The sequence below is a fragment of the Carya illinoinensis genome, chromosome 13, assembly GCF_018687715.1.
Source record: "Carya illinoinensis cultivar Pawnee chromosome 13, C.illinoinensisPawnee_v1, whole genome shotgun sequence".
NCBI lineage: Eukaryota > Viridiplantae > Streptophyta > Magnoliopsida > Fagales > Juglandaceae > Carya > Carya illinoinensis.
In genome coordinates, this window is record NC_056764.1 from 10,146,384 (window position 1) to 10,218,472 (window position 72,089).

The 72,089-nt window shown below is 35.6% G+C and overlaps 1 protein-coding gene across 3 annotated transcripts; it reads left to right on the plus strand.

Annotated features, from left to right (window-relative positions):
- Positions 1 to 34,560: 34,560 nt before the first annotated feature.
- Positions 34,561 to 39,355, plus strand: LOC122290876 (non-functional NADPH-dependent codeinone reductase 2-like). 3 transcript variants are annotated; one of them, XM_043098550.1, is made up of 5 exons: positions 34,565 to 34,933; positions 35,078 to 35,321; positions 35,649 to 35,828; positions 38,446 to 38,685; positions 39,097 to 39,355. In XM_043098550.1, the coding sequence occupies exons 1-4, from the start codon at positions 34,611 to 34,613 to the stop codon at positions 38,668 to 38,670; spliced, it is 972 nt and encodes a 323-aa protein (XP_042954484.1). In that variant the 5' UTR covers positions 34,565 to 34,610; the 3' UTR covers positions 38,671 to 38,685; positions 39,097 to 39,355. The 3 variants fall into 3 exon arrangements, with proteins under 3 accessions (XP_042954485.1, XP_042954484.1, XP_042954482.1); XM_043098551.1 differs by lacking the exon at positions 39,097 to 39,355 and having other exon boundaries at positions 34,561 to 34,933; positions 35,078 to 35,325; positions 35,653 to 35,828; positions 38,446 to 38,856; XM_043098548.1 differs by lacking the exon at positions 39,097 to 39,355 and having other exon boundaries at positions 38,446 to 38,856.
- The last annotated feature ends 32,734 nt before the right edge of the window (positions 39,356 to 72,089 follow it).

Sequence of the window (72,089 nt, forward strand, 5' to 3'; positions counted from 1 at the left end):
GATGCTCTATCGTAATGTGATCTCGTTGATGACAACTACAACGTTGTACATAACGAGAGCTCAATTATGAAATGTTAGTATCAAATTTTTTGGAGAAAGAGACAACATTTTCAAGCTAATTTTTCCAACCTTCATTTCTCAACTTTTCGATGAGTCCTTTTATAGTAGAAACCATATTTATGGCATTCAAGATGTCTTGAGATTTTTGCTGCAAAACTTAATAAGAAATATCAATAGTAATCATGATTTTATTCATTAAATGTAAAATAAATGTAAATCAGAATGATGCAACCATTTTATAAGCAGCATTTGCATTCCTGTGTTAAGAGTATATGGATTCTTCTTTTATTATGTTTTCAAGCTTCCAGCAAATGGCTTCAAACATTCATAGTCGATTACAAATAGAATAAAAAAGAGAACACCAACGAGAATCATTGGCTTGTTTGACAGTGCCAATTTGGTTAGCTCATTTTTTACTTTCAAGTTCATCAATAGCTATCACACGTGCAATTTGCATTACCTGAACAGCTTGTAGTTCATCATGATGCTTACATGAAGTTCCCACCACATTAATAATGAAATTCAAATTTGAGAAAAACTCATAAACATAAACTACTTCTCTAGATGCAACAACTATTGCTAACTGTAATCAATGAGAAACATAGTAAACATAGTATGCATATGGGGAATCTTTAAGAAAAAACGCTTGCAATAATTTTCATTCACCACGCATATTACTAGCACCATCATATCCTTGCCCATGAATATTTTGAAAATCAAGACAATGATAAGAAAGAATTGTAGATATTTCATTATTTAGAGTCAATGCCGATGTATCTTTAACATGTATAAGATCAAAAAATCGTTCTTATATAAAACTGTCATCATCAATATATCTCAAGATTATAGCCATTTGCTCCATTTTATAATAATATTGTGCCTCATCAACAATAATGCAAAATTTAAAATTTTCAACATCTTTACGAATTTTATTTCATACTTTCTTAGAAGGAACTTCTAAAATCTCTTTTTGAATTTTGGGTGAAGTATACTTTGAAAATTTAGAAACATTTTTCAAAGCAAGTTTTTTAACTTTATCTTTATACGAAGTCAAGAATTTAAGCATCTCAAATAAATTACCTCAATTTTTTGACTCAGGGGTCTAATCCTCCTGACCTCTGAAAGCATACTTTGAAATGCAAGCCATCGAACAACATCAATAGCAAGTTTTACTCGGAGTCAATTGTTGAGAATTTGTTTGAAACTTTGTGCATTCATTACTTTATCAATATGCTATGATTGTTTTAATAAATCCTCACAATATTTCACAGTATTAGTATGATAAAAGTAGAGATCCTTCCCAATATGATTTAAAAAGGCATAATATTAAAAAATGCATACTTTTTTTCCAACTTCTAAATCTTGTGATAATAAATACATCTCACCCAAAATGTCAAGATGCTTTTATTGTAAAAAAATATAAGATAAATAAGATGTAGCATTATTTGATAGAGAATACTCTAGCCAAGATGCAAATTGTATAAACCAAGAAGCTTGGAAGTGACAATGATGCTTTTCAGAACCAGAAAATGAATATTTTGAGAGATGTTTTTTATATGGACCCATTTTCAAGTAAACTTTTCTTATTTCATCACGTTGATTGACTGAATAGTCTCACATAGGAGAATGTAATCATAGATCTTGTTGTAGAGAAGATATACTAACTTCTTTAGAATCAAGTGTTGCGTATGTAAAATGAATCTCTTCAAACTCTACAATTGGAGAGTTAAGAGGATTTTCCTCATGTTCAACTCTTGAAATTTTAGAAGAATTTTTTGGAATATCAACTTCTTTTCTTTTAAAGAATGAGTCGATAGTTTTTAATTTAAATATAATTTATGAACCTAAATTTAAAATTTAATTGAAAATATAAAATAAAGTTAATCTTTAAACACAAAATAACTCAATAAGTCATGAATAAATTAAGAACAATCGTGGAGTCCTATAATCCCTCCACAACCAGCAAGACCCAGGTTACCCTTTGAAGCACCATCTGAATTAAATTTGGATTTTATCAACAAGAGAGGTATCCACCTAACGAGGAAGAACCGAGTCATTTTCACCCATTAAGAGGGGGAGATGAAAGCACACTCTCCCAAAGTTTGAGTGAGTGTTAGAAGATTAGTGGTTTAAAACTACGTTTGGATGTTGAGATGAGTTGTGAATATTAGTATTTTGTAAGTCACATTAAAATGGGTTTAACTTTTCTAGGTTGAAATTATTTTAACTTTTTAGATTGAAATATATTAAATAAGTTGAGATGAGTTCAACTTTTTTATAAGAAGTTGAAAGAGTAATGAGTCTCATTAATAATTAGTTTGAGAAAATTGAGTTTGGTTTAACAACCAAACACAACCATAGTTTCCCAAAAGAATGAAGGGTAATGATATAGATGCAAATGTTTTACAAATGTTTTTAACTTTGTTTTAGATGAAGGCAATTTTGTAAAATAATAATATTCTTACAACTTAATTAGGTTTGGTAACTAAGTTTAAATGCAAAATTCTCATTTTATTTCATTTCATTATTATAACTTTTCCAAATTTCCATACATATAAAATATAACAAACAATTAATTTTTTCAAATTCCAATTTAGTTTTTTCAAATTTTGAAAGAATAATAATATTAAAATATGACATTTTAAATTTTCATCTAAAACTAAAAATTCTCATCTCACTCCCCAAACCTAACGTAATATTGTACAAAGCTGACGTGTAGAGCACACAGCTCACATCACTTAAATAATAAGATTTCACTTATAAAATTCAAATTCTAAAATTTATATTTTAAATCAAATTATGTGTAAACACTAATTTACAAGAACTAATTTATATACCGACTTGAAAATATAATTTTTCTTATACAAAAAATGTCTTTATCATATTTTTAAAATAATTAACTATTATCTTTAGATAGGATGGAACAAAAATTAATAAGGACCGTAGGTATAATTCGCCCTAAACTAGGGTAATAGGAGACTTTTCTTTAAGAGAGAGGTTTATAGACCACTTAAAGAGTTGTAACATTGCACATGGCATCACATGTGAATCATCATGCACTGTACGTCCAAGTTTTGGCAAGATCCTCGCCCAATTAAAACTTGATTAGAACATGCCTCTCATCAATCAGCCCAACATGCAATCGGTGGCTTCGAGAGATTCCACTTAGCAGCAATATGATTCTTTACGTATGGCCTCCATAGCAGGCTAGCTAGCTTCCATGAGTGAATTTATGAATATATGTGGGTGTTACTATAAGAAAAATGACTATTTGTAATGGATTATATACGACAAGAATAACTATTTGCGATTAAAATAGACTTATTTTAATAAAAAAAAAATCATTTCACAATAAATAATTCGCCACAACCGATTAATTTTCTTGTAGTGTGTATATTGTAAAGGAGCTTTTCAAGACCTTTGAACCTCAATTGAAGTGATCAAGGGGATAGGATACTTTCCATTTATATATATATATATATATATATATATATATATATTTATATAGATTGCGATTGCTTCATGATGGGAAGTGCACTCATGTCAATGATTGAAATTGAAGAAAACTCAGTTTTCGTTGAACCAACAACAACCGCATGATCATGTTATAGGAGGTAGATAAAAAACCAACAGGATTTTTGGTAGAATGGAGAATATCTATGGTAGATAGAATAGAAAGAAAAGGTACAGAAATAGAAGGAGCCAGAAATTAAGTAAGAAAATGTACATGAAAGATCAAGAGAACGATTGAAGAATTAGGGCAGTCGATTAGGGCAAAATAAAGTATTTGGAGAAGAAAAAGGAAGTTGAAAAAACAATTAATAAATAACCGCATGCGAAGTCTGTGGCCATGCACGGAGCTGATGATCCATCGTTTAGAAGTGATTTTTCCACCCAAATTGAGATTTAAATATAACTCAATTCAGTAATCGCACATACTTCAAAGGTGTAGAGACATCTCTGATGTCTAAGTTAAGGGAATCGCTTGATATTGTTGGTAGAATAAAAGGTAATGTTTGCGTACCTCTTAGAGTGATAGTCAATGGACATATAGAATGACGAAGGGGTCCCCTTAGGGCCTTGTAACTACTTTATCCTTCATTTGAAATCAAGTTAGGGGCTCATTATTTATTTCTCTCTCGCTACTTGTAGTTCATCTAATCTATAGGGAGTTATCACATTCTCTTAGCTGCTAAGAGTTTGTTGGATTCTTACCTCGTCTATCACAAAGGTTGTGGTTGCGGTCCATAACCCTTGCGATGTGTTCACTCGGGGCCTAGTTTTTTGGGCTTGGCCTCTGGGTTGTTTAACAGCCTCATCGGGTTTGGTAGGAAAACTATACCATTCTAGATAGTTTAAACTCTTAATATAATGGATCCTAAAATCATTCGTAAATAACATGATTCAGAAAAATTAGTTTTTAACTTTGAAAGCATAAGTCATTTTTAAAAGGAAAGTGCATTTTTTTATCAAAGCAAAATTGTTTTCAGATAACTAAGGCTCGGTTTGGTCACTGGATATAGATAAATGTTTTCTTCTCATCCAAAACACATTGTATTTCATTTCTTAATTTTAAAAATATTACTTAAATAGATAGTAATGAACAATAAAAACTGACAGCAAACAATATGTGAATAGTATAAAATTGATATGAGCAGTGCAAAACTGACATGAATAGTGCAAGAATAGTGCACAATTTGACTGAAAATTAAATAGTGGGATCCACACATTTTTCAAATTTCAGAAATTAAAAAACTATCTTATCTTATCTCATCACTATCCAAACATATATTTTTTTTTACAAACTATTTTATTTCATCTTAACTCAAAAAATTTACTATTATTCAAAATATCATATCTTATCTCATCTAAACTGTATATATAAACGAGACATAAATTTCTAAAATAGAAGAAAACTATTTACATAAACATTTACGGTGAAACAAATTAGAGACTAGAGAGCATCCAAGAAAAAAAAAACGAGTGACTTCCATCAATATTTTAATTTTATATTACATTTTTATTTAAATGACTTGATATAAAAATAAAGGGCTTGATCGTAAGCTAAAAGACTCCAAAAAAATAAAAAATAAAAAAATAAAAATAAAACAAGAAAAATTCAATAAAAATTGAGTTTTGAGGTGAAGAGAAAAATATGTTAAATCAATTAGAGAGAAAACGAATTACATGATATCTATATGGTACTGTTTTTTCAATCACTTAAATCAATTTTTTTTTAGGGAAATACTATTTCCGCATAGACTTTCTACCGAAATGCATTTTATTTTATTTTTTTTACTAAATAATGAAAGAATTTTTTTAAATGAATTTCTGATTTTTTTTATTTTTAAAAAATGTTTAAATACTTTAAAAAAATGTTGAAAAAAAAAATAAAGCCTGATCGGTGAGTGGACATAGCATTGTCCTTTTTTCTGATCCGAACTTTCTCTTTGCCATTTAAAAGATTCTGCATAGGATTCTTTGGAGGCCCTCTTTCACAAAGGGCCTTGGCCCTTGAGCGACTGCCTAATTTATAATCTAGGGAGAGCCGGCAAACATCCGGCCGTTAGAGAGATTCCATGAAAGTGGAGTCTTGTTTTTCTGTTTTTTTTTTTTTATTACAATGCTCGGAATGTATGGTGGAGTTCCTAATGTGCCCTGAAATTAGTCGTTACATGGAAGTACGGTGTGATAAAATATATATATATTGACACACAACATATATATTTTGTGATGACTCGCTTTTACGTGTATTTTCATTGAAGGGTTGTTTTTAATTTAATTAATATATTAGTTTATTTATTTTAAATTAATGTATTTTAATTAGTTTTTATTTATTTGATATTGCGTTTTAGTTAATTAGTCGTTTTACTATTTTTTAATCTCGTTTTCGGCGGATTTGTTTTGCTTTCCGGAGTGAGGATTGGACTTCATTTCTTTCCTACATCTTTTCTTTTCTCTTTTTCCTTTTTCTCTTTTTCTCTTTTCTTTCCTTTTTTTTTTTCTTTTTTTTTTTTTTCTTCTTTTTCCTCCCCTCTCTCCCGCGCGTAAACCCCCCCCGTTCGTCTCTCTCTCTCTCTCTCTCTCTCTCTCTCTCTCTCTCTCTCTCTCCCCTCTCCCACACCGGAACCATCTTTAATCCAGACCCACCGTCGCCGGCCACCGTGCGGCACACCACCCCTACCAAAATCTTCCCATCCTTCCGGTGAACCACCCCACCAATTTTCACCGCCAATGGAGCCGCCGTTTGGCGGGAAAACGCCCAACAAGCCTCACTGATTTTGCTCCGATCCGCCGCCGTCGCTCCACCTCCGGCCACCATCTCTTCACCACTTCATCACCGGCTCCTTGCCGTCCTAACCCACCCATTTCCGGCCTCTAACAGCCACCGGAACAGCTCCCACGAGCTAGCTTTCCATTTTGGGAAATCCGGCTTTCCTTCGCCGTTTTCGCCGCCACCCACGGCCAAACTTCACTTCCATTAGCTTCATAAACATTTTTAGACCATTCCCTATAAATTTCGAGCCTTGGTTTGTCCCCGTTCAAAAGTGGGTATTTTACAACCCACGGCCACAGTGAATTTTCACTGTTACGTTGCTTTCCTTCCGCCGTTTGCAACGCCGCGTGTTTTCTAAAAATTCCATATAACGCTGTAAGTATTTTTCAAACCCTACTTTTAGATTTAAATATATTTTGCTCTTTCAATAATTAATTGTTGTTGGTTGGCTGATTTCAGACTGAGTCCGAGGAGTTCGGGGGTCGGATGGATCGAAGACGGAGTGCTTGGTTTTGCTTGTTTATTTGAGGTGTGAGTTGCATATTATGTTTATGTGCATTTTGTTTTAATCGAGAAAATCCTGTTTTATTGGCCTAAATGGTTTTGGATGCGTGTGTCTCACGAGCCCAAGCCGGGATGAGTTAATATCCCGGTGGAGCTCCTCTGGTCATTCGGGAGTGGATAATACTGAGTGACATCCCATGGGTTGTCGCAGGGCGACGACCGGATCGCACGATACGGTAGCGCTGTCGTGTCGACTCCGTGGTCCCTAGAGTGGCGGGAACTAGAGGATGGCCTGGCCAGGTACCCGCGGGGCGCGAGTCTGGGCATCGCTCGTTTAGGTGTCACATGCGTAGTCATTACCTGCAGTGTGACACAGAGCCAGGGTGTGCGGATGATCCCTAGGGGAGATCATGGTGCATGCATAACCAGATTATTTTTATGGTTTTCGGATGTGGGCCATTTTCTGGGAAAATGTCGATGTTTGGTTTTCGAGGTTTTTGATCAATTTTCTGGAAAAATGGTGGTTTGGGCCATTATCTGGGATAATGGCGAGGCTTGGTTTTAAGAATATGTTTTTTGTTGGCCAAATGAGTTCTTTGGCGTGAGTGAAAAAAATTATGTTTTATGGCGCATGTGCATTGGTTTTTGTTTCATGCATATTGTTTGAGTTTTATATGTTTTTATCTAGTGGTGTTTGGAGTTTACTTACCTGCGGCACCATTTTTGGTACCGTAGATTTTGGTGCAGAGATCGAGGATGAGGAGGACGAGGCTGAGCCCGAGGATGCGGCTCCGCCAGGATGCTGAAGTTTATGCTTTGTATTTAGTTTAAAATTATATTTGTGTCTTGTAATATTTATTTATGTATGTTTTGAATAGTTTTGTATTAAACAAGAAAAATTCTGGTAGTTAGTTATTGACTTGCTTTTCGCTGCGTATTTCTTGTGCACATTCATCGTTTTTTCACACACTTGGCACACGTCGATATGGTGATGACCCGTGATGTCATCATCCGGACGTCTTGATTTTTCCGTGTTCGTGCATGGGAATTTGGGGGCGCCACATATTTAATTATCTCGTGGGTGGTGTGACCAGAATTAAGTAATAGGAGAATTGCCTTTTGATGGATTTCTAAAGGTAATTATCGAAGACTTGATATTTTCTTGATTTAAGTTTCATAATATTTAAGATATTATAAATAATATCTACAGTTATAAATTGTGTAAATGTTACGTTAATCCATTTGAAACAAGTGAGTAAATACGAGACTCACATAAAAATTTAAAAAAAAAAATTAATAGTGAACTTTACTTTTTTTCAAAATGATTATATAACGTTTGCGTATTTTACAATTGTATGTAACATTACTCTTAAGATATGTAGTTTATCTTGTATTCAACAACAATTGAGAAAGCAAAGATGTAACTCTCAAAGTCTATTTCTCTATTCTTTATCTTCTTTTATATTATATTTTATTTTCTACCACTAATTTTTACATGTATAAATATATGGATAATGATACACTTACACATACTTTATTAATGTTTTTGCCACCCAACTGTTTTTTTATTTTATTTTACTATTTGAATCTGGATTAAAAATCTCAGAACATGACATAGCATAATCTAGATGAAAATAAATTAAATCAACCAACATAATCATATAATTTAATTAAAAATAAATTCAATTTTATAGTTCGCTTGTAAGAACATTCTTCAATTTTGCTCCTTCCATCCTAGAATTTCAGTATTGATCTTTTCATTTTTTCTTTGGGCTAGCTCCAAAGTCTTGTAACCAAAGTCCTTCTATAACAAGGGCTTTGTGGCATCTCCGTGTCAACCCATTCAAAAAAACTTCAATGAGTCCTAATTTTAGTTTCTTGAAATTAACTTTTTGAGTTGCATGAGGTCCTTAGCTTTGATGGAATGTTGTGATGACCCGTTTTTGAGTGTTTTTTTTCGCTGATATGGTTGTTTTTATTTTATTTAATATATTAGTTATTTATTTTAATTTAATTGCGTTTAAAAAAAATTAGTTTTTAATTTATTTGATGTTGTGTTTTATTGCCTTTAGTTGTTTTGTGGTTTTTAATCTCTCTTTGGCGGTTTAGTTTTGTTTCCCGGAATGAGGATTAAACCTCATCTTTTTCCCTACATCTCTTTCCCTTTTTCCTTTTCTTTTTCCTTTTTCTCTTTTTCCTTCTTTCTTTTTCCCTTCTTTTCTTTTTTTTCTTTCTTTTCTTTTTCCCTCTCTCTTTCCCGCTCGACCCTCCCCCCCAGCCTCTCTCTCTCTCTTCTCTCTCCCTCACGCCGGAACACCTCTCACCCCCGATCTACCGCCGTCCGGCCATCGTGCGGCTCACCGCCGGTACCGTTCGGTTCGTCTCCCTCCGGCGCACCTCCCCACCGAAAACCACCCCCATCCGGCCGGCTGTTTGGCTGGAAAAGCTTTCCAAAGGCTGCACGGATTTTGCCCCGATCCGCCGCCGTCGCTCCACCTCCGACCACCATTTCTTCACCACTTCATCACCGGTCCCTTGCCGTCCTAATCCACCCATTTTCGACCTCCAACGACCATCGGAACAGCTCCCACGAGCTAGCTTTCCTTTTTGGGAAATCCGGCCTCTTTCCGGCGATTCCGCCGCCACCCACGGCCAACCACCACTTCCAATAGCTTCACAACCATCCCTAGACCATTCCATATCAATCCCAAGCTCTAGTTTGTCCCCGTTCAAAAGTGGGTTTTTCACAACCCACGGCCACAGTGAATTTTCACTGTGACGTTGCCTTTTCGGCGCCGTTTGCAACGCCGCGTGTTTTCTAAAATTGCCATATAGCGCTGTAAGTATTTTCCAAACCCTATTTTCAGATTTAAATATATATTGCTCTTTCAATTTAATTAATCTGCTGGTTGGTTGATTCCGGACTGAGTCCGAGGAGTTCGGGGGTCGGATGGATGGAGGACGGAGTTGCTTGATTTATTGTTTTATGGTTGGTTGTTTGTTTTGGAGCATTGATAATTGCATTTGCATGGCGCATGCTTGTGTATTTATTTTATTTGAGAAACCCTGTTTTGCTGACGTGAATGGATTTTCGGGTGCGTGTGTCTCACGAGCCCAAGCCGGGATGGGTTATTATCTCGGTGGAGCTCCTCTGGTCACTCGGGAGTGGATAATACTGAGTGACGTCCCTTGAGTTGTCGCTGGGCGACGACGGGAGCGGGGCTAGAGGATGGCCCGGCCAGGTACGCGCGGGGCGCGAGTCTGGGCATCGCTCTACTCACCGACTCCGTGGCCCTTCGCTGGCGAGGGCTAGAGGATGGCCTGGCCAGGTACGCGCAGGGCACGAGTCTGGGCATCGCTCGTTTAGGTGTCACATGCGTAGTCGTTACCTGCGGTGTGGCACAGAGCCAGGGTGTGCGGATGATCCCTAGGGGAGATCATGGTGCATGCATAACCGGTTTGTTTTTATGGTTTTCGGATGCGGGCCATTTTCTGGGAAAATGACGAGTTTTGGTTTTGAGGCTTTTGATCCATTTTCTGGGAAAATGGTGGTTTGGGCCATTATCTGGGATAATGCCGAGGCGTGGTTTTTAAGAATATGTTTTTATTGGGCCAAATGAGTTTTTGGCGTGCGTGGAAAAAATGTGGTTTTGCGGGGCATGTGCATTGGTTTTTCTTGCATCCATGTTGTTTGAGTTCTATGTGTTTTTATCTGGTGGTGTTTGGGTTTTACTTACCTGTGGTACCATTTTTGGTTCCGTAGCTTTTGGTGCAGAGTTCGAGGAGGAGGAGGAGAAGGCTGAGCCCGAGGATGCGGCTCCGCCGGGTTGCTGATGCTTTGCTTTATATTTGGTTTAAAACCGTATTTGTGTTTTTGTAATATTTTATTTATGTATGTTTTGAACAGCTTGTATTACGTTAAGAAAAATTCTGGTACTTAGTTATGACTTTCGTTATCCGCTGCGTGTTCTTTCGTGCACATTCGTTGCCTCTGCACACACTTGGCACACGTCGTTAGGGTGGTGACTCGTGATGTCATCATCCAGACGTCTCGATTTTCCCGTGTCCGTGCGTGGGGATTTGGGGGCGCCACAGGTGGTATCAGAGCAGTTTGGGCTCTGGGTAAAACCACGTGTCCCGTAGGCAGTACCAGAATGTTTTTTAAAGTTGTGTTTTTAAAATTATGTTAAGTACAGTTGTTTTATTTGTTTGAGTTTGATTATTTGTTCTTATTTGTTTAGTTATGTTTTTACAAGTTGTTTCTTTTGTTTTGGTGTGATGTGGTGTTGGTTTTTGGTTCTGTTTTGTTAGTTGGTTTTTATTTGTTTTTGTTTTTCTGAAAATGGGTCAAAGGTTGTGGTGGCAGGAAGATGGGAAGGCCAAAGAAATCTACTCAGGAGCCACGGGACAATACATCAAGAGATGACTCCATAGCTCAAGCCATACGGCAGATGACGGAGTTTATGCAGCAAACTTATAGGCCTCAACAGACAGGGCCTTGGCCACAACCAGGGGGACCTTGGCCACAACCAGGGGGACCTTGGCCACAACAAGGGGGTCCTTGGCCGCCACAAGGAGGGCCTTGTCCGCAACAAGAAGGATTTTGGCCGCAACCAGGAGGTCCTTGGCCATATCAGGGAGGGCCTTGGCCTTACCCGGGAGGATCTAGTAGCATGGTGCAAGCTGGGTGCACCTATGAGCGCTTCCTGGCGCATAGGACTCCACACTTCACTGGAGAAGAGGATCCGCTTCGAGCTGGAAAATGGATCAAGGACCTGGAGAGAACTTTTGAGGTGTGTGGATGCACCGAGGCGCAACAAGTACTCTACGCCAGCTATCTCTTGCAAGGCACGACGTTTGATTGGTGGGATACCAAAAGAGTGATGCTGGAATCAGAATTGGGATCTTTCGCTGCGGTGACCTGGCAACGTTTCAAGAAGGAGTTTAATGACCGCTTCTTTTCCGCATCAGTAAGGAAGCAAAAGGCGAGAGAGTTCTCAGATTTGGTCCAAGGGGGCGCGACAGTGGAACAGTACGCCCGGAGATTCATAGAACTTGAGCGATTTGCTCCTCACCTTATCGCCACAGAGGAGATGCGAGCTGATCGTTTTCAGGAGGGACTGCGCCCTGATATACGCCGTATGGTGGTCAGCCATCGGATACCCACTTTTCAGGAATTAGTGGATGTGGCCACGCTGGTGGAACGAGAAAACAATCTGAGTATGGGCTCCCCTCCAGGGCATAAGAGGCGGAGTTTTTCTGGTGAAGGAAGCAGCTCGGGTTCGCCTCAGAAATTTGTTCAGCGGACCGGGACTCAACCGCAAGCATCCTCAAGTGTTCGCATGGGAGGACGTGTGCCTGTATGCGGAGTTTGTAATAGAGCCCATGTGGGTGAGTGCCCTTCTGGTGGGGCTCGATGTTATAATTGTGGCCAGCAGGGTCACTTTGCCCTAGAATGTCCAAGAGCAGCTCAAGGAAGCCGTGGAGGTAGACGCGGTGGAAGAACAAACCCGAGACAAACAGTGCAAACCCGGGTTTATGCTGTCACATCCGGAGAGGTGGATGATGAGGCACCAGCGACCCATGATGCTGGAGTAATCACAGGTATGGATTAATTTAATTTTAAGTTGGATTTATTTCTTTTGGTGTTTTTGGTTTATTCTTTGCTTTTTTTGGATTTCATGGGTTGTGTGTTTGGTTCAGGAAGAGTCCGTTTGTATGAGTTTTATGCTTGTACTTTGTTTGATTTCGGTGCTTCACAATCGTTTGTGTCTTCCACGTTTGCACGGGTGTGTAATTTGGTCACGGAACCGTTGCCGAAGGCTATGGTAGTGGCTCTACCCGATGGTGAGATGGTGTGGTGTTCCAAGGTTGCCTTGGGATGCCCGTTAAATTTTAAGGGAAGATTCCTGGATGCTGATTTGGTGGTGTTCAAGCTGTTGGGTTTTAATATCATCCTCGGGATGGATTGGTTATACCAATATTCTGCGAGTATTAATTGCAGAAGTCGGATAATTAGCTTTCAGCTTCCAGATGGTGATTGTCTGGAATTTGCGGGGAGTAGATTAAAAGAAAAGCCGATGATTATATCGGCGATTCAAGCAAGGAGAGAGATTGCATGGGGAGCGGATGCATTCTTGGTTCAGATGGTGTCCACGCCGTCTGAGAAGAAGTCCTTGGCAGACATTCCAGTTGTGGAAGAATTCCCCGATGTGTTTGTGGATGACTTGCCCAGACTACCCCATGTGCGAGAGATTGAGTTTGTTATAGACTTGGAACCTGGAGCGGCTCCTGTGCATAAAGCTCCTTATCGCATGGCACCGGCTGAATTAAAAGAGTTGAAGACTCAGTTGCAAGAGTTGGTAGAGAAGGGATTTATTTAGCCTAGTACGTCGCCGTGGGGTGCACCAGTTTTATTTGTTAAAAAGAAAGATGGAACCCTCTGTATGTGCATTGACTATCGGGAATTGAACAAGGTGACCATCAAAAATAAATATCCTCTCCCGCGGATTGATGATTTATTTGACCAGCTTCAAGGAGCAGCCGTGTTCTCTAAAATTGATCTGAGGTCGGGATACTACCAGCTGAGAATCAGAGACCAGGATGTGCCTAAAACTGCTTTCAGGTCGAGGTATGGACACTATGAATTTAAGGTGATGCCGTTTGGGTTAGCTAATGCCCCTGCAGCTTTCATGGATTTGATGAACCGAGTGTTTCGACCTTATCTGGATTCCTTTGTGGTAGTGTTCATTGATGATATACTGATTTATTCCCGAGATGTTGAAGAGCATGTGTATCATCTTAGTCTAGTACTTGAGAGATTGAGAGAACACCAGCTATACGCCAAGCTCAGCAAGTGTGAATTCTGGTTGGAAGAAGTTAAATTTCTTGGGCATGTAATTTCCCGAGGCGGAGTGGCTGTTGATCCTAGTAAGGTAGAAGCCATTTTGTCATGGCAGCGCCCTACTACAGTGTGCGAGATTCGGAGTTTCTTGGGGCTGGCGGGGTATTACCGAAGATTTGTAGAGGGTTTTGCTCGCCTATCCGGACCTCTCACAGCTTTGACTCGGAAGAATACAGAATTTGTTTGGTCAGAGAAATGTGAGAGAAACTTCCAGGAATTAAAGAACAGGTTAACGACGGCACCAGTGTTAGCACTCCTAGAACCGCATAAGCCATTCGTAGTCTTCAGTGATGCGTCTAAGTTTGGTTTGGGTTGTGTCCTTATGCAGGAAGGACGGGTTGTAGCCTATGCATCTCGTCAGCTAAAGGACCATGAGAAGAATTATCCGACGCACGACCTAGAATTGGCTGCGATTGTTTTTGCCCTCAAGATCTGGCGGCACTTCTTGTATGGGGAAGCTTGCGAGGTATTTACTGATCATAAGAGCTTGAAGCATTTGTTTTCTCAGAAAAATCTGAACATGAGGCAGAGGTAATGGCTGGAGCTAATCAGTGACTATTAGTGTGAGATCAAGTACCATCCGGGGAAGGCTAATATAGTTGCTGATGCCTTGAGCCGGAAGTCACATTTGGACGATGAAGCCGAGCCATCAGAAATGGATTCGTTGCTTTGTGGGATGAGAAGGCTCCTTATAGAGAGTTCGCAGCAAGAAGAGGTTTTATCTTCAATTCTTGATATTCGGGTAACTGATTTTGAAGGATTGAAGACTCTCCAAAGAAAGGATCCGAAGCTGCTGAACATCAGAAAAAGAGTCAGAAAATCTCGAGGGCCGTTGCATTATAGCATGGATAACGATGGGATACTTCGGTTCCGAGATCGCAGAGTGGTCCCCAAGGACTCAGATTTCAAAGAACGGATCATGGCGGAAGCTCATGCGACCCCTTATTCAGTTCATCCCGGCAGTACAAAGATGTATCGGGACTTGAAGAAAAGTTATTGGTGGGATGGAATGAAGAAGGACATCGCCTTATATGTTGAGAAATGCCACACATGCTGTCAGGTAAAGGCCGAGCATCAGAGACCTGCAGGTATGCTCCAACCCCTCCCTATTCCTGAGTGGAAATGGGATGACATCACGATGGACTTTGTAGTGGGTTTGCCGAGAACGCCTAGTGGGAAGAATTCTGTTTGGGTGATTGTGGACCGGTTAACGAAGAGTGCTCATTTTCTGCCTGTTAATAACACCGACTCTTTGGGTAAGTTGACCCGCTTGTATGTCAAGGAGATAGTGCGGCTGCACGGCATACCAAAGAGTATAGTGTCGGATCGAGACCCGAGGTTCACATCGCAGTTCTGGAAGAGTTTGCAGGCAGCTTTGGGTACTAAGTTGAAGTTCAGTACTGCTTATCACTCGCAAACAGACGGCCAGTCAGAGCGCACAATACAGACCCTGGAAGACATGCTGCGAGCATGTGTCATGGAATTCCAAGGGAGTTGGGAAAATCATTTGCCGCTCATCGAGTTTGCCTACAATAACAGCTTCCATGCAACCATTCAGATGGCTCCCTATGAAACTCTTTATGGGAGAAAGTGCAGGTCGCCCTTGTGTTGGGATGAAGTTGGGGAGAGTAGGATAATTGGACCCGAAATAATTCAAGAAATGCAAAGCCAAGTCCGGAGCATCAGAGACAAAATGGCGGCAACTCAGAGTCGCCAGAAAAGCTACGCTGATACCAGGAGGAGAGAGTTGTCTTTTGAAGTTGGTGATTGGGTTTACCTTAAAGTCTCTCCCATGAGAGGTGTTAAGCGTTTTGGTAAGAAGAGGAAGTTGGATCCGAGGTATGTCGGCCCTTTTCAGATTCTGGAAAAGGTAGGATCCGTCGCCTATAGAGTTGCTTTGCCAGATTATTTTGGGGATGTTCATGATGTCTTCCACATATCATCCCTGAAGAAGAGTTTTGGACAGCAAGAGCCACGTTTCGTCGACCCAGCGGGTATTCAGTTGCAACCGGATCTCACTTATGAAGTTGTTCCGTCGCAGATTTTGGATTGGAAGGAGCAATAGTTGAGGTCCAAGACGATACCTTTGGTTAAAGTGGCTTGGGGAGATCCGTTAGCTCAAGACTTCTCTTGAGAGCGAGCAGCGGACATGAGGGAGCAATACCCGTACTTGTTCGAATAGAGAAGGTATGTATCTTAATCTTGATCACAGTTGGTTTATGTGCTTACTTGTGGCTTGCTTTAAGTTGGTGGTTGATCTGCAATTTCGAGGACGAAATTGTTTTTAAGGAGGGGAGGATGTGATGACCCGTTTTTGAGTGTTTTTTTTTTTCGCTGATATGGTTATTTTTATTTTATTTAATATATTAGTTATTTATTTTAATTTAATTGCGTTTAAAAAAAATGGTTTTTAATTTATTTGATGTTGTGTTTTATTGCCTTTAGTTGTTTTGTGGTTTTTAATCTCTTTTTGGCGGTTTAGTTTTGTTTCCCGGAATGAGGATTAGACCTCATCTTTTTCCCTACATCTCTTTTCCTTTTTCCTTTTCTTTTTCCTTTTTCTCTTTTTCCTTCTTTCTTTTTCCCTTCTTTTCTTTTTTTTCTTTCTTTTCTTTTTCCCTCTCTCTTTCCCGCTCGACCCTCCCCCCCGGCCTCTCTCTCTCTCTTCTCTCTCCCTCACGCCGAAACACCTCTCACCCCCGATCTACCGCCGTCCGGCCACCGTGTGGCTCACCACTGGTACCGTTTGGTTCGTCTCCCTCCGGCGCACCTCCCCACCGAAAACCACCCCCATCCGGCTGGCCGTTTGGCCGGAAAAGCTCTCCAAAGGCTGCACGGATTTTGCCCCGATCCGCCGCCGTCGCTCCACCTCCGGCCACCATTTCTTCACCACTTCATCACCGGTCCCTTGCCGTCCTAAACCACCCATTTCCGGCCTCCAACGGCCACCGGAACAGCTCCCACGAGCTAGCTTTCCGTTTTGGGAAATCCGGCCTCTTTCCGGCGATTCCGCCGCCACCCACGGCCAACCACCACTTCCAATAGCTTCACAACCATCCCTAGACCATTCCCTATCAATCCCAAGCTCTAGTTTGTCCCCGTTCAAAAGTGAGTTTTTCACAACCCACGGCCACAGTGAATTTTCACTGTGACGTTGCTTTTTCGGCGCCTTTTGCAACGCCGCGTGTTTTCTAAAATTGCCATATAGCGCTGTAAGTATTTTCCAAACCCTATTTTCAGATTTAAATATATATTGCTCTTTCAATTTAATTAATCTGCTGGTTGGTTGATTCCGGACTGAGTCCGAGGAGTTCGGGGGTCGGATGGATGGAGGACGGAGTTGCTTGATTTATTGTTTTATGGTTGGTTGTTTGTTTTGGAGCATTGATAATTGTATTAGCATGGCGCATGCTTGTGTATTTATTTTATTTGAGAAACCCTGTTTTGCTGACGTGAATGGATTTTCGGGTGCGTGTGTCTCACGAGCCCAAGCCGGGATGGGTTATTATCTCGGTGGAGCTCCTCTGGTCACTCGGGAGTGGATAATACTGAGTGACGTCTCCTGAGTTGTCGCTGGGCGACGACGGGAGCGGGGCTAGAGGATGGCCCGGCCAGGTACGCGCGGGGCGCGAGTCTGGGCATCGCTCTACTCACCGACTCCGTGGCCCTTCCTGGCGAGGGCTAGAGGATGGCCTGGCCAGGTACGCGCAGGGCGCGAGTCTGGGCATCGCTCGTTTAGGTGTCACATGCGTAGTCGTTACCTGCGGTGTGGCACAGAGCCAGGGTGTGCGGATGATCCCTAGGGGAGATCATGGTGCATGCATAACCGGTTTGTTTTTATGGTTTTCGGATGCGGGCCATTTTCTGGGAAAATGGCGAGTTTTGGTTTTGAGGCTTTTGATCCATTTTCTGGGAAAATGGTGGTTTGGGCCATTATCTGGGATAATGCCGAGGCGTGGTTTTTAAGAATATGTTTTTATTGGGCCAAATGAGTTTTTGGCGTGCGTGGAAAAAATGTGGTTTTGCGGGGCATGTGCATTGATTTTTCTTGCATCCATGTTGTTTGAGTTCTATGTGTTTTTATCTGGTGGTGTTTGGGTTTTACTTACCTGCGGTACCATTTTTGGTTCCGTAGCTTTTGGTGCAGAGTTCGAGGAGGAGGAGGAGGAGGCTGAGCCCGAGGATGCGGCTCCGCCGGGTTGCTGATGCTTTGCTTTATATTTGGTTTAAAACCGTATTTGTGTTTTTGTAATATTTTATTTATGTATGTTTTGAACAGCTTGTATTACGTTAAGAAAAATTCTGGTACTTAGTTATGACTTTCATTATCCGCTGCGTGTTCTTTCGTGCACATTCGTTGCCTCCGCACACACTTGGCACACGTCGTTAGGGTGGTGACCCGTGATGTCATCATCCGGATGTCTCGATTTCCCCGTGTCCGTGCGTGGGGATTTGGGGGCGCCACAAATGTCGCAATAACAGGTTGGTCACTCGTATATTACTTCATGTGTTCTACTGTCTTACTCCAAAAACTTTATCTGAAATGCTCTTTATAACTTTAATAGGGCTGTAAAATGAAGTGATAACAAAACCTAAATATCTCTTGTAGAACAAAAAAAAAAAAAAAAAAGAACAAATTAGGTTCACTTTAGCATCTCTTGCAAATTAGTGTAAAAGTGAGAAAAGTTGGTCGCTACGAACAAGCATGTTATGACACTTATAAAAGTTCAGTTGCACGACAAATGATTACATTTTTCCATTATTTGGGCAATTCTTGTATTTTTTTTCTAGTGATTTTAAGCACCCCAAACTGCTGGATAAGACTTGCAATGTCATAATTGTATCTTATAAAACTTCTAAGATATACAAGTGATCTACGAACATGTTTTCTTATGTAAGTCCAGCATGCCTATACAATTTCAGCATTTATTTAAACTAAAGAAATAAAGAAATCAGACTTATTTCTTGCTTATGCTCAATATACATGATTTAAAGAAACCGAAAAAATTCAATTTCATCATCCATTCAAATGTAAGCATGCCTACCCAATTTGTTGCTTCAAAATTTCAATGAAACCATAAACCAAAGAATCGTTGTAGTGAAGAGTTAAGAAGAACACAAAAATGTCGGCATGCCTACACTTGATTTTTTGCTTCTACTTAATCCAAGTCGTTCAGACTCGTTGTAATATAGTAACAGTTCTTCTACTCCTGGGTACAATTTTTTGCTTCGACGACATTAAGGATATTCAACAAGAAGGAATGCAATTCCTTACCGAGTCGGTGATTGACCATGTGGCTTGGTCTCATTTTTTCTCACTTGTGTTGGGAAAGCCGTGAAAGTTGAGAGGACTAAAAACGGAGACACCGTGAGAAGGAAGAAGCTGAAAGTTTGGATCTACGACCACTCTCACTGTCTCTTTCCGATGATTCTCTCAACAGAGGTACCGAGGGACATCAACAATGAGAGGAAACCGTCAACATGCAAGATCATCACCAGATCTATCTGCAACTTTTCTTTGTGGTCCTCAATCTCAAAGATTATTGAATTCTTGCACAAACCCCTCCCAAAAGCTAAGAGATATCATGTCACAGCTTTTCAAACCTCTCGATTGACAAGTTCAAAAGAAATATATATATATATATATATATATATATATATATATATAAATTTTACGTACAAGTACTTTTGCAGTACTTTTGTGTATTTTTTTTACATTTTAATGATGTGATTAATTATATATTAAAAAATAATTAATATAATTAATCATATCAATAGAATATATACGTAAAAATGATTATATATAACATTACTTTATATATATATACTAGCTGCATGTATATATGTGGCAAAAATACAAGGAAAATGTTGCGTATTCCCTTCAAGTGTATCGACTCAAATCAAATTACTGTTAGTGTATTTGTAAAAACTAAATGCACTAACGAATACACTTGAAGAGTACACTTGAAAAGATTGAATAGCGGCACTCAAAAATTAAAGGTCAAATGCAGTACTCTGCATTGACAACATATATAAACATAACTACATATGCTATAACAACAAAGAAATTTTATAAAAATAAATTCATAAATTAATATGATTTTATGTAATATATTTATGATTTAAACCTATCACATCAAATTATTTTAATGCCCTGTTTGTAATGAAACCACTTCTAGATAAACATATATCAATGTATCACTTGTAGGGTATATTTTTCATGGATGAAAAACCTATTTTACTATATATATATACTAGTCGAAATGAAACGTCCAATGGACGTTTGCCTAGTGGAGACAAAATATATATGGTAATTACACACACACACACACACACATATATATATATATTATATTTATGAGGTTATGTAGATGAAAATATAAATAATATAACTGCATTATAAAAAGACATGGTATTTTCTTGCAAATCTAGAAATCATAGAGTCCAAAAAAGTTATAAGCTAATTAGGAAAAACAAAAATTATATGCAAGAACTATAGTAATATATATGATAAAGAAGTCTGATATAAGTTTACAAAATGTAGGTTGTTTCATGTTTTAAAAACAAATTGAGGTTAAAAAGATCATGCCATATTAATGACTAATCATCATTTTTTTGTTCTTTTGCAGGATTAATTGATAAGATATTAAATTTCTTATCGCTTCATTAGTTAATTTGGTCTAAATCTACACCATGCTCAATTATCCATTCTTTTTGTGAAATTTCTTTAGCCATGCTTTCCAAAAATGGTAGATGATCATGTAAAGAAATAAAAAAATCTATTATAATAATTTATGCTTTGATTTATAATTTTGTTATTTGAATTGAAAAGGTTAAAAAAATATAATATTATATTACCTTGTCAATATGATTCATAAAATGATTTGCTGAATAACCCAATAGTTTTTCAGCAATTTCACCAAATGCTACTACAACTAGTTGTCCTATACCATCATCAAATCTCAACATATGGTGGACATCTATTATAAATCAAAATATAGTTATTTGTTAAAATCTTTAGAAAAGACATGATGTCAAATTTTTTTAATTCAATTATGTAAACTGAAGGTCTAGAAAAAAGTTACATATCGTGGTTGTGCAATACTGATATGTTTACAATGATAACATGAAAAATTTTCATTGTAATCATATCATTTTTCTTTGTTACATCCAATGCAAGACATATAAAAGAAGATTTGCTAGAGGTCAACCACATTTATCTTGGCTTTCACCCAAAATTTAGGCTTCTGCACGATATTTATAATTTTTATTAGAATAATTATAGTGTAATGTTTAATAATTAGGAAAGTATCGTTAAGAATATAATTTTACTACTGTAGGTTGTAAGCCTTGAGTAGTTTTGCAACATCAGAAAACTTGATTAACGAGCAGACAATACGAGTGGAGGTAGATGTGTGTGTTGGATCCAAATATCTTATAATCACATTTTCAAGCAAAAAATCATTGACTATTGCCCTGGGAAAAAGTTAAATAAAATAAAGATGGTTTTTGAAAATGTAACAACTATATTTTGAAGAAAAAATTAAGAAATATTTATTTTAAAAGTAAAGGAAAAAAAGGAAGATATATATTACCACTCTTGCAATGATGCTGCACCAGAAATTATAGGATTCATTGTAAACACACTTGTTGGTTAAGATGACAAAGAAAGTTCTAAATTAAAAGCATTTGTTAGATTTGGTATCAGCATATTATACAAAATAAAAATAGAATTTTTTTTTTTAATAATACCATTGTAAGAATTGACTTTTAACTGCCTAGCAAGAATGATTGGTTTAGCTTCAATAACTTTTGAAATTTGTTAACATTCACCATCAACAAATCGACCTCACATAGTCAAATGTATAGGGTTTCAACTACAAAATTGAAATTAAATAAACAATAATTTAATGTCAATAAATAGAATTAGAAATAAATTATTATTAAACATGCAATAGAATAAATATATAATTTAAAAAACAAGTTTACCTTTGATCAATTAGATATATTTCTTACAAGACTTTGGAACCATTTACTGTCTTCACTTCTCGAGTTGGCTTAATATATAATGCAATTGCCAATAAATCTAATAAATCCTATTTATAATTTTTTAGCTTGTTAATAAACATAGTGATGAAAGTATTTGAAAATTTTCAATAAATATTTACCTATCTCTACAGTTGAATCTTTATACTTATGAAGTTCATTGAACAGAACAATATCATAATCCAGTGGTTGTAATGCTTCATCATCATCTGCAATTTCTTCAACTATTGTCTTTGAATTTAAGATCTATTGATATTCATGAGTCTCAGTTCTATATTTAGGATCTAATAAATTCACAAAAGCATTATAGATGTAATATGATCGTATATATGCAAATTGTCATCATGTGAATCAATATCTTTATCAAACATGGTTGCTTGTAGTTGATTCCCCAGAAAAAAGTCAAAATAAAATATTTTTAGTAGAAATTAAATTATGATTATTATTGTTAAGATAATATTTTATATCACAAAACATAAAGTTATAATTTTTTGTAAATTTACCGAATAACAAGCATTATACCTCAACATCAATCAAAATTAAGTGTTGGTATTTTAAGTCTATGCTATCCATTTTGGAGATTTTTTTGCTACAAACATTTTAAGTCTCTAATTTGTTGTGCTCGGTGTAATATCTTTTATCGATGTATAAAACTTTCTCATATTGGACACTATATATGAAAAAAGAAAAAAAATTATTAATATTTAAATTTAAAGGTTTATAAAACAATAACAATACCAATATAAATTATTGAATTAACTTATTTGTATACGAATGTATAAGAACTTTCCTCTCTTGCATAGAAAAACGTTTATTATGTACTCAAAGAGAAAGAGATTAATGACAAAGATAAGAAAGAATAAAGAAGAAACATTATAAGCATGGTTCGAATTTTTTTATACCTATTTAGAGTAAGTCTAAAAAGATTGTTCAAATATGTTTTTTTGCAAACATTTTGAAATGATGCAAAAAAATTTAAACCACTCTTAAAACTTGTTTATAGTATTTTATTCAAAACTTTCTCATTAATCCCAAACCTAATGGGGACACAAGAATTTTTTTTACACTTCTCATGTTTTGTCATAATAATATATTATATAAACTTCAAATTTCTAATAATATTTTATATTATTATTGGCTCTTTAGTTTCAATTTATTATTGTGATGACCCGCTTTGACTGTATTTTCGCTGAAATAATTGTTTTTATTTTAATTAATATATCAGTTATTTATTTTAATTTATTTGCGTTTTAAAATTAGTTTTTAATTTAATTTAATTTATTTGATGTTGTGTTTTATTTCTTTAAGTTGTTTTGTGGTTTTTAATCTTTTTGGCGGTTTAGTTTCGTTTCCCGGAATGAGGATTGGACCTCATTTCTTTTCACATATTTTTCCTTTTTCTCTTTTTCCTTTTTTTTCTTTTTCCCTTCTTTTCTTTTTCCTTTCTTTTTCTTTTTTTTCTTTTTTCTTTTCTCTCTTCTCTTCCCGCGTTCGGACCCCCCCGAGCTCTCTCTCTCTCTCCTCCCTCTCCCTCACGCCGGCGTCCCGTTCATCAGCTCAGACCGCCGCCGTCCGGCCACCGTTCGGCCCCCCACCGGTCCCATTCTCTTCCCCTCCCTCCGGTGCACCACCCCACCCAAGCTCACCCCCAACCGGCCGGCCATTTGGCCGGAAAAAGCCCAACAAAGCAGCACGGTTTTGGCTCCGATCCGCCGCCGTCGCTCCACCTCCGGCCACCACTTCTTCACCACTTCATCACCGACTCCTTGCCGTCCTAACCCACCCATTTCCGGCCTCCAACGACCACCGGAACAGCTCCTACAAGCTAGCTTTCCGTTTTGGGTAACCCGGCCATTTTCCGGCGATTCCGCCGCCACCCACGGCCAACCACCACTTCCAATAGCTTCACAACCATCCCTAGACCATTCCCTATCAATTTCGTGTCCTAGTTTGTCCCCGTTCAAAAGTGAGTTTTTCAAACCCACGGCCACAGTGAATTTTCACTGTGACGTTGCTGTTTTTTCGCCGTTTGCAACGCCGCTTGTTTTCTAAAATTGCCATATAGCGCTGTAAATATTTTCCAAACCCTATTTTCAGATTTTAATATATATTGCTCATTCAATTATTTACTGTTGTTGGTTGTTGATTCCGGACTGAGTCCGAGGAGTTTCGGGGGTCGGATGGATGGAGGATGGAGTTGCCTGTTTATTTGATTTATGATTGTTAGATTATTTTATTATGCATGGTTATGGCATTACATGGTGCATGCACGTGTGTTTGAGGATTTATGTGAAAAGCCTGTGTTTTGGCATAAGTGTATTGCGGGTGCGTGTGTATCACGAGCCCAAGTCGGGATGGGTTATTATCTCGGTGGAGCTCCTCTGGTCACTCGGGAGCGGAATAAACTGAGTGATGTCCCCTGAGTTGTCGAGAGAGATGACGGGAGCGGGGCTAGGGGATGCTTGGCTACGAACGCGCCGGGCGCGGAACTGGGCAACGCCCTACTCACCGACTCCGTGGCCCTTCGCTGGCGAGGGCTAGAGGATGCTTGGCTACGCACGCGCGGGGCGCGGAACTGGGCATCGCTTGTTAGGTGTCACATGTGTGGTGGTACTCTACGGTGTGACACTGGAGCCAGGGTGTGCGGATGACCCCTAGGGGAGGTCATGGTGCATACGGTTAAAATTGGATAATGGTTTATGAGGCCAAATGGGACTTTTGGCGTGAGCCAGATGGACTTCTGGCGAGATATTGGGCCAGATGGACTTCTGGCGAGATATTGGGCCAGATGGACTTTTGGCGGCCAAATGTGACTTTTGGCGTGTTTTTCGGTAAGGATGTGTTTTTGGGCCAAACGGGTTTTTGGCGTGTGTGGAAAACTGGTGTTTTATGGGCTTTGTGTATTGGGCATGGTTCATGCATCTTGTTTGAGTTTTATGTGTTTTTATCTGGTAGTGTTTGGGTTTTACTTACCTGCGGTACCATTCGTGGTTCCGTAGCTTTTGGTGCAGAGTTAGAGGACGAAGAGGAGGAGGCTGAGCCCGAGGATGCGGCTCCGCCGGGTTGCTGATGCTATCTTTTATATTTGTTAAAACTGTATTTGTGTTTTGTAATATTTTATCTATGTACGTCTTAAACAACTTGTATTACGTTAAGAAAAATTCTGGTACTTAGTTATAACTTTCGTTATCCGCTGCGTGTTTCTCTGTACACATCTGTCGCCTTGCACACACTCGGCACCCGTCGATGGGATGGTGACCCGGGTTGTCACCATCCGGACGTCTCAATTTCCCCGTGTTCGGGCGTGGGGATTTGGGGGCGTCACAATTATTATTATTATTATTATAATGGTTTTCATTATTATAAAAGTTGTTGTGTATTTTGTGTTAAGTTTTTTTTTTAATATTTTATTTTGACTTTTAGGATTGGGCCTTTTGTACTAGTGGGTTGTGTGTAATGTTTGGATGAATTTTATTATTGCTGGGCCTAGGGTGTGTATGTGAAGGGCCCAGCCCATGTGCCAAAGGGGAACCCAACCCCTCTTCCTGGATTGTATGGATTTATTCTTTTTATTTCGTTGGTTCTATAATTGTATGGATTTATTCTTTTTATTTCATCTTTTGGTTGTTGGATTTTTTATCTTAGTTTTTTTTTTCTTTTTGGGTGTGCATCTGCTTGTTGGATTTCCGTTCGTTGGTATAGACCATTTTTTGTTGGGTTTGTCATTTGCTTAGATGTGAAATTTGTTGCTTTTTTTTTTTTTTTTTTTTTTTTTTTTTTTTTTTTCAGATATGCAACGTTTCTTTTCTTTTTCTTTTTTTTTTTTTTTACCTTCTTCTGGTTGATCTTTCTACCATGCAAGATTAAATATGTAATATGTTATTATTAGTATTTCACTTTGATAAGTGTCACAATGTAAAATCAATTAATGTCTTGCATTCTTTTAGTGTTTTTATTTTTTATTTCTTTTAGTGTTGCTTCATATTTGTTTGGTTATAGAGATTATTATTATTATTATTATTATTATTATTATTATTATTATTATTATTATTATTATTATTATTTTTGCTTCAGATTTGTTTCTTATACATATTAATTAGCACTGCCTGATCTAAGCTGGTTTAAATAATTATTGAATTATATTGGTTTTTTTTTTTGTAATGTTTTGAAGGATATATGTAGAAATGAAATTAATAATCAGCTTAACAAAATATTTCTGTTTTGATGACACACATTGTTATACAATGTTTTATTCCCTCTATTTTTAACCTCTATGAATATTTTGGTCTATTTCTATATTTTTGAATATGTAATTATTTGTATTTTTTTTCTTTTGGCATTTGTTAATGACTTCTTCTTAATCATCTATGCTCATATGTATTTTTTTGAAAACAATGGATGCCTCTGAGACCTTTTATTTTATTATTATTATTTTTTTTGCATATTGCGGTAGATGGTTTTTACCTTTTTTAATAGAAGTTGTTTTGTTTTATTTTTTGAATTCATGGTCTTTTGGTGTTTGTTTTGAACCTTGTTGGTTTATTTTTTTTGTAGGAAATCTGCTTTGTTTGGCTTGAAGTTTATGCTACTTTGAGATTTATATTTGTTTAATTTACTAATTTGTTTTGCATTAATCAATTGGGTTTCTTGGTTTGTCTTTTTTTGTTTTTATTAGGATGTTGGATGTGTCTTGACCTATTGAGTTCTATTTTTTGTTTTGTTGGTTGTTTGTTGTGATTATTTTTACTTTCAGATTTCTTAAAAACATGTCTTTTAGTTTTTTTTTTTTTGTATGTTATGGTAGATATTTCTTTCAGAAAGTGAAACCCTTTGTGATTCACCTTATGGTTTATTTTTTTTAAACCTTTTGCATAAAATTTTTTTTTTAGAGTTTTGGGTTTGAAGTTCATGATGATTTGCAATTTGTATATGGATAGATGTATAATTTAGCTTATTAATGTTGATGTGATTAATAGATTATAAGCTATTTATTTTATTTTAAGCATATATATATAGTTAGATGCCTGGGAATTAAGAAATGTTGTTTTTTTACTTTCTGGTTGTTTCTTATCTTTACAAGATTTGTATAAAAATATCGATGTTTATAATGATTTAGCAAAAAACTTGAGTTTCTTATGTTGGTGTGTCATCTGACTGGAGTATGAATTAGTCGTTAATTGATAATTATTAGCTTCATTGTTTTCATATGAGCTATAATAGAAGATGGGGATTGTCTTATACTATTTGCTGGTCGATAATTTTTTAAACAAGTCAGAATTTTTTTATAAGTTTGTAAGGATATTCTTCATTTATTTAAATATGGTTTCTAAAAAAAAAATCTGTATCATAAACATGTGTAATGCATAGATAGACTATATATATCATAAACATGTGTAATGCGTAGATAGACTATTTGGATATGTTATATGCTGTCATTTTGCTAGAAATTAAATATTTTTGTTATTTTATAAAGTACCAATTTAATTTTTTGTTATGCCAACAAAAAAACCAGATTTATTTCTTCAGGTTTTTTCTCCTTATTTTTCATGCATATGGTTTTAAGATGGCTTCTTGAGTTAAATTATGTTGAGGTTCAAATTTATTGGTTGGAAAGTTTGTAGAGTTTGTTTCTTCTTAATGATTCTCCCATTTTTTTGGTACATGTGGCTTTGGGATCAGTTTTGGTTGTTCATCTTATCTTATCTTTTTGTTTTTGTTTTTTCTTTTTTAAATAGAGGGTCATATAATGGAATGAAAAAGAAATTAAATATTTTTGTTGTTTTATATAAAGGACTAGTTTTTTTTTTGGTTAATATCTTGTTGGTTCTTGGGTTCGTAAAATTTTCTTTTTATGTTTTAGTCTCTTCAACAGGTCTAGACGTTTTAGTCTAGATCCGAAAAGTTCTATTCTAACTCTGTTGATCTGATTGGACTGTAAGTACTTCATCTAGTCTTTTTTTTTTTTTTTTTTGTTTTGAAACTTGTTAGTTTATTTTTTGTAGGGCTATTTATTTTTTGTAGGGCTAGGGTTTCTCATCCAAAAAATACGCAATCCTAGAATCAGCCAAGTCTCAGATTTGTTTTGCTTCTTCTGATTACTGTTTGGCTCTTGGAATTATATAATATTTATTTAATTTCTAGAGTTGTGGGTTTATGGGTGACTGCTATAAATTGAGCATGTTGTGTGATCTGGTTTGACAATGATTACTTCATCTGGTTTGATTTTGATTAGTTCATGTAGTTGAAAATATATTATGGTCTTCTTCATGTTATCAGTGTATCGAAACCATGATGGTACAAAATTATTAATGAAAGATATTCTGCACCTATAGAAAAACTTTCTTATAAAGCATAGTTCTTATGAATTATTAAATTTGAGATGCTCCTCATTTCATCTCAAATTTAACTGCTGTTATATAATAACTCAATTAACGATTGCTTGAAAATAAGTTTGGCAGGATAGGTTTTGATGTTTTCTGATAATTTTTTTTTTTAAATTTAAATGTTGTTCCATTTTTTTTTTTTTGTAGTTTTTTTAATAAGTTTTTTAATTTCCACATCACAATTTTTCATGTTCAGATTATGATAGATATCTTTTGGTCTTTATGTATAGGGATTCTCTTAATCATAAATAAGAAAATTATAATAGTCATTTATAAGTTTTTTTTTTTTTTTTTCAGATGACATTTTTTCATTTTCACATTATGATAGATATTTTCTGCTCTTCATGTATATTATTTCTCTTAATCATAAATAGGAAAATTATAATAGTCATTGATATTTGATAATGTAAACTTCCTTATTTATAATAATAGTATAAGAGTAATGAGAAATATAGTTCATATATATTATTCTCAAATTTAACTGCTGTTATTTAACAACTCAGTTAATGATTGCCTAAAAATAAGTTTGGCAGGATAGTTTTTTATGTTTTTTGATAAGTTTTTCTCAAATTTACTTGTTGTTCCCTTTTTTTGTAGTTTTTTTTATAAGTTTTTTAATTTCCACATGACATTTTTTCATTTTCACATTAGGGTAGATATTTTCTGCTCTTTATGATAGGGTTTCTCTCAATTATAAATAGGAAAATTATAATAGTCATTCATATTTAATAATATAAACTTCCTTATTTATATGAGCATAAGAGTAATGAGAAATATAGTTCATATATATTATTCTCACCCTAGGATGTACTTCTAATTTTCTTTTTGCTCTTGGCCTTAAACATATCACTAACACAACATCACACTAATTTTCTTTTCTTAACCCATTCACTGTCAAGATAGCAAACAAAAAAAGAATACATTATTATTGGAACACATTTTTATTTTTAGATCTTTGAATATGGTAGTATCCTTAAATATAACATCAACCAAGCCAGAAAACAGTATAAATCTGAAGAATAGCAAATGAAAGGAATCTAAAAGAGGAAGATAACAAAATAAATTACACAAGAAAAAAAATGAAAGAAATAAGAAAAAAATACAAGACAACACATTATCTCTTTAGGTCTTTCCATATTTTGCACCTTCTTATATATAGCATAAACCAGCATGCATGAACCAAACTAAAAAATAGCATAAATTTGAAAAACAGCAAATGAAAGATATTAAAGTAAACCACAAAATAGACTTACAAAGATAAAAAGTATGAACCAGCATGAACCAAACCAAAAAATAGTATAAATTTGAACAACAACAACCTATTAAATCAGATGCAGTTTTACTTTCTTAAAGATGCAGTTTTATTTAGGTAAAAGCTTCCAACTGGATGGGCATCAAACCCAATTTTACACCAGCCAATAGATGGATGACATGTAGGCACTCTAGGAAAAGCTTCCATGAACTCGCGTGCATGCCAACTTCCCCTCTTTTTTTTTTTTTTTTTCCGAAATCTCTCTCTCTCTCTCTCTCTCTCTCTCTCTCTCTCTCTCTCTCTCTCTCTCTCTCTCTCTTCCCCATATCTGCATGCATCGTTTTCTTCTTAGAAAAATCATCCCCTCCACGACGCACAACGACTTATGAGTAATATACGAAAATAAAAAATTAGGTGATTCTAGGCGTCTAAAATCCCAACTACTAGGGATGCAGAATATTATAAGTCAATGCACTTAATACAGAATGATATGATAAGTCCAGCATCCAGCTTGTTAACAAATTATCTTTCTTTCCCCAACATTAACAATTTGGGAAAAAAAAAACTATTAAAATTTAAAACAACAATTTGGCAAGAATTTCAAAAATAAAGCCCAGGAAAGAGGGGGAATCGGGTGGGGAAAAATTTCAACAATTTGGCAAACATTTGGGAAAAAAACCTGTTAAAGCACGACTTGTTTCAATAATTTCAACAATTTGGAAACATTACGTCTAAAATCCCAACTAGCTGTATGTAAGCTCATATAAAGCCATGAACATTTCAAAAAAATTGTAAAAATGTGAACTTGAGGACCAATGAACATTAATAGCCGTCAGGTTTGAAGACGTGGTGGGCTAAACGTAAACTTCTCAGAGTTTACCTTCCGTCGGCTTTGAAGATGAGTGCAGGTGTTGGCGTCGTGTCGAGTGGGCGTTCCAGCTTGAGTTTGTGAGTCGTTGTGCGTCGTGGAAGGGGTGATTTTTCTGAGAAGAAAACAATGCGTACAAAGATGGGGAGGGAGGGAGATTTCAGAAGAAAAGAGGGGGAATCAGTATCGTGAGTTCATGTAAGCTTTTTCTAGAGTGCCTACGTGTCGTCTATCTCCTGGCTTGGTGCGAAATTGGGTTTTATACCCATTGGTGTGGAAGCTTTTCCCTTTTATTTATCCACTGATATGACATTTTTCTTCTTCTTATGTGGTGAGCATTTTATTTAATGTTTTTTTTTATTTCTTTTTACAGTTTTTTTAAATATTTAATAATTGGATTTTATTTATCCACTATCATATATTTTTCTTAAAGTTCTATGTGACAAGTATTTTATCTTACACGGTAGGAAACTGCAATTTAGATTATCAGATAATTAAAGGGCTGGCAGATTAATACTACCACAATAACAACATCATGAATGGGCAGGATATTTTATTTGATTTTAAGATTTTGATTATTCTTTTTATCCACTTATTGCGAATATTGTTTTAATGATTTTTTAGATTTTTATTTATTTTTTAGATTTTAATATTTAAATATTTGTGATTTTTTCATGTAGCATTTTTTTTCTTCTTAGGTAGTGGGCAAGGTTTTTACTTTCCTTTATCTTGATTAACTATAATTCTTTAATATTTTTTATGATTTTCTTTTTTTACAGTTCTTTCTTAAATATTTAATATTAAAAATGTAAACCCACAATCACTCATACGCCCCACAATTACTCATATGCATGTCTAACAAACTAGCATTATCTACATGCACTGACCATCTGAAGGAGGAACTTCTATACGCATGCACCGATCCTAACCAAACAGAACAATAGGTTTTGCACTGATGCAACCAGTGGAAATCACACAAATGTAAGAATAACACATTCACACTTACTACACTGACACAACTCTACTCATAATAAAAAATATATTAAAAAAATAAAATAAATTGACACAATTCACCACTTTCGAAAAATACAAATTAACTTTAATAAAATTAACATATTTTTATTTATACGGATTGTAAATGGAATAGTTTTAAAATTAAATATAGAAAAAATATATAAAAATGGAATAAAAATTTACCATTTATTCTTGTAGCAGTAAGATAAATGTTTTTTATTATAGAAGATATGAGATTTTGATGTGTCGGGGATGGGAGGAGAGAGGCAAAGGAAACAGATCTAGCTGTTCTTTCTCCCTTGGGGCGTAAACCGTTCCCCTGTGATTTCATCTTCTCGATAATGTTCCCGTGCATGTGCTTTAATTTGTGCATGCACGGGAATTGTGCATGCACGACCTCCACTTGTGCTGTAATTTATGCTTTCATCTCCTCGATAACCGTTCTCCTCTCTTAAGTTGCGCAGAGGCAATGTTCCTGTGCAGGTACTTTCATTTGAGCAACCAAAGAGAGGCAGACGTGTAATATTTTTATTGGTAGCTTTCAAACCCCACTTTACACCGTCTCCAGATGGAAGAAGAACTGTATTGATATATATATATATATATATAATTAGTGATGGGAACTGTAAGAAAGACAAATAGCAATAAATCTGCATAAAACGTGAGAGATAGAGAGTATAATCTCGTATTGAATCATGACATAAAGACGGGAAATCTTCGCATTGCATGCACGCAGTATAACGTGATGAGTCTTCTGAATTTTTATTAGAAAAAATATAAAAAGAATGTGAGAAATCCCAAGGAAGATTTCATGCATTATTTTCTGTAACTTTTGGTGCTCTTTTCCTTTCATGACGCGGCGCCACAATTTCATGGCTTATTATAAAATTCCGCAATTTCACAATTACAAAAAAGTTAAAATACAAACTTAAAATAGTAGAGAGAATTTAAAATTTTTATTTTTTATTTTTTCATATTTTTAAGAGTCCTTTTGTTTTAAATATATATTTTTTTAAATTTCTTAACAAGCCACACAACACCACATTAAGTGAGCAAATTGAGCTATATGAATTAGGGAGCATATTTCATAGCATTACTCCACACACACATATATATTGTTGAAGAATAAATTTCACGTTATATGTAGACAAGGTTTTGAGTATATTTATAAGGTTGGAGCAAATCTCTTTATTTGAATCCATTTTATAAGATGAGTTAAATCCATAAATTTATTCATATATAATACTTGTAGGACCTCCCCCCCCCAAAAAGGATGACATTAATTTAATTTAATTTAATTTAATTATTTATCTTCATATTTAGTAGAGGAAAATAGTAAACAAAGTAAACGTTAGGCAATTACGAAAATATCCAATCAATTAGCTAGCTTTAAAAGAAACTAAAATCTAAGATAACAATGCTAATTAAGTGCTAACAACAATCAATACAACAATAAGATCTAGTGTGCTATATGAAAGGTTAATGAAAAAAAAAAAAAAAATTAGTGTCAGAAGCATGCATGGTATCCCAAATCTGTCCAAAATAAAAGTGACCAACAAAATTTAGAGGAAAGTAATTTGATCAATGGAAGAAAAGGCAGCACGAGTAAGTCAGAAAGCGCCAAGATTAGCAAATTCATTAATAACCATTTGATTTCCTTCCCTATACACGCACGCCTAATGTCACGATTCGTGTGTGAAAAGAGAATGAAAACTTCATCCCACAAGTCACGGTATCTTCAAGGCAATCTATAGTACTAAATCAGTTTCAATTTCTAGACAATGCAAGCTTATTAACTAATGGCATAGAATTAATAAACCATGCCTTTGAGACTTAGTAAATATATTAGTCCCATATATAACCCTAAGAGATTGAATAAGATCATGGATAAAAGAATAATCGTGGAGTCCTATAATCTATCCCTCCACAACCAGCGAGGCTCAAGTTACCATTTGAAGTACCATATAAATTAAACTTGAATTTTATAAAAAAAAAGAGAGATATCCACCTAAGGAGGAAGGACTGAGTCACTTTCACCCATTAAGAGGGGAGATGAAGTGATTTAGCACGTACATTCTTCCAAAGTTTGGGTGAGGGTTAGAAGATTAGTGGTTAAAAGTTTCTGCAAAGAATGAAGACTAGTATTGAAATAGATGCAAATCTTTTACAATTCGTTTAACTCTGTTTTATAAGGACAATTTGTAAAATAATAATATTCTAATAGCTTAGTTTTATGAAAATATATATCCTCCATTAAAATGGTGTTTTGGCCAAAGCTAAGGCCTATGGTCATATAGCATAATACCCAAGTCTCCAAATTGGAGGTTTTGGATTCAACTTTGATCCCCTCCCCAAATGTATTAAAAAAAAAAATGGTGTTTTGAAAAGATTGTATACAACTGATGTATGGAGAAAAGAATCTACATTACTTAATTTGTAGGATTTAAAATTTAAAATTTATTTTTTAAATCAAATTATGTCATCATAGAAACGCTTTATACCGACTTGAGAATATAATTAATTTTATTGTACAAAAAGGGTCTTTATCATTTTTTTTTTAATAATTAACTGTTATCTTTGAATTATAAGATGGAACACAAATTAATAAAGCCCATAGGTAACTCGACTCAAACTAGGGTAATAGGAGACTCTTCTTTAAGAGAAAAGTTTCTAGACCACTGAAAGAGTTGTAAAATTGCACATTTCATCACATGTGAATCCTCATGTACTGTACGTCCAAGTTTTGGCAAGATCCTCGCCAATTTGATTAGAACACGCCTCTCATGAATCAGACCAACATGCAATAGGTGGCTTCGAGAGATTCCACTTAGCAGCAATATGATTCTTTATGCATGGCTTCCATAGCAGGCCAGCTAGCTTAATTCCATGAGTGAATTTATGAACATGGGTGTATATTGTAAAGGAGCTTTTCATGGCTGTATGCATAACTAATAATTATATCTAAAAATATTTAAATATAAAGTACTAGGCCTGTGTGTCGGTGCTGTGATCAGAATGAAGAAACAGAATCCCTGCCACCTGATGGATTTTTTAGGCTAATTTCTGCCAATATATACCAACAATAAATTTTTACAATATATTTCCCAACAACATCAAAAGATGAGAGAATTTTTATAAAATAATATTATTTTCATTAAATATTTTATAAAAATAATTTTTATTTAATATATTATAATAAAATATATTGCAAAAAATATTGTACGTAAATCATTTTCCTTATAAAGTCGTGTTGGCCTAAAGGAACGGAACGGACATCACACGATAAGATTTGCAGAAAAATCATGGCTGGGAGCATTCCAGACTTCCTTTTGGACTCCTCGAGCTGCAAGAGCATTCCACTTCTGGGCTTCGGCACGGCCGAATACCCTTTTGGGGCCTCCTCTGAAACCATGAGAGAAACCTTCCTTCATGCCATCAGACTGGGATACCGCCACTTTGATACGGCTGCTCTTTACCAGTCCGAGCAGTATCTTCGGGAAGCCATTGACGAGGCCCTGCGCCTTGGCTTAATCAGAGGCAGAGACGAACTCTTCATCACTTCCAAGCTCTGGTGCAGCGATGCACACTACGACTGTGTCCTCTCTGCACTGCAGAAAACACTCGAGTATTATCAATATGACAAAAACTAGCTAGCTAGCTATCCTAGCTCTTGTTTATTTGTTTCTTCTTTTGCCCCCTGATCTCTCTGTTCATCTAATCATGAGGAATATTAATCTTGTCGTTTGTTATATCAATATGTTTTGTGCAGCAATCTAAATTTGGAGTACATAGATCTTTATCTTATTCATTGGCCCGTAAGCTTGAAGCCAGGAGAAAAAGAACTGCCTGTTAAAAAGGAGGACCTCCTTCCTATAGATCTCAAATCTGTATGGGAAGGTATGGAAAACTGTCAAAAGCTTGATTTGGCTAAATCCATCGGTGTAAGCAACTTCTCCATAAAGAAGCTTCAAACCCTACTTGCCACAGCAAAGATCCCTCCAGCCGTCAATCAAGTTGGTGATTTTTCTTTATTTTCTTTTTGTGTTTTTTTTTCCCATCAAATTAAAATCATTTTCTATTGCAGAAATGTTGAAGCCACAATCTAAGGATCTAGATAGTGGTTTTATTCATGATTAAAAAAAATATTTTTTAATAATATTGTAGATTTTTTTTTTTAAATATTTAAAATCATTGAAAGAAAATTAAAAATAAATAAATTTATAACCACATGTGTGGCCGTATAGCCGCTCTTTCTATTAATAGTAAAGTTGGATCTTCAAGTTTGCGGGATGCAGAATGTAAAATCACATGTCCGTCTCCTGCATGCTTTATTTTGTAAGGTAGAGATGAACCCGCTTTGGCAACAGAAAAGCCTGAGAGAGTTCTGCGAGGACAAGGGTATACATGTGACGGCTTACTCTCCCTTGGGAGCCAAAGGAACACTTTGGGGAACAAACTGGGTAATGGAATGTGAGGTGCTGAAAGAGATTGCTTATGCTAGAGGAAAATCAGTTGCTCAGGTAATCTTATCTTTTTTTTCTAAACATATTATCATCTTATCTTCTAAATCTAGATCTTATTCGTCTTTTTCCTTATTATCTCGTTCCTTCTAATTGGGATTTTGAAAAGTCGTTTAGCCATACTAGGTTATGCTAATAATATCTTTAGAGCTCCTTTACTATAATTTTATTACTCAGTTATTTTTTTTAACGCTTTTAATCTAGACTAAAAATCTCTATTATATAACTTTCTTGCATAATTTAGAAGAAAATAAATTCAATCAAACAATGTAATCATATAATTTAATAAAAAATTAACTAAATTTTATAAAAATTAACCTATTTATGCAATAAGATCATGTTTTGAAATTTTTAATTGAAATTCAAAAAAAAAAAAAAAAAAAGCTGAGTAGTAATGGGTAGTAAAAGATGTGTAAGAGTACATACCATTACCCACTTGGTTATCGTTTTTTATTTTTTAAATTTCAACTTCATATAAAAAATCTTTCAATTAAGTTTTATTTCTTTTTAGAAAAATATGATCCAATCGTTTGCCTAAGTTCCAATAGAAAATAAAATATACCAAAGCAAAAATAGTTTTTACAAAATTAAAATTAACTACCCTTAAAAAAACTTATATTCATACAACTTTCCAAATGTAGCACCTATCCATTTTAATTCATAAATCCCAATACAAAATATATTTCAAAAGACTTTTTTTAGATTAAAATTTCCTCTCTACTTTCATATATAAAACCCAATAAAAAATACATCTCAAGATTTTTTCCAAAAACATTTTCAAACATCTTTAAACCTTCCTTAATCAAGGATATATACTTAATTGCTATCTATAGTTGACAATTGACATGACCCAAAGGGAGAAATGATTCAACAGGCTTCGTTAAGCAATAGCTCGAGCCAACTTAAATACAATTAAGGTCTTGTTTGGAAATAGATGTGATTTCAAAATTCTTATCTCATACTATATCATCTCATTTTCTTTTCAAACATAATTTAAATATAAAAATTTTAAACTAATTATTACAACTTTTTCAAAGAAATTATTACATTTTTTTCAAACAAAAAATAAAAAATAAATTAAAATTTTCAAATATCTAAATAAAAATAATATTATAAAATTATATTCTAACAATATTTTAACTTTATAATATTTTTTATTTTTTCTCTCATTTCTCAAAATATAAAAAATACTCAACTCAAATTATCTCACTACTATTTACAAACTCTCTTATTATTATTTATAAAATTTTCATCTCATTTCACTTTCCAAACCAATCCTAAATTAATGATGTACTAAACAAAAAGAAACAAGAGGGGATTTTTTTTTATTCAGTTTAATTATTTGCCACTCATAAAATTATTAAGTGCTCGACAATCAAATATCACAAGAATTCAATCAACGTCGTCGTCTCATGCACGAAGACGTACTGAAAAATCCAACTTGGAAAACCAATTAATAGATAGGGGCCTCGATCGATCACACGTCGATCGATATCATTACTAGTAAGCATATATGCAACGACTTGACTCCCTTGAGAAGCCATGGCATGCATGCATGCATCATGTATATATAGGCTAGCCATAGCCACAAGCTGTCTCATTCTGATCTGTTTGCATATGCATGATGTATCACATCTCGAATTTATGGCATTATATGCATTCTCCAGACGCGCCACTGGATGTTGACGCTTCAATTAACGTCTTTGGACCCATCTGGACAACACATTATATCGTGACAATTCCTACGGGTCATCAAGTCCCATGGCTAGCTTTTTAAGTCCACTAGTTAATTAATTTGTTGGATGAAGCTGATTTTTCTAAATTATTTTCTAAAGAAAATATGTTTCATAGCATTTTGTGGTACAGAATCGATAAAAAAAAAATTATATGCTTATAGCGATTAAGATTCCGTTTGGATATAGAAATTATTTCATTTTATTGTTATAATTTTTTAAAATTTTCATATAAAATATAATAATTTTGAAAAATAATATTTTAATATATAATATTTTATTTAACTTTTAATTTTCATTTAAAATCATCTCATCTCACCTCACTATCCAAACTACATGACCTAAGACAATCTTTTTAATTTATATGAATTCAAAATAGTGCATATAATTTTGACTTTAGGCAGAACTCGTTATAATTGTGCAATTTGAAAGGTAATTAAATGATTATTGGCATAATTTTGAACTTGACAGTCATTGATCTTTTTGGCAATTTGGTGGTAGATATATCAATCTTACATATGATACAACTCTATGCAAAGCCACCAAATACAACTCAAATTAGTCTGATCATATTATATATAGATAAATACTTTAATCACAAAAAAATTTCTATTTAGTCTGATCGTATTATTTGATTAATTAACTAATGTACAACATGTTTTAAATACATAGTAACATAGATTAACTTTGGCTTGGTATTCCTTAAAGCTGCATGCTTAACAAATTAAGTTCAATTTTGAAATTTTAATTTGGAATAAGTACTTATTGATATATAGTCTTAGTTTGTTTTTCCTGCTTGATCTTTTTTTATTGCCTGTACTATGGATCAAAATTTCATACTAATATGTATACTTAGCATGACGGTAATTTATTGTCATATGAAGATTTCATTAAGATGGGTATATGAGCAAGGAGTCAGTGTGCTTGTCAAAAGCTTCAACAAGGAGAGAATAAAAGAGAATCTAGACATATTTGACTGGAAACTAAGCCCAGAGGAGTTACAGAAGATAAGCCATATTCCACAACGAAAAGGATTCCCTGGAATTGAATTCATCTCTGATGAAGGCCCTTACAAGACTCTTTCAGAGCTTTGGGATGGCGAGATTTAATTTAGCATGCATTTGGTGAGAAAGAACTTCCCATGATCGATCGCACTTTCTTAATAAATTTATATGATCGATTATTTAATTGCTATGGAATATTTATCATGCTCTGATCGAGCTCTCTCCCTCTTTTCTTGTTCTTTGGATTGTCCTTCATTTCAATTTAAATGCTAAACTACTTATATATCTTTATATATTATCTCACATTCTCGATTAATAAGAAAGAAAATATGGTCATCTGACATGCATATATAATAATCTCAATCATCGGGGCTTAATCAATGAGGTAATTAAATTGAAAATATAGCTAGATAGTTAAGGGTGTAAATTAAAACTTCTGTTAATTCAGAATGAAAAATAAAAAATAGGCCGTAATTTATAGATGAAAGATCTATAAATTAGCTAATTATTTTTTGTTCTTGTTTCTCACAGGATTGAACCAAGATATCAAGAAATAGCGCAAAAACATTTCATAAGCTGTCAAAGATTGATGGAACAGCTAGCTAAACCCATATAGAATTACTTTCACTTGTAAATTTTTGTTACATTGTGATATGTTGGATGGTTTTATGTAAAATTTAAAACAATGGAAGTGCAATGGTTAAGCTTTACATATGTACTTTGAGGTTATATGAATGATGTTTCAAGCAAAAATGAATTTCTCTATATATAGTATTTTTTAACTTATTAACTTGCTTTGTTTATTAACACGCAAGTATTCAGGGAAAAACAACGTATGAATGTACAAATTAAACAGGGACTGCTTCCAAACATTTCCGGCTACAATATTTCGCCGGAATAAATTAAATAACAGCAAAGCTTCACTATTTCCGGCTACAAAAGTAGTTGCAAATACTTTTTTCCGGCGAAAATATATAGCCGGTAATAAAATTGTCAGAACCAATCCAGCACTATTTCCGGCTATAAATGTAGCTGCAAATATAAATTTCCGGCTAAAAATATATAGCCGGAAAATAATTGGGCGACTAAAAACTAGCCACTATCTATTTGCAGCTTAAAAAATTTTGACGCTAATAAGTATTTCCAGCTAAAAAATATAGCCGGAAAGTATTTTTGGCTATTTATGATGGATATTGGCAAAAGTTATTGCGACAACATTTTATTTATTTGCGGCTATTATTATTGTCGGAAATAATATGTATTTCTGGCTATTATAAAAGTAGCCGGAAAATGTTTTACTTGGCTCTTTAATAGCGGCTATTCCGTGGCGACTATAAATAGCGGGTAATAAACAATACCGGCGAAAACCGGTGTTTTTTCCAGCTATTGTACCCGCCGGAAATGGAGCAATTTCTTGTAGTGTGTAATTGCTCTAAATAAATAAATAAAAAAACATTAAGAAAATGGAGAACTTACATTAACGCCAACATGATCATGTATTAACTTATATAAGTCTGGTTGTCATATAAAGTACTACACATGTAATATACAAAATATAGTTAGCTTAGTTAGTTATATTTTCTTGAATTACTTTGTGTATATAAGTGACCCGACAGATGTACTTTGGCCATCAAGTAATACAAAACAAGCCCTTTTCTCTCTCAATCAAGAGACTCTATTTTCTCTATTCTTGCACAAGTTTATGCACTTCTTTCGTCCTTGTAATTCGAGACACAAGGTTTCTACTGGGTTGATTATTTGATATGGTATTAGAGCATCAAATTCTAGTATGGCTTCCGCATCAAATCCTACTTTTCTACTAGAGGATTTCTCAAATCCCTAGCTATTTTCTTCATCATCATGGAGAAAGCCCTAGTCCTATTTTAGTTTTTCAGCCATTAAATGATGAGAATTACTACACATGGAGCCAATCATCAATGTTTACAGCTCTCAATGCTAAAAACAAAACAGGTGTTGTGGATGGAACTTTCTCTTGGCCTATAGATCAATTTGATCCCTTGTATATTTTGTGGTTTCATAGTATGGTCCTTTCATGGATTCTTAATTCTCTTAGCAAATAAATTGCTGCCAATCTTATCAATACCCTAATCGCTGAGAAGTTTAGAGAAACTTGAAGACCCAATTCACTCAAGGTAATGGTTCTAGCCTGTTTCAACTAAAAAAAAGATCTTTCTTATTTAACCCAAGATCAATCTTCTATGATTTCTTATTACACAAGATTGAAAACTATGCGAGATGAATTTTCTATTGTAAAATCAATTCCCAGTTGTTCTTATAACCTGAGGTGTTCTTGTAGGGCTTCAAAGACTGATTAATCAACATGAAAATGAATATATTGTTCAATTTTTAATGGGGTTAAAGGATTCATTCACACATCTTCGAGGGTAGATCCTATTAATGGATCTAATGTCATCCATTGATAGGGTGTTGCTCTCACTTTGCAAGAAGAAAAACAACAAAAAGTTGTAGAAGCCTCTGTGATGAATGAATCGGCTACTTTACTAAGCAAGAATATAGTTTCTCCTAGATCAAACAACACACATTATCCTAAGCAACGCTCTAAGCTTGTATGTACCCATTGTTGCCTCATTGGATACAGTTGAAAGGTGCTACAACTTGCATGATTATGTGCCTGGATTTCGTTTGAATCCAAGAATCAAAACATCTTCTTTAAATGAGGTTTCTTTATCTTCCATTGGCCTTGATAAAGCAACCATAAATTCAAGTACCACTCCTCAATTTCCCTTCTCCAAAGAACAATGCAGTCAACTTTTTGCTTTCCTTCAATTTTCTTCACAATCATCTCAACCACAAAAATGAATGCTATGGGTCATTCTAATTTACCTTCCAATTCATCTTCTTTTAGCTTGTCAGGTATGACTTTACCTATTGTTTTTTACTCTAATTATGTTTCTAGTAAATATAATTCTTGGGTAGTTGATAGCGGTGTCATTGACATATGATCAGTTTTATTTCTCACATAGCTTCAATTTCCTCCCTTGCCAATACTTCTGTAAATTTACCAAATGGCACATGTTTTCCTATTACACATATTGGTATTGTGAAAATATCAAATTCCTTAGTTCTTCACAATATTCTATATGTCTCATCATTTCTTTTAATCTCATTTCAGTCAAAAGACTCATTGAAAATTCTTCTTGTTGTCTTGTGTTTGTTGCTCAACTTTGCTTCATATGGACCTATACACTCTTGGAAGACGATTTGAGTGGCTAAACGAGTGGCTTGTCTATATCTACTGCAAGATGATTTTCAAGCTCCAATTATGAATTCTAGTGTTTTTTCTGTTGTAAATCTCTCTTCATTCGATATTTGATATTTTAGGCTAAGACATTCCTCTTCGAATAAGATACAAACACTACAAAAACCCATTCTTGATATTAGTACTTCTTTAAAATTTTCTTGTAATGTTTGTCAGTATAAAAAACAAAAAACATTTCCATTCAATAATAGTCATATTGTTAGTAATAAAGTTTTCAATTTAATTAGACATCTTGAGAAGACGAGCCATAAGTCGTGTCGAGTTGTATTGTAATACCATTGTTGAAGATGAAGACTTTATAATGATAAATATAATTAGACATATTGAGAAATAAGATGAAAATCAAAAACTTCAAGGCAATGATCATTCCTAGAAGAGAATGAGAAAATAGTTTGTTAAAGGCACCAAACCAAGTCTTGTATTACACTTATATAGATTAGTTTATTACAATTGAAAAATGATACTTACAATTTTAGTATCTGTATATGATTCTTTACACTATGAATGGAAATAATACATTTGCTAAATTACTAAACTTTGGCCACAATCGGTGGGATTCTAAGTTGACGGTCTGTGACGAGTTGAGCTAGATATAGCTAGTGTATTATCTTCTTTTAACATTCCTCCACAAGCCGTTGAGCTAGATATAGCTAGTGTATCATCTTCTTTTAGCATTCCTTCACAAGCTGAGGGGGAGAGGACAGGCTAGAAGCTTGTATTTTAGGATTGAGAATCAAGTAGAGGACAAGCATTTGGTGAAGATGTTAGCCACCTAGTCTATACTTAGTTGACACAATTGGTTGACAACAAAGGTAATGTCAGGACATGTTAATGTGCAGTACTATAATGAACCAACGACTTGTCTATACTCAGTGGGATCAAGTAGGGGTTTACCATCATGTTTAGAAGGCTTAGGCCCTAAGCTGCAAGGGGAGGGAGTTGGTTTGACTCCAAGCATCCTGGAGCGATGATGTATGTCCAAAATATATTTGGCTTAGCAAAGGTGAAGATCATTTGAGCTACGAACTACTTAGATGTCGAGAAAATAACCAAGAGGGCCTAAGTGCTTGACAAGGAATTATGATTGTAATTGAGTTACAAGAGATGTAATGATAAAGAGATGAGTCCCTCATCAACATAAATGAGCAAAAAAATCTTGGTATTCCTTAAATGAAGGTAAAAGGAGAAGAAATGATTCACCAAGGAGGCCCTAAATCCAATAGATAGTAGAGCTGAAGATAAGCAATAGAACCAAGCTCAAGAAGCTTGCTTAAGGCCATAGATGGCCTTGTTAAGGCAGCCAATGTAATCTAGATGAAGTGGATCTATAAATTCTGAGGCTGCTCCATATACACTTTTCCATAAGATTGCCATGAAGGAAGGCATTAGATACATCGAGTTGATGGATGGGTCACTGAAAATGGACCACAATGGAGAAAATGATTCAAATGGTAAGGGTTTTGATAATGGGGCTGAAAGTGTTTGTGCAGTCTATCCCATGTTTTTTATCAAATCCATTCATAACAAGGCATGCCTTGAACCTGTCAATTGAACCATCTGGCCTTTATTTAATCTTGTAAACCCACTTATTGCATATGACATTATGATGTAGAGGTCGTGGACACAAAGCACAGGTTGCAGTGGAGGTAAGTGTTGGATATTCATCTAACATACCATTTTTCCATTGTGGATTAGCAAAGACTTTGGTGAAACAAGTGTAATCTCATGCAAGGTAGTATGGAACGTTGTGAAAGGATACCATGTGGTATAAAATTTGTAATCATGGAAGGTCTTTGGATTTAGAGAATCAGTACTTAATATAGTGCTCATTGGGTGTGAGGTTGGTACATGAGAGGTGGGATCAATATCAGCTGCTACAGGTATGGAAGTTGAGGTTTGAGAGGAGTTTGAGTCATCTATTTGTGGTGGAGGAAAGTTCAAGGTTTAAGGTAGAGGTAAAGTTGAAGTGGATGCGGATGACTTTGGAGTTGGTATTGCTAGACTAGTAATTGAAGCAATATCAAAAGTAGAGAAAGAGACATCAAAAGAGGTAGAAGGTAAATTACAGTGATGAAGAAAGGACTATCAGATAAGGCACTAATCTTGGAGGGCAAGTGCAAAGTGGCATGCTCTTTTGCAAAAAAAGATCTTTCATAAAAAATGACACGCCTCGAGAGGTACACCTTGTTGGTAGAGAGATCAAGACAACGATAACTTGAATGAGCGTAACCCAAGAAAACACGGATTTTGGACCTATACTCAAACTTATTTGAGGTGTATGGTTGAAGCAAGGGGAACACTTGCAGCCAAACACTCGAAAGCTTGAATAATTGGTTGTTTGCTAAAATAGTTTCTCATATAGGGAGAGATGATCAAGGATAGGGTGGGTAATCGATTGCTGATGTAAACTGTGGCAAAAAGGCATCTACCTAATATGTAATAAAGAGGCCATAATGTGCAAGTGAGGTGAAACCAATCTCAAGAATATGCCTAAGCTTTCTCTTGGATAGTCCATTCTACTAAGAAGTATGGGGCAAGTTTTTCGATGGACAATACCATGTTGAATTAGATGAGATTGAAAGCGACCAGAAATGAATTTGCCTCCACCATCAGTTTGGGCTTTTGTTTATTATTTTAGAGTAGAATTGTGTTTTAACTAGCATTTGGAACTTGACAAAGACATCAAAGGTGTTAATTTTTTAAGATAGAATTAAGTATACCTAGAGAAATCATCCACAAATATAATGTAATATTTTCAACCACCAATGGAGGTAATAGGAGAGGTCTATATGTTAGTGTGTATCAGTTTTAGAGAAGAAGTGAATCTCAAGAAGATGCACAAAACGGTCATTTCTTGCTTTTCCCTAGTTGACATGAATCACCAAAGAAATATTTAGAGTGCATATATATATATATATATAAAGGCAAGTTTTGCTCTTTTATTAATTTCAAAACAAGTACATGAGAGGAATGACAATAGTCTTAAGTCCTAAGAAAGTTGTAAAGACATGTTATTTTTATTGGAGGATCTTTGTAGATGCAGCAGATACAACCCATTTTCAATCGTGCCTTCCAAGAGAGTTGCCTTTCTTGGATTGTCCTTTACAAGATAAAAGGTGGAAGTTAGTACAAAATAGCAATAATTATCTAAACAGAATTCTTGAATAGAAACAATATTGGTTGAAGTTTTTGGACAATGTAAAATATCTTTGAGAAGAAGTTGAGATTTAGAGAAAGAAACAATGCTTGAACCAAAATTTTGAATATTAAGGCCAGCCCCATCACCAACTATCACAGTCTCAAAACTTTGGAAAGGTTGTTGAATGTTCAAATTCCCCAATTTGTTGGTAATGTGTGCATTGGCAGCACTGTCAACATACCATTGCTAACTCTTTGTCTCATTATTGGTCTGTGCAACCAAGGCATGGAGTTGAGAGGGTGGATTTCTCCCTTGGAATGAGTAGTCCATTCTATGAAAGCAACCCAATGCATGATGGTTTGTTTTCCGCAAATTTGGCAAGATACCTTACTGTTGTTGTACTAACCACCAATGGATTATTGTTGTTGTGGACTAGGTGTTTCCTTTGTACTTGGATGGATCAAGACAAGATGTGAACTTGGGTCTAAAACTCTTTCTTTTATTGGAGAATTGAGTTGGACCATGGCAAGGGTTTGAAGCACAATGTTTTTACATGAATAAGGCAAATGTGGTTGGGTCAGGAGTAGGGCATGCCTGTTGTTGCTGAAGCAACATGTCATGGCTAGGTAATTCCTTTTGAAGAAAGAAGATTCTCGAGTAATAATTGAAAATGAGGTGACAAAAGAGTTGAAACAAGGGTTAAGTTCATGATGAAAGAGATAAGATCTTTATCATTAGTAGGCTTACCAATGGCCGCCAACTAATCTGCTAGAAGTTTTGCGAATTGGAGATATTTAGTACAAGATTGAGAGCCTTGAGTTAAGCTCTAAAGTTTTGCATTTCAAATGAGGAACTCGTTATCTGGAGTTAGATGCAAATTGAGTAGATAAGGCAGTACTCCAAACTTGGCGTGACGTGTAAGGCCAAAGACAGAGGAGGGGACAAACTCAGAGAGGGTTATATTAATCCATCCAAGAAGATATTGCTCTTTATTAATCCAAAAATGATAGGCAGGGTTAGGAATTTCTTTCCCTTGATCATCAGAGAGTAAATGCGTTGGGCATGGGCATGAACCATCCACAGTGCATAGCATGTCATGGCTTTTCAATATAGGAGCTAGTTGAGAAAGCCCTTGCAAATAATTAGTTCCATTTAGTTTGGCACTTGTAAACTAGGTAAAGGTAGGATGTACACGGGAAGCGAGAGGGGTAATAGTAGAAGACATATTTGATTGAAAGAAATGGCATTGGCCTAGAGAGGCTTTGGTACCATGAAAGAGAATGAGAAAATAGCTTGGTTAAAGATACCAAACTAGGTCCTGTATTACACTTATATAGATTAGTGCATTAAAATTAAAAAATGAAATTTGCAATCTTGGTATCTGCATATGATTTTATATACTATGAATGGAAATAATAGATTTGCTAAATTACTAAACTTTGGCCACAATCAGTGAGATTCTTAGTTGACTTCGTGTGATGAATTGAGCTAGATATGACTAGTGTATCATCTTCTTTAACAATTCCATCTCGAAGTAATGGTTTGTGCTTTTGGACATATATCGAATGAGCAACACGACTTCATGAGTTTTGAATCTCCATTATATCAGTGTTGGCTATTGGTATAAATGAATGTTCCAAACTTGAATATATTTTTTTTAATATTGAAAAAGTTGTGGGATCTATTAAAAATATGTTTATTAAATTCAATTTGAGTTTGTAATATTAAAGAGTTATATTTTAGTGTCATTATTAATTTGAGCCTTATCGGTTATCATATTTTTTTATGATTTAATTTGTCTTGGTTTGCCTAAGATTTGCCCACGCCTTAGCCATACGAGTTTGGGTCATGACAACATTTGTCTCGTGTTTGAGGATCCGCTCTATTTATAAATGGAAACAATCTATTATAATTAAAAAACAGAATCATTTTTCTCCCATCAAATAGTTCAAGAACATTTAATCAAACAATTGGGTGCTGTGTTTATTCTCTTAACATAGTCATTAACACACCACGCACCTTCATGCTTCTTTTAGACTTTATGCAATACGATAACTAGTCCATACATGATTAGATTAGTGTTGGTGAAAGCAATGATCATGACGAAAGTCTAAAAAAAAACACGTAGACAAAGATTGAAGTCCATCCACGGTGGCACGGTGAATGCGCCCATCCACACAGTGGGTCCCAATACCATAAGGATTATAGGTGTACAGGAATTTCAGGAACTAGCCAGGAACCAACCAGACCAATCATTAGAGCATGGAACCAAAAAGAAACTATTCGGCGGGCGAGAGGATTTGAGGGAAAACCACTATTGTATATCTACACTGGTTTAAACTTTGAACCCCTGGGAAACTGCTAAATCGGTTGATCATTTTTATTTATTTCTTTTTGAATATATATGTATATAAAACGGTACCATTTCATTTAAATGAGTGAAACGACGACGTTTTGCCAAGTGGAAGTTAGAAAAAAAAAACATATAGAACGGCGGGCGCCGTTTTGAATTAGGTTTGATTAACCCCCCTTCTTCTTCTTCTTCCTCGCATCTTCTTCTTCCTTGCATATAGACTATTTCCTCTACAACCCTAAACCCTAAACCTTCTACTCTCACTCAACAATGGACATGGCATCCCTCCTCAGTCAAAGAGACGCCAACGGCAAACCGAAGAATTGAATTGCGCCACCTCAAGATCGATGATATTGATTTTCTTTGTCGAATTGACAGGTTTTGGCTGGTGCTGAGCTCTCATAATAGACGTTAGTGTGATCTCAGTTTGACACAGAAACTGATGCCGAAACCATCGATGTACACCCCTAAAAAGGACATCATCCTTGTTGGCGATTTGTGCATTTGAAGTAGAGTAGTTGGGGCCATTCGAGCCATGGGTCATGTGGTTGGCTATGCCATCCTTTGTGGTGGCCAACATTGTGCTCTTTATGGTCACCATATACATCAACAACTGCTCCAAAAACTCCAATACTCATAGGCACGTTCTTGCCTCTTGGACAGGTTCTCCTTTGGGACCCTCAAAGAGAATTACATTCTAGGGCCTTCTTCCTCCACAAAAGCCCTTTTGGTGTTGTATTAAATTGGTCGTTTTCTTTTTTCTTGTAGTCTATAATTGTACTCTTGTTAGGCAACAAACAGTTACACTAAGTTATATTTTGGCATTTTGCGATATATATCTCACTTTTAGAATAATAGGGATTATTCTTAGAGATTTCAATAGAGTTGTGGTGCTGACAGCTAGTAAAAAGGAAGAAAAAGTTTCAAATCCATCTACGGTTGAAATTCTGGCCATGTTTAGAAGGTTACGGCTATGTGCTGATATGAGAATTCAAAACCTCATTCTTGAAAATGATTGCTTAATGATTTTATTTGACCTACAAACATGTACTATTTATTTTATGCCTCAACGTGTGGTAGTACAGGAGATTAGAAGACTAATGCAACTATTTCAGAATTACAGTGCTCAACATGTCAATCGACTTGATAATGAGACTGCTTTTAAGCTAGCTAGACATACTTGAAATATTGAAAATATTGAGATGTGGTGGGATGGTGTTCCCTCTCATATATCTCAAGTCATTTGGCTTGATAAATATTCTTTGTAATGTTACTGTTATTGATTTATGAATTTGTTTTCCTATAAAATAATAAAAATAATAATAATAAAAGGAGTAGGAATGATTATTCATATTCTAAATATTATGAATGACTTTGAAAATTGCTAAGGAAATCGATGGTTTGCACTGAAGAAATGTTTCAATGAATACATTTCGATTATTTTTTTAATATTTAAATAAAAAACAACAGAAATGCACCTCTTCAGTACAAACCTTCGATCTCGAAAGAAAGACCTGATCTGATGACTATTCATATTTCAATGGACATTTCAGTTATTTTATTTAGCAATACTATATAATGTTTGTGTTAGAAAGAGGATAAAGTACCTACAATATCTAAGTTTAAAACATTTGTTTCCACAAAAACCATCATTTATTTATTTATTTTAATTTTTTTTTGGTTTTTGATATCTTTTTAGTTTTTAATTTTATTTATCTTCTGATACGACAAATCTTAATAAGTTTATTTCTACAAAAAATTGCTGAGTTAGTGGGCAAAAAGACCAATTCGTAGCAAGGATAGTTATTTATTAGAGGGATCAAATTCCGATCAATTTATTTTTCAACGCCTTTTTATTTTTTAGTTTATTTCTAGTGAATTTAACTTATATAGAATGATTTTTTCTTTATTTATCAAATTATCTAAATCTATAAATAAGTAGATATTTCACTTTTACATGAAATATTTAATTAATGTTACGTGTATGGTAACAAATTAAGAATATGATAAATAACTATTTTCTTCTATAATTTAGAAAGAAATAGACATAATATCTTATTTTCACTTCATCTATGAGCTCAAATCTTATCCTATTATTTATAAAAAAATATTTAGACAAGAAAAATCATAAACAATCACATTCATGGTAATTACACTATTATTTTTTGTGAAGAAGAATTGAGGGTGGATAGACAGACAAACCAAGCAAGACCAATTTGTTATTGTTACTTGCCACTAAATTACGTAAATAATATCTGGTTCTTCAAGGGACCAGTACTTCAACAAATGCGATGAAACCAAAATAATTCGATACTTCATTAATCGGATAACTGAGTTATAAATACAAGCCAATAAATAACTAATTGATGTTCATGCTTAACCATGATCTGACCCAACCACAATATGACCCACTACATAATAATTGAACACCACTAAACCATTACATAACCCCAAATAACAACTGGTGGCCTACTAAACTAAGGACTCGATAAAAATAAGACTAGAAACAACATGAACATTTAGGAATACTTGGACATCTAAGGTGAACACATGATGATACTTGTTGGCCATTGGATCAAGTGGACGACTTAGATGAGGCAATATGAGAGGGTAACGTGATAGACCACCCCCTCTGCTAGGACCTTGTTCGCAAAGGCCCCAAATTTGTCACGGAAAACCCTAATGTCTTTCTAAGTTGCCTCTTTGTGTCTCCCATGCCAGACCATTTCACCAAGATCTCTGTAGTAGCTTGCCTTCCTTGTCGCTTGAGTCTTCGATTGAGGGTCCTTTCTGGTTCTGGGAAGAGGGAACCATCCATGTTGACTGGTGGAAGCTTCGCCTGTGAATAGAGGAGGACCCAAGTCGTTTCTTTAGAGAAGAAACATGGAAAACATGGTGGATCTTGGATTTTGGTGGTAGCTATAAGTGATAAACAACCTTTCCAGCCTTCTCTTCGATGTAGAAAGATCCATAGTAGCGAGGTGCAAGCTTCTGGCTCTGTCGAGCAGCAACCAAAAGTTGGCGGTAGGGTTTGAGCCGTAGGCTCACCTAATCGCCATTTTCAATCTCCCATTCCATTTTATTTAAATCTGCAAATCTCTTCATCCTTTCATGTGCTTCCCATAGGTTGTCCTTTAAGATCTAGATAGTGGCATCCCTGTCCTTCAATGAATCTTCAAGAGATTGAACTCGTGCTATTCCTGGAGTGTATTGGAGAAGATGAGGTGTGCTCATTGGTATTATACCAATATTCTGCAAGAGAGAGCCATTTGCTCCATGCTTTGAGTTTGTCTCCAGTAAACTTGCGAAGGTACCCCACTAAGCACTGATTGACTATTTTCGTCTAGCCATCCATTTGCGGATGGTAGGTGGTGTTGGTATTTAGTTGAGTTCGTTATAACCGAAAGAGCTCTGACCAAGGATGGTTGTGTTTAACTTGCTGCGTTGGCATATCTCACATTCTCATACATGATGTCAAACTGCAACCTTTAATCCAGGCTAGTAAAAAAAATTTATGGCATAAAGTTTTGTGGTATTCTGAATGTCCTGTTAATGGGTGATTGTGCATTTCTTATAAGGCCAATTGTTGGAGCTCACGACTGGTGCCCAAGTGAATTCTACCTTTGTAGAGTATTATGCCTTGCCATAGTTGGAATTTAATATCCGAAAGAATGCCATCCTATAGCTGCTGTAAAAGTCATCAAAGAAGGTCATCTGCGGGTTAAGATTTCTTCACTTTTTCAATCCAAGGTGTTTCCAATTGTGTGAAAGTTACTGCATGAACTAACTGCTTTACATTTCCCAATCTGGACAGTGCATTTGTAGCTTTGTTTTCACATCCAGCTTTGTATTCCACCTTAAAATCATAGCCAATCAGCTTTGAGATCCATTTCTATTGTGGTGGAGTACCGTTTCCCTACCCAACCAAATATTTAAGAGCCTGTTGGTCTGTGCAAATTTTAAATTTTTGGCCCAGTAAATATGCATGCCACTTCTTCACTACTAGCACGAGGGCAAGAAGCTCCTTCTCATAGGTAGAGGGATGGAGGTTTTTGCCCATAAGTCCTAAGCTAAGATAAAGTAGGGGACATGCCTCCTGCATGAGCATAGCACCAATTCAATCTCTGAAAGCATCACACTCAATGAGAGATTTTTGTAAAGTCGGGTAGTCTAAGAACATGGGGGTTGGTTAGGGCCTATTTTAGTTGAGTAAAGGCCATGGTAGCCTTGTCATCTCAACGAAAAAAGAGTCTTTCCTCAATAAATTGGTTAAGGGTGTGGCAATGGTACTGTAGCCCTTAATGAACTTATGGTAATACCCAATAAGATCGAGAAAACCTCTATAGGCTCAGAGAGAGGTGGGGATAGGACACTGTAACATGCTAGAGATTTTAGAGGGGTCGGCTTTGACTCCTTGGGAAGAAATGATATGCCGTAGATACTCAATTTTTGCACAACCAAAGTGACATTTTGACCCTTTTGCATAAAGCTTAGGGTGCTATAATAACTCCAGGACTAGGCTTAGATGAGAGACATGGTCAATCATGCACTTACCATGGATAAGAATATCATCAAAGAACACTAGAGCAAATTTATGTAAGTAAGGCTGAAAAATATCATTCATGAGACTTTGGAATATGGAATGAGCATTAGTAAGCCCAAAGGGCATCACTAAGAATGCATAGTACCTTTAGTGGGTTTGAAAAGTAGTTTTGGGTATATCTTTAGGAAAGACACAGATTTGATGGACCTCGAGCAAAGATCTAATTTAGAAAAAATGACAACCCTACATAATTCATCTAGTAATTTATCAATTAGAGGGATAGGAAACTTATCTTTGACTATGATCTGTTTGAGTTCTCGATAATCTACACACATCTGCCAACTTATGTCGTCTTTATGAATTAAGAGTACTAGAGAGAAGTAGGGACATTGGCTAGGGTGAATAATCCCACTACTCAGCATGTTTGTGACTAGTTTCTCAATCTCTTCTTTCTAGTAGTAGGGGTAACAATAGGGCCGAGTACTCATAGTGGGACACCTTCTAAAAGGGAAATTTGGTGATCTTGACTACGATGTGGAGGGAGTCCTTTGGGTTCTTGAAAAACCTAGTTAAATTTGTGGAGAAAATGAAGTTCATCAGGTATCTTAGTAGGCTCAGTTTCAATCGAGGCCTCCATAAGATGCAGTAATAACCCCTTTGTGTAAGAGCCTTGCTTTGTATAAAATTTGTCAACTCCCTTCATAGTGAGTTGAGAAGGATGAAACCAAAAAAGAATCAGAGTGAAAGTCAATAACACTTTATTGTCAAGAGTGAATTGAGAAACGAAAAGAAGATTCTTTGAATTAGTCGAACATGTAAAATATAAGAAAATAATGAAGGCATGATTGGGAGAAGGGAGAATAAAAGATCCAATACGATGGATCGACAAACCTTGGTCCTTGTCCACTTGAATTCGATCATTGCCCACTTGAATTTGGTCATTGCCATGATAGTCTTCATCCTAGAGAGATAGGTTGTTGAACTCCGAAGTAAGATGGTTGGTGTCATCAGTATTGGGATACCAGTTGGCGTCAGGACTTGCAAAAGAGCTAACATTGTATGCTTAAGGAGCATTCTAGTGGCTTGTGACCCTTGATATGAAGGATCATATCTATTGTAGCACTTAGCTATTGTGTGACCAAGTTTGCCACAAACTTGACAAGTTGGTTGGGAATTACCAGAGTTACAGCCTTTGTTGCAACCTTTACCATGATTAGGAAGCTGGGAGGACTGCAAGGAATAGTTGTTGGAGTTGTCATGTGATGTAGAGCCATTGTGAGGACGAGGCTGAGAAGTTCCATGTGAGGCATCATTGACTGAAAGTTGTTGAGATCAATTAAGGATTGTTGTTGAGTATGGCCTAGTTCATAAGTTAAAAGATGTCCCAACGGCATAAGTTCCACTTGAGTCATAATGGAAGTGATGATTGAGTCGTAGTCAGAACCGAGACTTGCAAGAACCTAGGAGACAATATGATCATCATTAAGAGGCTCACCACTAGCTTCAAGGATGCAACTTGATTTTCTAAAAATAATCAACAATGGAGGAATTCACCTTCTTCATTTAGTGTAATATTTTAGATTGAAATATATTAAATAAGTTGAAATGAGTTCCACTTTTTTATAGGAAGCTGAGAAAGTAATGGGTCTCATTAATAATTGATTTGAGAAAATTGAGTTTGGTCTAACAACCAAACACAATCAAAAGTTTCTCAAAAGAATGAAGGGTAATGAATGATATGGATGCAAATGTTTTACAATTTTTTTTTTTTAACTCTATTTTAGATGAGGGTAATTTTGTAAAATAATAATATTCTTACAATTGTACAAAGCTGATGTGTAGAGCACACAACTCACATCACTTAAATCATAAGATTTCACTTTTAAGATTTAAATTCTAAAATTTATCTTTTAAATTAAATTACGTGATATAAGCACTAATTTACAAGGACTACTTTACATACCGACTTGAGAATATAATTTTTCTTATACAAAAAATGTCTTTATCATTTTTTTAAATAATTAACTATTATCTTTAGATAAGATGGAACAAAAATTAATAAGGACCGTAGGTTTATAACTCGCCCCAAACTAGGGTAATAGGAGACTCTTCTTTAAGAAAAAGGTTTATAGACCACACAAAGAGTTGTAACATTGCACATTCCATCACATGTGAATCATCATGTACTATACGTCCAAGTTTTGGCAACATCCTCGCCTAACTAAAACTTGATTAGAACACGCTTCTCATCAATTAGGCCAACATGCAATAGGTGGCTTCGAGAGATTCCACTTAGCAGCAATATGATTCGTTACGCATGGCCTTCATAGCAGGCCAGCTAGCTTCCATGAGTGAATTTATGAATGTAAGTGGGTGTCACTACAAGAAAAATGATTATTTGTGACAGATTATATACAACAAAAATAACTATTTGCAATCAAAACAGATTTATTTTAATAAAAAAAAGTTGTCATTTTTACAATAATTAATTGGCCACAACTAATTAATTTTCTTGTAGTGTGTATATTGTAAAGGAGCTTTTCAAGACCTTTGTACCTCAATTGAAGTGATCAAGTGGATAGGATACTTTCCATTTATATAAATATATATATATATATATATATATATATATATAAATATATATATATATATATATATATATATATATATAAATATATATATATATATATATATATATATATATATATATATAAATATATATATATATATATATATTTATATAGATTTCAATCGCTTCATGATAGGAAGTGCACTCATGTCAATGACTGAAATTGAAGAAAACTCAGTTTTCGTTGAACCAACAACAACCACATGATCATGTTATAGGAGGTAGATAAAAAACCAACAGGATTTTTGGTAGAATGGAGATATCTATGGCAGATAGAATAGAAAGAAAAGGTACAGAAATAGAAGGAGCTAGAAATTAAGTAAGAAAATTTACATGAAAGATCAAAAGAATGATTGAAGAATTAGGGCTGTAGATTAGGGCAAAATAAAGTATTTGGAGAATAAAAGGAAGTTGAAAAAACAGTTACTAAATAACCGCATGCGAAATCTACGCCCATGCACGGAGCTGATGATCCATCATTTAGAAGTGTTTTTTCCACCCAAATTGAGATTAAAATATAACTCAATTCGGTAATAGTACATACTTCAAAGGTGTAGAAATACCTCAGATGTCTAAGTTAAAGGAATCACTTGATATTGTCGGTAGAATAAAAGAAAATGTTTGCGTACCTCTTAGAATGATAGTCAATGGACATATATAGAATGACAAAGGGGTCCCCTTAGGCCTTGTAACTACCTTATCCTTTATTTGAAATCATGTGAGGGGCTCATTATTTATTTCTCCCTCGCTACTTGTAGTTTATCTTATCTATGGGGAGTTATCACATTCTCTTTGTTGTTAAGAGTTTGTTGGATTCTTATCCCGTCTACCACAGAGGTTGTGGTTGCGGTCTGTAGCCCTTGCGATGTATTCACTCGAGGCCTAGTTTTCTGGGCTTGGCCTTTGGGTTGTTTAACAGGCCCATTGGGTTTGGTAGGAAAACTATACCATTCTTTAACTCTTTTCATGAATATAATGGATCCTAAAATCAATAGTGTATTACACATCAAATTCGTAAATAACATGACTCAGAAAAATTAGTTTTTAACTTTGAAACCAGAAGTCATTTTTAAAAGAAAAGTGCATTTTTTGATCGAAGCAAAATTGTTTACAGATAACTAAGTCCCGGTTTGGTCACCAAATATAGATGAATGTTTTCATCTCATCCAAACACACTATATTTTATTTCTAAATTTTAAAAATATTACTTAAATAAATAGTAATGAACAGTAAAAATTGACATCGAACAGTATGTGAATAGTGCAAAACTGACATGAACAGTACAAAACTGACATGAATAATGCAAGAATAGTGCACAATTTGACTGAAAATTTAAATAATGGGACCCACATATTTTTCAAATCCTACAAATTAAAAAATATCTTATCTCACCTCATCACTATCCAAACACATATTGTTTTTATAAACTATTTTATTTCATCTTAACTCAAAAAATTTATTATTATTTAAAATATAATATCTTATTTTATATGAACTGTGTATATAAACGAGACCTAAATTTCCAAAATAGAAGAAAGCTATTTACATAAACATTTACGGTGAAACAAATTAGAGACGAGAGAGCATCCAAGAAAAAGAAACGAGTGACTTCCATCTATATTTTAATTTTATATTTTATATTACACTTTTATTTAAATGACTTGATATAAAAATAAAGGGCTTGATCGTAAGTTATCAGACTCAAAAAACAAAAAAATAAATAAATAAATAAAATAAGAAAAGTTCAATAAAAACTGAGTTTTGAGGTGAAGAGAAAAATATGTTAAATCAATTAGAAAGATGACGAATTACATGATATCTATATGGTACTGTTTTTTCAATCACTTAAATCAATTTTTTTTTTTTAGGGAAATACTATTTCCGCACAGACTTTCTACCGAAATGCATTTTATTTTTTTTTATTTTTTTTATTTTTACTTAATAACGAAAGAATTGTTTTTAAATGAATTTCTGATTTTTTTTTTTTTTTAAAAATGTTTAAAGACTTTAAAAAAAAGTTGGAAAAAAAAAAAAAAAAATGAAGGCTGATCGGTGAGTGGACATAGCATTGTGCTTTTTCTGATCCGAACTTTCTCTTTGCCATTTAAGAGATTCTGCGTAAGATTTTTTGGGGCCTTCTTTCACAAAGGGCCTTGGCCCTTGAGCGACTGCCTAATTTATAATCTAGGGAGAGCCGGCAAACATCCGGCCGTCAGCATACCTTGAGAGATTCCATGAAAGTGGAGTCTTCTTTCTCTGTTTTCTTTTTTTTTTTTTTTTTTTTTTTTTTTTTTCAGTGCTCGGAATGTATGGTGGAGTTCCTAATATGCCCTGAAATTAGTAGTTACATGGACGTACGGTGTGATAATATATATATAATTATCTCCTGGGTGGTGTGACCAGAATTAAGTAATAGAAGCATTGCCTTTTGATGGATTTCTAGAGGTAATTATTGAAGACTTTATATTATCTTGATTTAAGTTTCATAATATTTAAGATATGAGAAATAATATCTACAATTGTGAATTACGTAAGTGTTGCATTAATCCATTTGAAACAAATGAGTAAATACGAGACCTACATATAAATAATAATAATAATAGCAAACTTTACTCTTTTTCAAAATGATTGTATGACGCTTGCGTATTTAACAACTGCATGTAGTATTACTCTTAAGATATTTAATTTATCTTATATCAATGTAATTTTTCCATAAATAGGGATATATACCTTATATTCAACAATAATTGAGAAAGTAAAGATGTAACCCTCAAAGTCTATTTCTCTCTTCCTGGCTTTTTACAGGTTTCTATGGGAACCCAAAAACCTCAAAAAGGCACCTGAGTTGGGATTTTCTCAAGTCTCTCAAACCTGATGACAGTACACCCTGGATGTGTTGTGGGGATTTTAATGAAATAGTATGTCAAGATGAGAAGATGGGAGGGGGTCCTAGGCCATATAAACATATGGAAATATTCAGGAATACTCTTGAATGGTGCTCATTGAATTCACTAGTGACAAAGGGTCCCATCTTTACTTGGACAAACAACCGAGAGCAAGACTTTTTCACAAAGGAAAGATTGGATAGAGCCCTTGCAAACCCAATGTGGTTAGAAAAGTACAAAGAATCATCCTGTTGTGTCCTACCAACCATGACTTCAGACCATTGCCCTCTACTCATTGATGTGAATTACCAACAAGATCAACCAAGGCCTCATGTTAAGTGGTTTAGATACGAAGCAGCCTGGTCACTAAGAAAGGAATGTGAAGCTACCATTAAGAGGCCTGGGCTAAGCCAATTCATGAAAGAACAGCTACTGAGACCATGAGAAGTAGGCTGAATATGTGTGCTACTGTGTTGAGAAAATGGAATGCAAAAGTTAATAGGAGAGCCCCCAAAGAAATTAGACAGAAACTGAAAACCCTGGAAGAACTTCAAGAGCTAAACAAAGGGGACCAATCAGACTCTATCAGAGAATTAAAAGGTGACATTGATCAAGATCTAGCAGCAGAGGACCTGAAATGGAAACAAAGAGCCAAACAACATTGGCTACAAAATGGAGATAGAAATACTACCTTCTATCACCTGCACGCATCCCATAGGAGGAAAATCAATAAGATCTCACAGATCATGGACCATAGGAACCGCCTGGTTGTAGACAAAGACCAAGTTGGAAGGGTTATTACAAGCTATTTCTCAGACCTCTTCACATCTTCCTCCCCATCAGGCATTGAGGATTGCATCAAGGATATGCCCAACAGAGTCTCTTCAGCAATGAATGAAATGCTTCTCCAGGAGTTCACAGAAGAGGAAGTCAAGAAAGCTGTCTTCCAAATGAAAGGCATGGGATCACCAGGCCCTGATGGTTTCCCAGCCTGTTTCTTTCAAACAAATTGGAACACCACAGGGAAGTAAGTCTCAAGATTTGTGCTCAACATCCTCAATACTGCAGGCTCTTTGGAAGGGGTAAATGACACCTATATTACCCTGATCCCAAAGACCAAGAACCCCACCAAAGTCCCTGATTATAGGTCAATTAGCCTATGTAATGTCATTTACAAAGTGGTAGCTAAAGTGTTATCAAATAGGCTTAAACTTATCTTGCCTGACATAATTTCTGTGAATCAAAGTGCTTTTGTTCCAGGTAGGGCCATAACAGATAACATCATGGTGGCTTACGAGACCCTCCACTCCATGTCCACAAGAATACAAGGAAAGACAGTTTATATGGCTCTCAAACTCGACATGAGTAAAGCCTATGATAGGGTGGAATGGGATTTTCTAGAAGCAGTAATGTGCAAAATGGGTTTTGACAGAAGATGGGTCGCACTGGTAATGAACTGCATCAGGTCTATTTCATACTCAATGCTGCTTAATGGAGAGGCTCAGCTTAATTTCAAGCCAACTAGAGGCCTAAGGCAAGGGGATCCCATATCCCCTTACCTGTTTATCATATGTGCTGAGGCTCTATCAAACCTCCTGACTCCAGCTGAATCAAAGGGCAGAATATCAAGTATTCCAATGGGAAGAGGACCAACCAAGGTAAACCATTTGTTCTTTGCTGATGACAGTATGATATTCTGTAAAGCAAGTACACTGGAGTGGAGAAGAATGGTAGGCATGCTGACTACATATGAGCAGGCCTCAGGACAGCTTTTGAACAAGGAGAAATCTGCAATATACTTCAGCAGAAACACTCCAAGTGAATGCAGAGCCAACATAACTCGAATTGCAGGTGTAACTCCTACAGCATCCTTTGGAAAATACTTAGGCTTACCAGCCATGGTAGGAAGAACAAAAGTAGCATGTTTCCATGGCCTAATTGATAGAATGTGGTCAAAGATCAATAACTGGAAGACAGGCAAGTTGTCAGCAGCTGGAAAAGAGGTGCTGCTCAAGTCAGTACTACAGGCAATTCCCACATACACAATGGGAATTTTCCTTCTACCAAAGTCCATCACCAAGAGGCTTGACTAGATGCTAAGAAAGTTTTGGTGGGGCTTTAGTGGGGATCAAACTAAAATGCAGTGGATAAAGTGGAGTCAAATCAACAAAGCAAAAGATCAAGGGGGCTTGGATTTCAGAAATTTCAATAGTTTCAACATGGCTCTTTTAGCAAAGAATGGGTGGAATCTGTTGCAAAGCCCTACATCTCTCCCTGCCACCATTCTCAGACAAAAGTACTTCCCACATGGCTCCATTTTAAAGGCAAAAGTTGGGGCTCGACCCTCACTGGCTTGGAGAAGCTTACATGCTAGACTCTCACTGCTAAAGGAAGGCTTGTTATGGAGAATAGGAGATGGAAAACAGGTAAGAATGTGGGAAGATAGGTGGCTCCCTCGACCCCACTTCCTTGCCCCAAGGCTAGAGGTTGATGCCCCAACCCAAAGGAATGTTGTTGCAGATTTAATCAACCCTTCTCTAAGGATATGGAATGATCACAGCCTTCATGAAATATTCACTCAGCAAGACATAGAGGTGATAAAAACTGTCCCAATCACTCTGGGCAGTAGGGGTGATAGGTTGATTTGGGGTTGCACTCAGAATGGTCTATTCTCAGTGAAGTGTGGCTACCATCTTCACTGAGAAATCCATGCTAATCATGAGGTTGGCCCTTCTAAACCAAAGGATCAATCAGAGTTATGGAAGGGAGTTTGGAAGCTGCAGGTCCCAAATGGGGTTAAGGTGTTCCTTTGGAGGGCTTGTAGCGAAGGCCTGCCTACTCTAGCCAACTTGCAAAGAAGGAAGATTGTTGCTGAGAGTACCTGTCCAATCTGTGGTCTTGTAGAGGAAACAGCAGACCATGCCCTCTGGAGTTGCAGTGCAGCTCGAGATGTCTGGTGTCAAGCAAGCAAGCCAATCCAAAAACTCTCTCTAGAAGCAGGATCCTTCAAGGAAGTCTGGCAGCAAATAACAGATAAGTTACCAAAAGCAAAGATTGAGGAAGTAGGCTTGATTATGAGACTTATATGGACAAGAAGAACTGAAGTGGTGCATGGGAAGGCTTTCAGGCATCCCAACTCAATATTAGTTAAGGCCCAGGATGACTTCTATTGTTACAAATTGGCAATTCAGGATCGTGTGAGTTGCAGGGCTGTAGAGACATCTAAGAGTCCTCAGAAATGGACTACACCACCTGAGGGAGAATACAAACTGAACTGGGATGCTGCCATCAATCAACCACTGAACCAAGTAGGGATTTGGGCTATTATTAGAGATTGCAGTGGCCAGGTACTCGGGACAATGCGAGCCAAAAGAGGGTTGAACCTATCCCCTTTCACTGCTGAAGCTTATGCAATGATGATGGCAGTCATATTCTGTAAAGAAGCTGGTTTCAGGTCGGTCCTCTTCAAAGGTGATTCACTCAAAGTGGTTGAAGGGATGCAGAAAAAAGCTAAAGATTGGAGCCAAGGAGGTTTAATCATTGAAGACACTAAGCACATGTTACAAGACTTTATTAGATAGTTCTGTCACACAAAGAGGGATTCAAATATGGCAGCCCACTTGCTAGCCAAGAATGCCCTCCTGAATGATTGTGATCTCTATGAGTTAGAGGAAATACCACCTTGTATTAGACGTGCTGTTATCTTAGATGTTTGTAATAGCATGATTTAATCAATGAAAGTTTCCATTTAAAAAAAAAAAAAAAAAGTCTATTTCTCTCTTCTCTATCTTCTTTTATATTATATTTTATTTTTTACCACTAATTTCTGCATATATAAATATATAGATAATGATACACCTACACATACTTTATTATTGTTTTACTACCCAATTATTATTATTTTTTTTTACTATTTAAATTTGGATTAAAAATCTCAGAACATGACCTTCAAGCATAATCCAGATGAAAATAAATTAAATCAACCAACATAATCATATAATTTAATTAAAAATAAATTCAATTTTATAGATCGCTTGCAAGAATATTCTTCAATTTTGCTCCTTCCATCCTACAATTTCAGTATTGATCTTTTCATTTTTTTTCTTTGGGCTAGCTCCAAAGTCTTGTAACTGAAGTCCTTCTACAACAAGGGCTTTGTGGCATGTCCATGTCAACCCATTCAAAAAAATTTCAATGACTCCTAATTTTAGTTTCTTGAAACTTTTTGATCGAGTTGCATGAGGTCTTAGCTTTGGTGGAATGTCGTAATAGCAAGTTGGTCACTCGTATATTACTACATGTTCTACTCTCTTACTCTAAAAACTTTATCTGAAATGCTCTTTATAACTTTAATAGGGCCGTAAAATGAAGTGATAACAAAACCTAAATATCTCTTGTAGAACAAAAAAATGAACAAATTAGGTTCACTTTAGCATCTCTTGCAAATTAGAGTGTAAAAGTGAGAAAAGTTGGTAGCTACGAACAAGCATGTTATGACACTTATAAAAGTTCAGTTGCATGACAAATGATTACATTTTTCCATTATCTGAGCAATTCTTGTATTTTTTCTAATGATTTTAAGCACCCCAACCTGCTGGATAAGATTTGCAATGTCATAATTGTATCTTATAAAACTTATAAAACTTCTAAGCATGCCTATACAATTTCAGCATTTCTATACAATTTCAGCATTTATTTAAACTGAAGAAATAAAGAAATCAGACTTATTTCTTGCTTCTGCTCAATAAACATGATTCAAGTTAAAGAAACCAAAAAAATACAATTTCATCATCCATTCAAATGTCAGCATGCCTACCCAATTTATTGCTGCAAAATTTCAATGAAACCATAAATCAAAGAATCGTTGTAGTGAAAAGTTAAAAAGAACACAAAAATGTCGGCATGCCTACACTTGATCTTTTGCTTCTACTCAATCCAAGTCACTCAGACTCGTTGTAATACAATAACAGTTCTTCTACTCATGAGTACAATTTTTTGCTTCGACGACATTAAGGATATTCAACAAGAAGGAATGCGAGTCCTTACCGAGTTGGTGACTGACCATGTGGCTTGGTCTCATTTTTCCTCACTTGTGTTGGGAATGCCGTCAAAGTTGAGAGGACTAAAAACGGAGACACCGTGAGAAGGGAGAAGCCGAAAGTAAGAATCTACGACCACAAACTCGATCTCACTATGTCTTTTCGATGATGCTCTCAATAGAGGTATTGGGGGACATCAACAATGAGAGGAAACCGTCAACATGCAAGATCATCACCAGATCTATCTGCAACTTCTCTTTGTGGTCCTCAATTTGAAAGATCATCGAATTCTTGCACAAACCCCTCCCAAAAGCAAAGAGATATCATGTCATAGGTTTTCAAACCTCTTGATTGACAAAGTTCAAAAGAAAATATATATATATATATATATATAAATTTTACGTACAAGTACTTTTGCAGTACCTTTGCATTTTTTTTTACATTTTAATGATGTGATTAATTTTATATTAAAAAATCATTAATATAATTAATTATATCAATAGAATATATACGTAAAAATGATTCTATATAACATTACTTTATATATATACTACCTAAAATGATTAGAAATCCACTATGGAAAGCTTACTAGAGATGAGTATATTATTCATCTATAAATAGCCAAAGCTTATTACACAAAATCAGGAAAAGAAGATCACGTACGATTGTGTAGTTACATGAGATAAGACCACGTACGATCGTGTAGTTACATGAGATAAGATCATATGGTTACATGTGATATCATTTACAAATATTTAAAATACAAATCTGTCCAACTGATTGCAGCATGCCAAACTCCATTTTATCAAATTTGAATATTGTCTGGAATGGAATAATGTTTATCCTCAACATTTCCCCGCAAACTAGCAGGGAGATCTGACACAGATAGTTTGTCACGGAGAATGCAAAAATGATCAGCAGTGTGTCCCTTAGTAAAAATATCCGCAGGTCGTAGTGGGAACATGTTGCAGGATGATATCCCTGTTGGCAACCTTTTCACAAAGAAAGTGGTAATCCACTTCAATATGTTTAGAGCGTGCATGAAATATGGGATTGGAAGCAAGAGCCAATGCACTGATATTGTCACACCAAATAATGGGAGGAGAATCAATTGACACTTTCAGCTCACACAAGAGCATACGCAGCCAATAAACCTCAGCAGTAACAAAGGCTAAATATATGTATTCTGCCTCAGTACTAGATTTGGAAACCACAGGCTGTTTCTTAGCCGACTAAGAGATGAGATTGGGACCAACATAAACACCATAAAACCACATGTCTATCTTCTATCGTCAGAATCGCCTGCCCAATCTGAGTCACAATAGGCATTAATAGAAAAAGGGCCAGACTTATACTAGAGACCATAATCAAGTGTTTGCTTTAAGTATCACAGCACATGTTTGGTTGTCGTCCAATGAGCAGTGGTTGGAGCTTGCATGTGTTGATAAAGTTGATTTACAGAATATGCAATGTCAAGACGAGTAATTGTGACATCTTGTAAGGCACCTACAGTGTACCAATATTCAGTAGGATCCAAAAGGAGGTCCCCATCAAATTTGGAGAGCTTGGAACCTGAGACACAAGGAGCATGATAAGGTCGGATTCCAAGCATTTGTGCACAATCCAAGAGGTCAATAATATATCGAGTTTGCTGAAGATGTAAACCTAAGGCGTTGTGGGTAGCTTCAATGCCCAAAAAATAAGATAAATGTCCAAGATCCTTCATAGCAAATTCAAGTTGCAAGTTAGCAATGACAGAAGTAATAAAACCCTGATTATTGGAATTGACAAGAATGTCATCCACATAAATGAGTAAAAATACATGCATCGAGTCATGATGATAGGTAAACAATGAGGGATCAACTTGTGAACTTTGAAAGCCGAGAGTTAATAGAGCATTGGAGAGTCGATTAAACCAAACTCTAGGGGCTTGCTTCAAGCCATAGATGGATTTATGAAGCTTGTAAACAAAATCAGGATTAAGAGGATCCTTAAAGCCTTTCGGTTGTGACATATATACCTCTTCCTCTAAAATGCCATGAAGAAAGGCATTAGAAACATCAAGTTGCCAAATGTCCCAGCTAAATGAAACAGCAGGAGAAAGCACCATACGAACGGTAGAGGGTTTGATGATCGGACTAAACTTGTCATGAAAATCAATCCCACTCTGTTGGAGATAACCAACAGTCACTAATCTTGCCTTGTGACGATCGGTCGGCGTTTCAATTTGAAAACCCATTTGCATGGCACCACATTTTTACCAGGAGGATGAGAGAATAGAGACCATGTCTCATTTGTTAACAGCGCCTGAAACTCACTTGTCATGGCTGCATGCCACTTAGGTGAGGAAGCCGCTTGAGCATAAGTGTGAGGCTCGGAAATGATGGTACCTGCAAGAGGGTGACGAGTAGAATATAAATGAAAACCAGGGAAGGTACGCGACTTAAGACTACCGGTCTGGGATCTAGTGATCATGTGTGAGGAAGGGATGGCCGAGGTAGTAGGCTCATTTTCTAGTCGTTCAGGCAGAGGAGGAAGTGAAGGGGTAGTAATAGGGTTAGTCTCGGATGAATAAGCCTAGGTGATGGTGGAGATGAGTCATGGTATTGTTTAGGTGGAGGTCTACCAAGATGAGTAGTAGATGAGGTAAAATCAGGTTGTGTAGAAGGTGTAGGGATAGATTGTGAGATATGTAATGGAGGAGGAAGAAATAAAGTTTGAGAGTTACCTAAGGAGTTCATGCCACTGGTAGTTCGATGATCATGGATTGTGCATGAGCAGAGAATACACATTCATAAAAAATCACGTTTATGGATAGATAGACACGCCTGGAGGATGGTTTGAACTATAGCCAATGAAGATACAATATATGCTATAGTAAGATAATTTGTCATTGGTGTAGGAGTGAAGATAGGGAAAACATTGACAACCAAATGCTCGAAAATATGTGAAGTCAGGGGGAAGATTAAAAAGACGTTCATATGGTGAGGAAAAATCAAGAACTTTGGTAGGTAATCGATTAATGATAAATATGGAGGTTAGAAAAGCATCTACCCAAAATTTCTTAGGCAATCCTGATTGGACAAGAAGAGTGAGTCCCATTTCCATAATATGGCGATGTTTTCTCTCGGCAAGACCATTTTGTTGAGAGGTATGAGGACAAGATAGGCGATGAAAAATTCCATTTGCACTCAAAAATTGCTTAAAGAGGATAGAAATATATTTACCACCATTGTCACTTTGAAATTGTTTAATGGTGTAATTAAATTGTTTTTCCACTAGAGCTTAAATTTAACAAAAGTAGAATAATCATCAGATTTATTAGCAATGGGAAACAACAACCAAAAAAGGAGTAAAATCATCAATGAAAGTAACATAATAATGACAACCACTCAAAGAAGAAGTGGAAGTGGACCAAACATCATAATGAATTATTTCTAAGGGAGCGGTTAATTCTCTTGATGAATCAAAGAATGGTAACTGCTTGGCCTTTCCTAGTTGACACGACACAGAAATGGACTATTTATTTATTGAACCACTAATAGGAAGAGAAAATTTGGAGACGGCACGATGAAGAGTTGCGGCGGAGGGATGCCCTAAACAAGAATGCCGGGTGGAGATAGGGGCTTTGACACCAACACTCACGGTAAGGGCATGGAACTTTGATGAGGATAGTTGATGAAGATTGATCGGGTACAATCCATTATTACTTGGCCCCATCAGTAGTATGTCCCCCATCAAGATGTCCTTCAGAGAAAAATTAGAGCTAATGAGTTCAAAAAGAATATTATTATCTTTGCAAAATTTATTTATACAAAGAAGATTAGTAGAAGCTTGAGGACAATAGGCAACATTATTCAAAGTTAGAGTAGAGGAAGGAGTTTTAATTGAAGCATTGCCAGTGTGAGATATAATCAAATCTGCCCTGTTACCTATGCCCATAGCATCGTCACCTTCGTACGGTTGAGAAGTGGCAAGATTGGCAATATCTGAGGTCACATGAATATTGGCACCACTGTCCGCATACTACTGATGTTGATTAAGATAAGTGGTGTTTGCCTCAGCAACCATGGCAGCTAACTCAATTGATGGATGTCGTCCCTGAAAAGAATAATTCATCTGGTTGAAACAATCCAATGCTTGATGTCCCTCACGTTTGCAAATTTGACATGGAGAGCGGGATTGAGAATCAGGCAAAGGAGCTGTATGTGATGATGGTGGTAAATGAGGCAAGGGTTGCCGAAACTGGGAAGGAGTTGCGCTAGAGCCCCTGGATTTTGATGCACTTGAGAAACAATTTTTATTGTTGTTGTTGCAAGCACTTGGTTTGGAGCCAGGTTTATGCGAATAGAGAGCATATGATTCGGCCTCGGGTTGAATTGATTGAGTATGAAATTTTTGCACGAGATCATAGTTCAATAATTTAACATGAAAATCCGTAAAAGGCATAGACTTCTCCTTAGCAAGTAACATATATGTAGTGACAAATGAGTGAAAGGAGGAGTTTAAACCATTGAGAACCGAAAGAATCAAATAAGAGTCATCAATAGGTTTCCCAATAGCCGATAATTCATCAGCAAGGGACTTAACTTCATCCAAAAAATTTTGGCAATACATGGAGCCTTGTTGTAAAGATTGCAATTTCCTCTTAATAAGAGAAATCCAAGATGTTGAAGGCGCAACAAACCGTGTGCCAAGAGCCTGCCAAGCAAGACAAGGAAAATGTTGCGTATTCCTTTCAAGTGTATCGACTGAAATCAAATTACTGTTAGTGTACTTGTAAAAACTAAATGTACTAACGAGTGCACTTGAAGGGATTGAATAGCAGCACTCAAAAATTAAAGGTCAAATATAGTACTCTGCATTAACAACATATATAAACACAACTACGTATGCTATAACCACAAAGAAATTTTATAAAAGTAAATTCATAAATTGATATGATTTCATGTGATATAATTATAATTGAAACCTATCGCATCAAAATATGTTAATAATTTTATTTTTATAAAATCTGTTTGTAATGAAACCACTTATGGATAAACACATATCAATGTATCACTTGTAGGGTATATTTTTCGTGGATGAAAAAACTATTTTACTATATATATATACTAGTAGAAATTAAGACATTTGCCTAGTGGAGGCAAAATATATATGGTAATTATATACACATACATATATATATTAGATTTATGGAGTTATGTAGATGAAAATATAAATAATACAACTGCATTATATATATATATTTATATATATTAGATTTATGAAGTTATGTAGATGAAAATATAAATAATACAACTGCATTATAAAAAAAACATGGTATTTTCTTGCAAATCTAGAAATCATATAGTCCAAAAAAGTTATAAGCTAATTAGGAAAAACAAAAATTATATGCAAGAATTATAGTAATATACATGATGAAGAAGTCTAATATAAGTTTACAAAATGTAGGTTGTTTCATGTTTTAAAAACAAACTGAAGTTAAAAAGATCATGCCATATTAATGACTAATGTGACGCCCCCAAAATCCCCACGCCCGAACACGGGGAAATTGAGACGTCCGGATGGTGACAACCCGGGTCACCATCCCATCGACGGGTGCCGAGTGTGTGCAAGGCAACAGATATGTACAGAGAAACACGCAGCGGATAACGAAAGTCATAACTAAGTACTAGAATTTTTCTTAACGTAATACAAGCTGTTTAAAACATACATAGATAAAATATTACAAAACACAAATACAGTTTTAACAAATATAAAAGATAGCATCAGCAACCCGGCGGAGCCACATCCTCGGGCTCAGCCTCCTCCTCATCGTCCTCTAACTCTGCACCAAAAGCTACGGAACCACGAATGGTACCGCAGGTAAGTAAAACCCAAACACTACCAGATAAAAACACATAAAACTCAAACAAGATGCATGAACCATGCCCAATGCCCAAAGCCCGTAAACACCAGTTTTCCACACACGCCAAAAACCCATTTGGCCCAAAATGCATATCCTTTCCAAAAAAACACGCCAAAAGTCCATTTGGCCCAATATCTCGCCAGAAGTCCATCCGGCCCAATATCTCGCCAGAAGTCCATCTGGCCCACGCCAAAAGTCCCATTTGGCCTCATAAACTATTATCCAATTTTAACCGTATGCACCATGACCTCCCCTAGGGGTCATCCGCACACCCTGACTCCAGTGTCACACCGTAGAGTACCACCACGCATGTGACACCTAACGAGCGATGCCCAGTTCCGCGCCCCGCGCGTGCGTAGCCAAGCATCCTCTAGCCCTCGCCAGCGAAGGGCCACGGAGTCGGTGAGTAGGGCGATGCCCGGTTCCGCGCCCGGCGCGTTCGTAGCCAAGCATCCCCTAGCCCCGCTCCCGTCATCGCTCTCGACAACTCAGGGGACATCACTCAGTTTATTCCGCTCCCGAGTGACCAGAGGAGCTCCACCGAGATAATAACCCATCCCGGCTTGGGCTCGTGATACACACGCACCCGCAAAACCACTCACGCCAATACACAGGCTTTTCACACAATTCCACAAACACACGTGCATGCACCATGTAATGCCATAACAATGCATAATAAAATGATCCAACAATCATAAATCAAATAAACAGGCAACTCCGTCCTCCATCCATCCGACCCCCGAAACTCCTCGGACTCAGTCCGGAATCAACAACCAACAACAGTAAATAATTGGATGAGCAATATATATTAAAATCTGAAAATAGGGTTTGGAAAATACTTACAGCGCTATATGGCAATTTTAGAAAACAAGCGGCGTTGCAAACGGCAGAAAAACAGCAACGTCACAGTGAAAATTCACTGTGGCCGTGGGTCTGAAAAACCCACTTTTGAACGGGGAAAACTAGGACACGAGATTGATAGGGAATGGTCTAGGGATGGTTGTGAAGCTATTGGAAGTGGTGGTTGGCCGTGGGTGGCGGCGGAATCGCCGGAAATGGCCGGATTACCCAAAACGGAAACTAAGCTCGTAGGAGCTGTTCCGGTGGTCGTTGGAGGCCGGAAATGGGTGGGTTAGGACGGCAAGGAGTCAGTGATGAAGTGGTGAAGAAATGGTGGCCGGAGGTGGAGCGACGGCGGCGGATCGGAGTAAAATCAGTGCGGCTTTGCTGGGCTTTTTCCGGCCAAATGGCCGGCCGGTTGGGGGTGAGCTTGGATGGGGTGGTGCACCGGAGGGAGAGGAAGAGAATGGGACCGGTGGGAGGCCGAACGGTGGCCGGACGGCGGCGGTAGGGGCTGGAGAAGGGGACGCCGGCGTGAGGGAGAGGGAGGAGAGAGAGAGAGAGAGCACGGGGGGGGTTCCGGATCAGGGAGAGAGAAGAGAGAAAAAGAAAAAAGAAAAAAAAGAAAAAAGAAGGAAAAAAAGAAAAGAAGGGAAAAAGAAAAAAGGAAAAAGAGAAAAAAGAAAAAAGATGTGAAAAGAGATGAGGTCCAGTCCTCACTCCGGGAAAACGAAACAAACTGCCAAAAAGATTAAAACCACAAAACAACTAAAAGAAATAAAACACAACCTCAAATAAATTAAATTAAATCAAAAACCAATTTTAAAACGCAAATAAATTAAAATAAATAACTGATATATTAATTAAAATAAAAATAACCATTTAAGCGAAAATACACTTAAAAGCGGGTCGTCACAACTAATCATCATTTTCTTGTTCTTTTGCAGGATTAATTGATAAGATATTAAATTTCTTATGGCGTTGTTAATTTATTTGGTATATATCTACATCAAGCTCAATTATCCATTCTTTTTGTGAAATTTCTTTAACCATGCTTTTCAAAAATGGTAGATGATCCGGTAAAGAAATAAAAAAATCTATTATAATAATTTATGCTTTGATTTATAATTTTGTTATTTGAATTGAAAAAGTTAAAAAATATAATATTATATTACCTTGTCACTATGATTCATAAAATGAATTGCTGAATAATCCAATAGTTTTTTAGCAATTTCACCAAATGCTACTGCAGCTAGTTGTCCTGTACCATCATCAACCTCAGCATATGCTCGACATCTATTATCAACAAAAATATAGTTATTTGTTAAAATCTGTAGAAAAGATATGTCAAATTTTTTAATTGAATTATATAAACTGAAGGTCTAGAAAAAAGTTACATACCGTGGTTGTGCAATACTGATATATTTACAATGATAACATAAAAAATTTTCATTGTCATCATATCCTATTCCTTTATTACATCCAATGCAAGACATATAAAAGAAAATTTGTTGGATGTCAACCACATTTATCTTGGCTTTCAGTCAAAATTTAGGCTTCTGCACGATATATATACTTTGTATTAGAATAATTATAGTGTAATGTTTAATAATTAGAAAAGTATCGTTAAGAATATAATTTTACTGCTGTAGGTTGTGAAGCCTTGAGTAGTTCTGCAACATCAGAAAACTTGGTTAATGAGCAGACAGTATGAGTGGAGGCAGATGTGTGTGTTGGATCCAAATATCTTATAATCACATCTTCAAGCAAAAAATCATTGATTGTTTCCCTGGGAAAAAGTTAAATAAAATAAAAAATAAAGATGATTTTTGAAAATATAACAACTATATTTTGAAGAAAAAAATTAATAAATATTTATTTTAAAATTAAAGGAAAAAAGGAAGATATATATTACCACTCTTGCAATAATACTGCGCCAGGAATCATAGGATTTATTATAAACACACTTGTTGGTTGAGATAACAAAGAAAGTTCTAAATTAAAAGCATCTGTCAGATTTGGTATGAGCATATTATACAAAATAAAAATATAAAACTATTATTTTTAATAATACCATTGTAAGAATTGACTTTTAATCGCCTAGCCAGAATGATTGGTTCAGTTTTAATAACTTTTAAAATTTATTAACACTCACCATCAACAAATCGATCTTATATAGTCAAATGTACAGGGTTTAAGCTACAAATTTGAAATAAAAATAAACAATAATTTAATGTCAATAAATGGAATTAGAAATAAATTATTATTAAAAATGCAATAGAATAAATATATAATTTAAAAAATAAGTTTACCTTTGATCAATTTGATATATTCCTTGCAAGACTTTGGAACCATTTGTTGTCTTCACTTCTCGAGTTAGCTTAATATATAATGCGATTACCAATAAATCTAATAAATCATGTTTATAATTTTTAGTTTGTTAATAAACATAATTATGAAAGTAGTTGAAAATTTTCAATAAATATTTACCTATATCTGCAGTTGAATCTTTATACTTATGAAGTTCACTGAACGAAACAATATCATAATCCGGTGATTGTAATGCTTCTTCATCATTTGCAATTTCTTCAACTATTGTCTTTGAATTTAAAATCCATTGATATTCATGAGCCTCAGTTCTATATTTAGGATCTAACAACTTCACGTAAGCATTATAGATGTAGTATGATCGGTATATATGCAAACTATCATCATGTGAGTCAATATCTTTATCAAACATGGTTGCTTGTAGTCAATTCCTCTGGAAAATATTAAAATAAAATATTTTTAGTAGAAATTAAGTTATGGTTATTATTGTTAAGATAATATTTTATATCAACAAACATAAATTATAATTTTTTGTAAATTTACCAAATAACAAGTA

What these genes read in the sequence shown, in the direction of transcription:
- LOC122290876 (XM_043098551.1), top strand. Translation starts at nt 34,611, where the DNA reads ATGGCTGGGAGCATTCCAGACTTCCTTTTGGACTCCTCGAGCTGCAAG. An exon ending in GCACTGCAGAAAACACTCGA is followed by an intron (nt 34,934 to 35,077) that starts GTATTATCAATA and finishes TGTTTTGTGCAG; the next exon opens with CAATCTAAATTTGGAGTACA. An exon ending in TCCAGCCGTCAATCAAGTTG is followed by an intron (nt 35,326 to 35,652) that starts GTGATTTTTCTT and finishes TTTGTAAGGTAG; the next exon opens with AGATGAACCCGCTTTGGCAA.